The 72,089-nt window shown below is 35.2% G+C and overlaps 2 long non-coding RNA genes across 2 annotated transcripts in view; both read right to left on the bottom strand.

The window, feature by feature from the left end:
- Nucleotides 1-6,935, bottom strand: part of LOC119624468 (uncharacterized) — a 10,022-nt gene extending 3,087 nt beyond the window's left edge. Inside the window, exon 1 of the long non-coding RNA XR_005240634.2 lies at nucleotides 5,995-6,935. This is a non-coding gene — a long non-coding RNA (uncharacterized lncRNA). The remainder of the gene's footprint in view (nucleotides 1-5,994) is intronic.
- A 10,440-nt stretch (nucleotides 6,936-17,375) lies between these two features.
- Nucleotides 17,376-65,110, bottom strand: LOC103237399 (uncharacterized). The gene is made up of 4 exons (XR_005240633.2): nucleotides 63,813-65,110; nucleotides 21,458-21,527; nucleotides 17,678-18,947; nucleotides 17,376-17,532 (listed from the first exon to the last, which is right to left on the bottom strand). It is a non-coding gene; the product is annotated as an uncharacterized lncRNA (long non-coding RNA).
- Nucleotides 65,111-72,089: the final 6,979 nt, after the last annotated feature.

Here is a 72,089-nt window from a genome sequence, read left to right as displayed (position 1 = left end):
ATAATTTATGGCTTGTTGACTTTGTAAAAATAGGGGATAATTTTTACTATTGACAGGTAGAATTGGCAGAAAAACTATTTTTGTTGAGGATTTCCAAAGAAACCAAAACTGGACATGTGTTCTGCAATGTAAGATAATTGGAGAATGCCAATGTGGTTAAATAATTGACCAGACAATTGGAAATTTTCAGGAAAAAAATAACAATAATCGTTTGAACAAGGGCAACCTCTAAGTCAATAGTATGTATTAAGAGCACATCTCAATGGCTTTTATGAGCATATTTAAGATAATTCAACTGTTAAAATGCTATGGAATAATTTTTAAATTCCTACATATGCATATTTGAAATATTGAGTGTAGGCAGGCAAATTGCCAGGATATTTATCAAACATAAACAAAAGTTGTTTTAGATTTTCTTGTTAACTAAAAACAAAATCAGAATGGGGAAAATTATTTACATTATTTATTTATCATGAGTTGACTAATGTTATTTAACACTTCGTTTAAGGATTGATTACAATGATACTTTGTGGGGAAAAAAGAGTTCATGTGTGACTGGAGCCCAGATGAGCTTTTGTAACATCGTGTCACGTATTTCGTGGTCATCCTCAGACTGCTGCCAAACAGCCTGGTTGTATTATTATCAGCTGAGGAGCTAATTAAAAATACAGAGTATCGGCATGTCAAGATGACTTTTAGATTCAGTAGGTCTAAGATGAAGCTTTATGAATATGTATTATTTTACAAATTTTCCAGGAAATTCTAATTCACCTTCATAATTCAAAACCATTAAATGATTTCCCATCCACCCCACCAAACCTAGAAAATCTGTACCATCCCCCCATTGAAAGGTATTATCTTCTCTTATTTCTAAGCCTATGTTCATTTTGTCAACTGACATAAGACAAACCCGGATATATATATATATATATATGCCATGAAGGAATAATTCTGTTTTTGGTGTATTATGCATCCAGCACAGTGCTCAGTCTTACATAAAGATGTTATTTTAAATTTACAGCAACGCTTTCAGGGAGATTTCCTCATGCCCTTTTAAAAGATGAGGAAATAACATCTCAGAAAGGTTAAATATCTTGCCCAAGGCCAAGATTAAAACCTTTGTTCTCCGAAACCTTTCCAAAGGATATCACCAATGTCACCACTATGTAAAAAGAAGAGCTCCAAATGCCTAGAGATCAAGGTTTAAGACCTCCAAAGGTTTTTGCTGCAGCAAAGAAACAAAGAAACACTAGTGGGGTTCATGATTTCTTATCCGAATCTTAAGCCTTTTAGACTCTACTTTGTGACATAATACATATCAACATTTTCAATGAAGTATCTCCTGCTCTTCAATTTTAGAGTTTCTTCGTTTAAAAATTGCCTCAGTTTTACTTCTTTAAGAATTAGGATAGCTGTAAATACAACTGCAAATTCTTGCACACTCTTTCCTTTAGGGGAAGGATCTATGTCTCCTCCTCTTGATTCTGGCTGAGCCTCTCATTGACTGAGCCAATGAAGAATATTGGAAATGTCACTATGTGGGAATGCAAATGCTAGATCACAAAAGAGTATACAACTTCCCTTGAGTAAGCTCATAGGAGCACTTAGCTGCCATGTAAAAGGGTTCAACTACCCTGTAGATACTACACCAGCGAGGCCACATAGAGGTATTCTTACTGACAATTTTGGCTGAGACCAGCCTTCTAGCTTTCCCATCAGGGTACAGACATGTAAGCAAAGAAGTCATTTCAGAAGTGGGTTCTTGAGTACAATTCATTGTCTTTCCAGCTCAGACCCCAGTCTCATGGGGTAGAAGTAAGCCATTCCTGCTCTGTCCTGTCTGAATTTCTAACCCATGAGGAAAATAAAACAGATGTTGCTTGATGTCACAAAATTTGTGCTGGTTGCAAAATTGCTAGAGAAAGGAACAAGAAGGGCTATCAGCTTGATTTGACTTTAGATTTTGAATCCATTATTTCCTCTTTGTAGTCCAATAAGCCCCTGCACCACACAAACTGGCATCCCAGATTTTAACTGGTGCTTTCTTCACTAAGATTTCCCAGGGAAAAGCTTTCCCTAAACAGTCTGTTCCGACTCCATTATTCTCTGCTGCTTGTTGATAACCCAAATGGTCACTGCTGCTAAACCCAGGAATTTAGGTGTTAGCTACTACACAGAAATGGAGAAAGTTTTCTTGGGATAATAGGGCTTGTTTGGGGGCTGTTATTCGCTATCTTTTCTACTTTTAATCAAGAGCTGTATTAAAATTCTTAACATGGTATTGACCAAGATGGCCTGCACATTTCCTTCAGTTTACTAAAATTTAGAAGGGTTTATTTCTGTCTCCATTCCACAGATTTTCCTCTTACCCCGACTCTTACAGAATACAGATGACCTAGCCAACAAGGTCCCTCTTCTCCCTTTTCTTAGACCATTTACTTTAGGGAACTTGTAAATTCTTTGCCCCTTGAGGTGTGAATCTTTTATAAAAACCTCTTGCTAGTTTTACAACCCAGTAATGTCTTTTGCAAGGACATAAGAGCAATCCCTTTGAAAGGTAATTATCAAGGCAGATAGCGGCTCTATCTCCCAGTCTCTGTGGGAAGGTAAAAACATAATTTGGGTGAAAGTCTCTCTCCCAGTTGTAAAACTATCTCCTGCCATGAAGACGGAAGAAAGTTTATTTTTCCTTTGGGCAAGGTCAATTAGCAAACACAAACTGTGGTATGGTATACACAGCATAGAATTTATCCTGAAATCAAACGTTCTATCTGCATTCATGGGCCATATAATACAACCATGTTATTTAAACTTCCTTTTATGTCCATTTTTTCATTTTTAAAATGACACTAATACCCTATTTATATGATGGCTAATAACTTAGCTTATGTAAAATTATAAGCATAATTTGGCATGTGGTAAGGGTTTAACAGATATTATAACACTTCTCTTTAGTTCTTGTTAAATTCATGAGCAGTTTAGAGAATCCTTGAGAAGGGCCTTCTATCACCACAGATAATGGGATATACCAAGTATTAGGAAAAAAAAAACCCACAAAAAACAAGCTATTAAGGGGGAAATACAAGAAAATAAACTCTCCTGGTAGTGATTTACTAGTGTTTAGGAAGACAGAATAATCACAAAGTAAATGCCACTTGCCTTAATATTTTACCCAAGAACTCAGCTAGACCAAAGAAGAATAACCAAAGTCTCCAGCTGAATCTACAGTTTTATGAAAATACAATATTTATATTTGTAATCCAAAAATAAAATATACGACTCATTGAAACAGTAGTTTAAAATGTCTTATTAAATTATTTAGTAATTTTATTTGTGTTTTCCTTGGAAAAATATAGGTTGTTTTAATTTGAAAGCACTTTTCAAAATGCTTTAAAAATTTAAAAATACAAATGAGAAAAAATGAGATAAAGTAATAGGAACAGCACAGTGGGAACATCATTTTGAAATATATAAATTAATGAATTGTTACAGAGTCATTGAGGGGAAGAAAAACAGGAAGAAGAGAATCATTTTTAAAATTTTTTGCTGTGTGCTAGGCCACAGGCTAGATATTTGCACATATTCATTTAATTCAAACTCACAACAAACTTATGGAGTAATTTCTAAAATTCCCATTTTATAAATGAGTAAAGAGAGGCTCTTAGAGGTTATATAAGTGCTCCTTGGCCATAAAACTGGGGCTGGAGAGACCCTACTGGCTTCTCTCTCTTCAGGTACATGGGAGATTACCATTCTCCACGTCTTTTGCAGTTAGGTAGGGTCATGTTATTATTTCTGTGTTGTGAACAGAAGTGACTGATGTGGGTCACTTTTTGATTTAAATGTAGACATGAGAAATTTCAATGTTCTCTTTCCTTGCTAAATTGGACATAGGAGCCACCACATCCCAAAGAGTACAGCTGCAAAACCAGAGCATGTGAACCTGTAGCAATGAGTTTCCGCATGGAGGGGAGTTGCTCCAGGAAGTCACTCCATCTCACAGTGGACATTGTGTGAACAGGCAATACACTTTTGATGCATTCAGGGTGATCGAAGGCCAGGCCATTCTGATGGCAAACTTTTACTTCTTTTTCTATTTTTTTGTTTTCCTTCAAAAGCCACAGACCCAGTCCTTAATTTATATGAAGATTATGCACCTGGATCCCATTAATTCTATTATGGGGGATGTTTCTGCAAAATCATGCAGATTTTATTTTGTCTCTTAGGATTTTTACCATAATTTAATTCAGAGAGAGAAATAACATTATGTTCCTACAGGTGACAGACTTGGCACTTATCTGATTTATTTTGTAAAAATCTATTCAAAGAACATATACGCATTTTCAAATCATTTGGACTTTCGATGTTTGCCTAAATAAAATTATTGTTAGTTCAAGACCATCTAAATCCTTTGATCTGTCAATCAGGGTGGTTAATAGTGAAAGGTATAGTGTAGCCCTGAATATTTCCACATCTAACCAAGAACAGCTTATAAGAGTGATTTTGAAAAAAAAAAATACTGATTCTAAACAGCAAAGCTATAATAAATAATTCAGCCTTTAAATACAGACCAGATCCCTTAAAGGCAAAGAATGAATATACTCAGCATATTAATGCTTTTCGGGTTTTGTTTTATGAGATGTGTAGCAATTTCAGATGAAATTATAAATGCTTTTGAGAACTTTGAACATTACATTTTTAAGTATATTAAATGAAAGACAAGGCATGAATGCAGATGTTGATCTTTGAGCACAAATATTCCATATTTTAATAATGCCTCCGGGGCTCTAGAAGTACCCAGGGGTTTTAAAAACCTAATTCAAATTTCTTTTATCTTTTATCTTTTTTTTTTTTTTTTGAGACTGGAGTGTCACTCTGTCCCCCAGGCTGGAATGCAGTGGCACGATCTCGGCTCACTGCAAGCTCCGCCTCCGAGGTTCATGCCATTCTCCTGCCTCAGCCTCCCAAGTAGCTGGAAATACAGGTGCCCACCACCACACCTGGCTAATTTTTTGTATTTTTAGTAGAGATGGGGTTTCACTGTGTTAGCCAGGATGGTCTCGATCCCTGACCTCGTGATCTGCCCACCTCGGCCTACCAAAGTGCTGGGATTACAGGTGTGAGCCACCGTGCCTGGCCAAAACCCTGAATCAAATTTCTGTTATGGTTTTCTGTTTGAACTTGTAAAAGTCACATATTATCTTAGAATTTAAATTCCTGATTTATTAAATGTGACTGAAGTGCAACAAAATATATTAATTTTGGAAAATAATGTAGGATAAAAACCATACTGAGTGCTTTATATGCACTCCTATGGATAAGTAAATTAAAAATTATTTTTATTATTACTTTTGGAGATGGAGTCTCACTCTGTCACCCAGGCTGGAGTGCAGTGGCCATGATCGGCTCACTGCAACCTCTGCCTCCCAGGTTCAAGCGATTATCCTGTCTCAGCCTCCTGAGTAGCTGGGACTATAGTTGCATGACACCCCACCCAGCTAATTTTTTTGTATTTTTAGTAGAGATGGGGTTTCACTGTGTTGCCCAGGCTAGTTAAGAACTCCTGAGCTCAGGCAATTGGCCCACCTTGGCCTCCCAAATTGCTAGGATTACAGGCATGAGCCACCACCCCCAGCCTAAAAATTATTCCTTATTGCTATTTATAATATGGCTGACACTTGGCTAATATTTATTATTATATTTGCACTTCTTAAGGTAAAACATTTGAACTTATAAGAATTAGGAGTAGACCCACCTTCTCTGATTTTGTCACTGAATTGTGCCTGTGTAGTGTTAGGAGATGCTCCTAGTATAACAACCTTAAGAAGAGGAGTAAATGAGGATCAGCCACTGCGTTTGATCCTGAATAATAGAATGAAGAGCACCGTAAAAGAGCTGAGGTCTGATTAAGCCACAAGGCTACCTTGTTGGCTTAATATATCCTATGTGGATGATGCCGTAAAACCCAATCCTCTTCAAGACCTTCAGCAGTACCTGGCCAATAGTCTTGCCAGAGGGACACTGTCGCTGAATCATGGTCCAGGCAAAGTCATTTCCAGTCTTTCATCAATCTTGTCTATCTTAAGGAGTAGAAGACCTGTATCAAGAGATCATTTGTTGCAGGGACTAGGAACAGAAAATGAGGAGAAAATGCCACTGTCCTCCCTCTCCTTACTCTATAGCATTGCATATGCTCAATTACATAGTTTACATGAGTGTATGATTTCCTATTTCTTTTTCTAACTAAAAGACAATCCAACATGTGCAGGTAGGCAAGAGCTAAGAATTAAATCACCAGGTTTAGGTCAAAGTGACTAACATTCTGTATAGAGAAAGCTGACAGGTCAAATTCAAGCTTGAATTGATAAGTACAAAGCCAGAAGCGGAGAGACAAGATACAAGCAAAGCAAAGGTACATAAAGGTAGAAATTAGAGAATTTCATATTCATGGGTCAGTTCAAACTCCACCTCTTCCATGAATTTTCCCAGATAGCTCCTTCAGAAGAAATTGCTTTTCACATAATCCTTTTTTATCTTGTTTGCTGATCAGAAGTGAAAGATACATGCAGACTTGGACAAATAGAGATAAAAAGAGGGTGTGTGAGAGTGTTCATATGACAAATAATGGTGTGTTCTGATGGCTCATTGCTAACATCAGGTGCTTGATACATGGGGGAATCATCCTGGCTTAAAGATATGAGGCTGATGTGGACATTACCTTTGTATGGTAGTTTGCTCCTGGTGACAAATGCAGGCTGGATCTGTGATAATGCTTCTGGCTATATAGTGAGTGAGTGAACCAATGAACCATTGAGCCAAATAATGAATCAGTGTTGAGTCTGATCACATTTAAAATGCATGTTAACCATTTAACCCAAATTGGAAATACTATAGAGAAAGAGTCTAAAACGATTTAAAAGTTTGATTTAAATAAACTGAAATCTTTAAAATCTAAGCAAAAGCAGTTAGCTTACACAAAGCACAAGGCCACCCGACACTCAGTTGGTATCTAATAATTGTTTTCCTACTATTAACTTGTGGCCATATCTGAGCTTCTGCCAACTAATAATAGCTATGTATACAATATCATTGATTAGATCTTGTTTACAAATGATCTAAATCTATGGACCTGAAACATAAAATTTTATCAACCTAACTTTTAATACGCTATATCACAAAGAATCTGGAGTTTTACTTAACCCACATTTTTAGGCAACAAATGTGATATTCAGTTTAATTCAACTAATTAACAATCTTTAATTCAATTAATTAACAATTATTTTGTTGATAAGACAAATCTGAGTCTATTATCACTAGAGAAAGAGATCACCACCTCTGCATAACTTTGACAATTTCCTCAAGGTTGGATGGAAAGGTAGAAATTTATTGAGAATTGAATATTTGGTTTAAGGCAAGTATTTTAATATAAACACTTGATTAGGATTGGAAAGGATCATGATAGCTTCTCTTGGTGGAAACAAGAGCAAGATTTCAAGGTAGAAGATTTTTGCTTCAAAAACAATTTTAGGGCACAAACTGTTAATGTTTTCTATTGAAGAATTTATGTACTTTTCAGCATGTTCCTATAATGAACAATCAAGCCATTTGCCTGGGCAGGAGGCTTTCAGGAAAATAAAGTCATGTTAATAATGACAGTGTAATAGCAAAGTCAGGTTGATTTAGGCAGTAAGATTTTAAATACTAGTGTCCAGGTGGAGTATAGACTAATGGTTTCACTTCTCAGTATGGTTCCTATTTGTGTGGCCCTATGCAAAAAATACAACTGTGAATAGAATAATGTATATCCTTCAGGATCTCAGAGATTCATGATGACTCAAAAATAAAACACTAATTTACTAATACTTATACCACGATGATGTTGTAAATGTAGCTAACCAAGTGTCAGTGATGTTCAGATAAAAAGGACTAAACTCTGTTAGGTGGAGTAGCAGTAAAGGTTGCTCTGAAGAGTTAATATCTCAGTTGAACTTTGAAGGACAGGTGGAAATAACTGAGTAGTGCAGGGGAACTCCTTGGTAATATTTCAAGGAGGAACAATAGCAAGTGTAAACATAACCAGGTGTGAAAGAGCACAGGTTGCTCAGAACAGTTTGGCTTGGCTGAAACTGCATTAGAGAATTACTGTTTAATTTTTGAGTCTTCATAAATCTGTGAGATCCTGAAGGATATATGTTATTCTGTTCACAGGGGTATTTCTCACACAGGGCCATACAAATAGAGGAGAGGGTGGACCATTGAAATTCAATGAACATTGCAGTAGTATTTTGGCTTTATGGGTAGGTAAAGGGGAATCATTTTAAGGGAAAATGATTAATACTGGTAACTGTTGAAAATAATAACTGGTTTCTACTTTTTAGTCCTAGAAGCAGAACATTTGGAATTAAAAAGGCTTTGTTTCGCTCTAGGATACGTGAACCCTAATTGGACTTTTCTTTTTTTTTTTTTTTTGAGACGGAGTCATGCTCTGTTACCCAGGCTGAAGTGCAGTGGTGCTATCTCAGCTCACTGCAAGCTCCAACTCCTGGGTTCACACCATTCTCCTGCCTCAGCTTCTGGAGTAGCTGGGACTACAGGCGCCCACCACCATGCCCGACTAATTTTTTGTGTTGTTAGTATAGACGGGGTTTCACCATGTTAGCCAGGATGGTCTCCATCGCCTGATCTCGTGATCCGCCCGCCTCGGCCTCCCAAAGTGCTGGGATTTCAGGCGTGAGCCACCGCGCCCGGCCCTTGGACTTTTCTTATGCTTTTCATAGTACTGTTATAGTGCTGAGTGAGAATGCCTGAAGTAAAGCCAGTGATACCACAATTACACTTGAACAAGACGGATTTGTCAAGTCTCTAGAGTCCATTAAAAAAAAGAACAACAGATGATCATTCAAACTATGTCAAATTAATTGAGTCCTTACGGAACATTTTAGTTATCTCAGGACTTCAAGATTAAGCTCAAAGAAAGATAAGTAATAGAAAAAAGTATTTAAAAATATAATTCTACATATAAAATGATGAAAAACAATAGCCACAAACTGATTGTATTGCCTTAACACATATTTATTAAATCAGGTATTAACTCATGCAACAATGTTTATTAGGTATTTTCTATGTTTCAAGCATTATTTTAGATGTTGAAAAAGCAAACCTAAGTAAGTCTTCATTGTTGCCTTGGAAGAGTAAATAGCTAATTATAAAAAATCTTCAAGTATACACACACACACACACACACATATATTCACATACACACATATATAGACACAAGCATATATATATATATATATATATGTCATAGATACCTACTATCTATCTTCTGTCTTTTGCAATGTGTATTATACCGAATAAACATGTAGAGATAGAAAGTGTGGCTATTAAAGGAAGGAAGAAAGTTAATGTAGTCACTAGATATATGAGGAGGTTCTGAACATAAGACTTTTTCTTTTAAAGATGTAAGAATCTATGCTTAAATCTAATAGTTTTGGAGAATAATGGGATCTAGAAAAGATTAAGATGAGATTTGATCATGGATTGAAATTTTGTGAGCTGGATGTGTCGGAAAACAATAAAAGAAAGGATATTGACTAGAAGGTACTTGAAGAAGTGCAGAGTGAATTCTCAAGTGGAAAAAATGAAGTAAAAATTAAATAGGCTTGCCATAGAAAAATAGGGTAATAAAGAAATTTCAAGTTATGATAATAATGGAATACCTGGCCGGGTGTGGTGCCTCACGCCTGTAATCCCAGCACTTTGGAAGGCTGAGGTGGGTGAATCACCAGAGGTGAGGAGTTCAAGAAAAGCTTGGCCAACATGGCAAAATCTCATCTCTACTAAAAATACAAAAAAGAAAAAAAAAAAAATTAGCTGGGCGTGGTGGTGGGCACCTGTAATCCCAGCTACTTGGGAGGCTAAGGCAGGAGAATTGCTTGAACTAGGGAGGCAGAGGTTGCAGTGAGCCGAGATTGTGCCACTGTACTCCAGCCTGGGTGACAAGAGCAAAACTTCGTCTCAATAATAATAGAATACCAAGTGAAAGATGTTCAGTTTTTGACATCTTAACCTGGCAACATGCTACCAAGTTGGCTTCAAGTAGGTCCAAGTTTTAATGTCTGGGAAGATACAATGGCAGGACTTGCTATAGGAAGAGAATTGTGAGACAGGTCACAAAGTTTTCCAAGTGTAAGAAATGGTGTTCAAGTTAACAGTCAATGACACAAATGAGAACCACAAAGATTGTCTATACATATAGAAAGATACTCATAGATATTAATTTTTCTTTTTTTTCTCTAGTTTTTCACATATAGAAGGAGTAGTGATAGACCCTTAAGTATATCTGGGTACTTGCCGATACTCCTTCAAGCCCATGAGTTGTAGGAGAGTGAACAGCATATATTCAAGAGAAATGTAGTGGAAGTATTATCCTTTAGGGGACCCTGTGTTTTAAGGAGTCCAGGAATTTTGAAAGTACATGGAGACTCCAGAAATTCTGGGAGGCAGAGATAGAAGAGAAATAATCAAGAGGTTAGGTTAAGTAAAAGGAAGTGCAATTTAGGTCTTTGAAAATATCATTGACTAGAGTTACTAATATGTTAAGCAGAAGCATAAAAGGGCTGCAAGGCATCTCTTACTGGAACACAGATTTTTCAAAATAATTAATCCCACTAGTTGCCTGCCAAGGGAAAGTAGTTGGTGCTTAGCTCTCTTAAAATGGGTCCGCTAGAGCTTATATTGACTCTACTTCTGTAGATGACTAGTTCACGTGAGAAAATTGAGAATGGGACAATTCAATTCCTAGAACTGTGACTTGTAATTGAAAATAACACCAGGTTCTAGAATGTAATAAGAGCAGTTGTTTGGAAAGAGCCAACAGAGTTCCAGAGAGAGGGTGGAAGCAGAACTGGCTTTAGAATGGACTACAAGTGTTTTTTGGATTTTTTTTTTCAATTGTCAGTGGGATATTTAAATAGAAAAAAAAAAACCCCAAAATCTGCAGAAGTTAAAAATGTCTGATGCAACATTTTGTTAAAGTCATGTCTAGCTTAAGAGAAATATTTGCAAACCATTTTCTTTTGTAAATAATTGGGATTACCACATTGAAAAGCAACAGGAGAGAGTGAGAGGAAGAGTATAAGAAAATGAAGAGAGGAAAAGGAATGTGATTCCCTGCAGTGAAGTGTCTGAAGAAAACAGAGTAAAAGTCTAAAAAGTAGAAAAAATTGTAGAGATAATTCAAAAGTAGAGATAATTTCAAAAAGCAGATTATCAGCACTGAGAAATATAAGCAGTCATATGCTATGGAAAAAAAATACCTTGACAGGTATGGTATTTTATAAAATATTTTTATAAAACAAGAACAAGTATAAGTTTTCCTCCAGGCTTTATATACCAATGGGCTTCCTGTAATGAGATGATGTTACTGATAATGATTAAAACTCCACAGGTAGGTAACAATGAAGAGATTAATAGGCTGTTCCATACTTAGTGAATATAAAAACAGCCCTGTTGTTTGTGGACTTTGTAGCTGCTCAGTATATTGTATTAGAGCTTCAAAGCCTGTTTCATTCTTACTTTCATTCACTCAGCAAATATTTATTGAATGTCTTGTGTGCACAAGCTATAGGTTGATCACCGTTCTTTTGAAAATACTATCACATGTTTTTGGAGGGCTGCGGAGGTGGGGTTTTTTTAAATTGATTTTGCCTATGACTATATACAGGATTGGGAACTGTTGCATATCCAAGGTGTATTATATATATTTCAATTTTCAGTATTATTTTATAAACCTTTCTTTATCGATTTGCCAGTGTGCATCATGATGCCATAAGACTGTCTTCATGTTGCTTGCATTGGGCCATGTGTGTTTACATATCTGATGGGGTGCAGTCATCAGCAAATAATAGCCTATGTGTGATTATCTCAAGGACTCATGATTATTAGTGGAACTGTTGATTTCAAATATGGGCTGGATACTGGAAACAGAAAATGCTTCTGAGTTTTGGGGTCTTTAAAACAGAATGCAAAGCATGTGTCAAAGAATTCAAATTCCCCTGTCATGATGGGTTGCATAAATTAGCATTTCCCTGAATATATGCTACAGAATGCTTAGAAGCAGGATACTCATTTATTAAAGGTTTTCTGGTCAACCAAGTTTAGACAATGTTGGATTAAACTTCTCTGCTGTAAGACTTTTAATATCTTTAATTTGATAATTAAAAAATTTGCATTATGATCTTCAGTCAAAGAGCAGAAATGGCCAAAGTTATTCGACCTGGAAATCCCAAGCAGATACTTACGTGGTATTAGCGTTTCATGGAATACATTTTGTGAAACATTGCTTTTGTCAAAATTGATGGGTTTTAAAGTTCTTCCTATAGGCTTTTAAAGGAATTGTTTACCCAGTTAAAAAATTTATGATAATGTAACTCAATTGGGAATGTTTAATTTGTGTCTCAATTTGAATAAATAGCACACATAAGTAGACATTTCTAACAAAAAATAGACAGGTAAAAGTCAGTGGAAAATATGATTCCAATAATCAATGATGTACATTTAAACTTGCTAAAAATGCAACTCCTTTAGTCTCAGTAAAAGTGAGCAAAGAAGCCTAATGACTAAGGCTTATGCTAAGGAGACAGTACACCTGAGAATGAAACATGACTTTGACATGCACTAACTATTAACTTGGGTGAGTTTCAAAAAGTTTCTGTTTCTCAATTTTCTCATCTGGAAACCAGGAATCATGATGATAGCTAACCTCACAAGGTGAGTTAGTAAAATACGAAACTCGTAGAATGTCTGATAATAAAATTGCATAATAAATGTTGAGGATTTTATTATTATATGTAAAAGCATTATATTTAGCTCTATAAATAGGAAACCCTGGCAATACAAATTCTACAGTTGGATTCAGAAAGGTTGTATGTTAAATAAACTAGTTTTTAAAATTGGATATTTCTTCTAATATACTAAAACTGAAGATTTTGATGTGTCAAAATCATTTATCTAGAGATATATTATGTATGCTGCAAATAAATTAGGACCCAGATGAATCTTATTTCTTAATAGAAATGGATACATTAAGCAAATTTGTTAGTTGTTTGAGCTCAATTTCCAACCTAAGAATATTATTTTCATGTTAAATTGAAAAAAAGTGTTTTTGTCTTCAACTTATTTCACAGGCCCAAACATAATAAAGAACAAAACTGAGGTACAAAGAGGTTATGATAACTTGCCCAAAGCCATATAACTAATAATTCACAGGACTGAAATTTGAACCTGGCTTTGAATTATTTCAAAGTAGCTAAATTATAGTACTTTCTGTGACATCAAGAGATTTTTAAGCACCCAATTCAAGAGACATGTTAGGTAAATAAAACTTTTAGTTGTATAAGCAGAGTCACTAGGAAAAGAATATCTTTTCCTGGGGACCATATACTGGAATTTCAGTAACTTGATCTTTGGACAACTTTTTTTTTTTTTTGGAATATTCTTGCACATTTATCAACTTGCAATGCAAGAGCATAAAGTTTTAGATCATTTAAATAACAGATGAGATCAAAACAATACAGTGCTTGAAAAATACAGCGGCTATTTTAAGTCTCCAGGTGCTACTTTGGAAAATTTAGGAGTTAATGTCCCCTGGGAAAATTTCATCCAGCTGCTTTTGATTAGGAAATGGAGTAGTAATCTTGAAAATCTAAAAAGCATTCATGCCTCCTGAGTTGTGAATAATTAGTCAATTGGTTTTTTGATGGCTAGTGTCCAGTAACTAGCTATGGAGAACAAAAGAAGGACAAAAAACATAGATATGCTACACAGAAAGATGTCCTTTTCCTCTGTTAAATACATGTCCTTAAATAAATGTCTGGTTGTACTGATCTTACACATAATTATAAAACATTTCCATAAGCTACATTTTATTGATATGACTTCTGAATACTTTAAATATTTTATGCAAAGTTGAGAAGAGCCAGAAAGGTACATTTTCATGCACATATAAGAGAGTGATGGATTGACTACTCAGGTTAAGAAATAAAGCAGAGGCCGGGCGCGGTGGCTCACGCCTGTAATCCCAGCACTTTGGGAGGCTGAGGCAGGCGGATAATGAGGTCAGGAGATCGAGACCGTCCTGGCTAACACGGCGAAACCCCGTCTCTACTAAAAATACAAAATATTAGCTGGGTGTGGTGGCATGTTCCTGTATTCCCAGCTACTCCGGAGGCTGAGGCAGGAGAATGGTGTGAACGTGGGAGGTGGAGCTTGCAGTGAGCTGAGATCACACCACTGCACTCCAGCCTGGGCGACGGAGCGAGACTCCGTCTCAAAAAAAATAAAATAAAGCAGAAATACTCTCTCTGTTTCTATCCATTTCTCCCAGAACAATTGTTAGTTCTCCTGCAAGGCTATCACCTTATTTCAGTACTAATTATCTGCCAGTGTAGACTCTTTTAAGTTTTTTGTTTGTTTTTTGAAGTGAATTTAGCTAGATTTACTTTTTGTTTAAACTAACTCATTTTGGCCAGGCATGGCAATTCACGCCTATAATCCCAGAACTTTGGGAGGTCGAGGCTGGCGGATCACTTGAGGTCAGGAGTTCCAGACCAGCCTGGCCAACATAGCCAAACCTGTAATCCCAGCTACTCAGGAGGCTGAGGCAGGAGAATCACTTGAACCTAGGAGATGGAGGTTACAGTGAGCTGAGACCACGCCATTGCACTCTAGCCTGGGCGACAAGAGCAAAACTCTGTCTCAAAAAAGAAAAAACAAACAAAAAACCAATTATTTCTTGTTAGCTAAAAACCAATGGAAATATGGTCAATAATTTAGGTGTTGGAAGGGTATCTTTTTTTTTTCTTTTGAGATGGAGTCCCACTCTGTCGCCTAGGCTGGAGTGCAGTGGCACAATCTAGGCTCACTGCAAGCTCTGCCTCCCAGGCTCACACCATTCTCCTGCCTCAGCCTACCTAGTAGCTGGTACTACAGGTGCCCGCCAGCATGCCCGGATAATTTTTTTTGTATTTTTAATAGAGACGGTTTCACCATGTTAGCCAGGATGGTCTTGCTCTCCTGACCTCGTGATCCACCCATCTTGGCCTCACAAAGTGCTGGGGTTACAGGCATGAGCCACTGAGCCTGGCCAGGATATCTTAATTTTCCCAATCTTTGCATTTATGTGCCTAATAACTATTCAAAACTTTTACATTGAGCCCACCCTTTTGGTCCTCTATGTTACATACCACACATCCACCTTTAAATGATGGTGCCTATTCAATAGGTAATAATTAACACACACTTTTAAGGGAAGTCAGTATTCAGAGAAAGTTAATCCTAATTAATAAAGAGCATTAAAAATGGATGGCAAGCATATTTTATTACAAAATATCATTACCTCCTATTTTAACTGCTTCACTTTATCACTTCTGTCACCTTTTTGTTTTAACTCATTAAACCAAACAGTATCAGTTGGTGACTGAATATTAAAATTATGTGCATGTATGTTTGCAGAACATTCTACTTTCAGCAATTTATTCAAAAGAAATAGCACACACATATATACAGATGTTATGTATTAAGATTATCAACAAAGAATTGTTTTTTGTTTTCAGACAGTGTCTGACTCTATTACCCAAGCTAGAGTCCCGTGGCATGATCTCTGCTTATCGCAACCACAACCTTCACCCCCTGGGGTCAAGCAATCCTCCCACCTCAGCCTCCCAAGTAACTGGGACTACAGGGGCCTACCACTGCGTGTGGCTAATTTTTATACTTTTTGTAGAGACGAGGTCTCCCTATATTGCTTAGTCTGGTCTTGAACTCCTGAGTTCAAGCAGTCTGCCCACTTTGGCCTCCCGAAGTGGTGGGATTACAGGTGTGAACCACCACTCCCAGCTGAAAAAATTGTTTGTGACAATAAAAAGTTGGAAATTATCTGAATGCCCATTTACGGGTTTTAATTTAAAATATCATAGTTATCTATAAAATAAAGTATTTTAAAGCCATTAAAAAGATAGCTAAATCAATGGACATGGGAAGATGATTAAAAATACTATTAAATGAGCACAAGGAAAAGCATAGTATGTAACACATATAAATATATTTGTACTGTATACATGTACATAATATACACATATTCCAAAACTATATAAATTTTAATTCCACATTTGTTTAATAAAGCATAATAATTTACGGTTATCTCTATGAAAGCATAATTTACGGTTATCTCTATGCTTATCTCTATGAAAAGGTGAGGGTTCAGGGACTCTCAATTTCGAATCTATTTCTGCACTCGATTTTTAGAGAAAAAACAGTGAGTTATATTGCTTCACTGCACTATAGCCTGGGTGACAGAAGAGTGAGACCTGCCACAAAAATGTACATATATTATTTGTCTAATCAAATTAAAAAGAAAAAGTAGACAATATATTTTAAATTAAATTATTAAAATTTAAATTAATGTAGCAAATACATTTTAAAATTTAAGTATATTTTAAAGCATATATTTAAAAATAGATGCTTTTATAGTTATTTTTAAATAAGTATAAGGGATTTTTGATTATGTATATAAAATATACGCTTTAAATTTCCTTTATATAATACCAATCCATTGAGATACATTGACACATATTGGAGAAAAATATTTTTTCCTCTTAAGAAAGAATTCTCATTTAAAATAAGAAAAAAGTTATGTGTATGTATGTATGTGTATATATATACACAAATCCATAATGCACATATATACACACGTATATATTTATGTGTATATATATATGAAAACCTCAGAATTTATTTCTGAAGTATGTGGGAACATATGTTTACATTCTCCTAATCTTGCCATTTAGATGGCTTAGCTTCCCTTTTAGGGCAGAAGTGTATACGTAGCCAATTAAAACTATGATAATTCTATGTAGGCCTATTGCTTGCATTTGGTACATTCCACAGGCCATCCAATAGCAATTTATGAAAATTTGCACTCTGATTACTCTTCTGATTCCCAAAATCACTACTCAAATATTTCTAGGCATTAAAAGTATTTTTGAATTATGTAATATTTTTATTGTTGATATATTTTGGAAAGCTGCATCAATGACTAAGCCCAAATCCAACTTCTTTAGTTGAGGGAGAAATAAATTCTCTCCATGTTGAAGTATCACTCTGCTCTGCTAACAACCACAGCCAGGCCTGAGGATTTCAGCAACTCAAATGAATTAATTAGTAGAACCAGCAATTATTTGCAGCCCATTTATCAGAAATGCTTAATGACTCTGACATAAGCCCATATCTCATTTCACAACCTGCTGTATCACCCCTGCTCCTTACAGCTGTTCCTTGTTCTGCAGAACACCAGCATGACCCCAGAATACTTGCCAGAATTGGTGTCCTTGGGTCCTCCATACCTCTGGGGCAAGAGCCCAGCTGAGATCTGGGCCAGCAGATGTGGCTGTAATACCAGACTTGTGCTCCTCTGCCCAGTCCTTTTGGCCTGTTTACATGATAGTAGCAGATGGCTCCCTATTCTCAGATGTTCTGCAAATCGCAAAAAAGGAAAGAAAAAGTTTTATTGCTGTCATTCCATTTTTCATGTTGAAGGAATGTGATATTCAGAATGAAAAAGAGGTTCAGGGAAAGCCAAGTGTACTTCAGTGAAAAGTTGTAAAACACTAATCCTTACCTTTAATAAGTGAAAAGATAGTGGATACCAGGTAATCTTCACATGTCCTTCATTTAATCTGTATTTATAACTTATTGAATCCTGGTTATCTTTACATACAGACAGTTGCAAGAACATGAAAGCATTCTGTCTCCTTTGTAAATGTTGCTTCATATTTAAATTATTCATTTTCTTTGAAAAAAAGAAAAATTCCAAATAATTGCAAAAGGAAAAACTAAGAAGCAGACCCAAACTTAAGCTCTTTTACTAATTAGTAAAAATATCACCCTTCTGTACTTTTTCATTTTTACCACAACAGTTTCCCTTCTTCACTTCCACTGGCTTCAGCACAGACGTGGATTTCAGCTGTAAATTCCCAATTTGTAATCTCCATATTTCAAATCGGTACTTGCTTTCATTTTATGTTACCACCTTAAGGTTTTTGAGCAGCTATAAATTTCAGGTCAAAAGAATAACATAGTTGTTAGTAGCTGATGATAATTAAAGTGATCTTCAACATAGTTGCTTGGAAGTAAAAGTTATGTGTTGTGGGTCAAAAAGTTGTTTTTGTTTTTGGCTTTAATGGGTTTACCTGACCCGAGAAGAATAGGCCAAATTTATCTATTATATTTTCAAAAAACAAGACCATGAAGGAAACATATAAACAAAGACTAAGAATCCAGATAATCTAGGAGGAATGACTCTGTGTGTGTGTGTGTGTGTGAGAGAGAGAGAGAGAGAGAGAGAGAGAGAGAGAGAGATTTATTCTTACTGGTAGGCTTCCAGGCAACTAATAGGTCAAATAGGGGAAAGCATCCATGTGTTTTGGCAATGGGAATTAAAAAATAAGATGAAAGTGTCATGGAAATTAATACAATAATTTGGGAAAAACCTGGATTGAGGTTTATAGAGGATGGTATAAATGAATCATATGTGAGTCTATACCAACCAACCAAACCAAAAAACAAATAAACAAGCAAAAAACAAAAAAAAAACATTGGTAGTCAGATCATCATTTCTTCCAGAGAATGCATTTTGGGTTGGAACCCTTAATACTGGATTCCCAATAGCCATCACAATCTGATAATATTGTCCTTGAAATAAATTTACATTGTTTTCCATCTAGGTCAAATGCCCATGTGTCACCTGTTAGAAATAGCAGAAATGAAACTAGAGGATACTTACAAACGTCCTTAAATTTCAAAAGAACATTATAAACTTTATGCTCAGGATTAGATATTGGATAACTTAATATTATGCACAATAATTCACATCCATTGGTATATAATCACTGTCAAAAGAAAATCCAGAGTGAGGGTAGGAAAGACTCAAACATATATTAGCAATAGGAGAGAAGAAGACTACTGCAATAGATTGGGGGAATGATTTCATTGAAGGGAATACTCTGACCATGAGAACTGGAAGGATCTGAAAGGTTTGTCAGAAAAGGGCTTTCCATTTACAGGGAACAGTAAAGAAGTCTCAATGGATGCCAGAGGGTGGGATGAAAGAGTTGTTTGGTAGGATGGTAGAGGACAGACTCTTCTATGCTAAGATCAGCAATTCTCAAGAAAGTCCAAAGGGATGGGTTGTAGGCTGCCTCTGACTGAAGCTGGATTCAAGTTCAGGGTCTTGAAGAAGGAGAGAAACCTAGCTAAAATTTGGTCAAGTAAAAATAGCAGTTATTTTGTCCAGATTGGTCAATGGAGGCAAGCAGTCCAGCTAATATTTATGAACAAAAGGAAATTTGGAGGGCCTGCGTCTAGCCTTGTCATAGGTAAACAATGGGGCATCCATGAATCTTATACACATAGTTCATATGGGGCAGGATTGTGCCTTATAGTAGCAGCCCTATCTGAAAACACGAAAGGATGAGAGGATTTCTTAATTTTTGTTGTTTTCCAGGAGCACCTAACTAATGTAAAATTTACCATTGTTAGCATCATATGGCTAGGAATATTGTCTGTTCTAGTCACTATTGTATATCCAATGTCTAGGACAGAGTCCAAATAATGGTCTTCAATACTTTTTTTTGATTGGAAAATAAACTAGATAAAAGTAGAAATAATACTGAAATAGAGAAAAATGATCTGGGTGATCAAGCAAATTCTAGACTACATTAGAAATTCAAGGATAATATGTGTGATTTGAGGAGTGTAGGATGGGACACAAGACCTGAAAAGTAAAAACTGATGTACTTGAAGGAAAAGAGAATTGCTTCCTATACTATTTTCCTAAGTTGAGAAATAGGCAGTCTTCTTTTAAAGTGTATTTAATAACATACCTAAATCTGTCAAGTAGAACAACCACATTTCAAAATGGTCACCAGCATCACCTACGTTTGTAAAGAAGCTGGGAATATGAGTTGTCTCAAATAGTGAGATATTATATTTTCTGTTTAAGAACTGTATTTTATTTTTGCCCATTATGGGAGAAAGTCAATAATGATGTTTGATAATGTGTAGGACTTTTTATACTTCAAAATATTTGCATAGACATTATCATTTGATCTTCACTACAACCCTATAAGGTAGATAAGAAAAGCTCGATTAAGAATTCCTTCATAAATCTTAGAAATGGAACCTAGAAGTAATATTCACATGGTCTTATAAGTATTTGAGGAAGAAACTAGATTATTCCCTAGGTCAGCTTCTCAACATTTTAAATTCACCCCATATAAATGGTCTTTTAAAATATTGTTTTCTCAATCACCTCCCCTATGAAATTTGAGTACTACAGATAAACTGTGTATCTTTTTATATACTGTATGCATATTCGTGCATTACCCATCAAAATAGGAAGATGCTTTTGCTCTTAATAACCATTTTTAACTCACTTGAGGATCCTATTACTTCACAGAATGCATGACCTAAGTGGAAAATCACCAACATTCCATCTGATCTCACTTAGCATAAGTGTCTGCATTGACATTTACAGGACATATGCTTGCCTATTTAATCTGTACAACAAAATCTACTCCCATTTTATAGATGAGAAGATCAAAGCCTTCAAAGATTAAATAATTCATGCAACGACACTTATCCAGTTTATCCTGGAAAAAAGGTACAAGCCAAATGCCCAGTCTGTGCTCCTTCATATGTTTTATAATATCAACATATTATAAAAGACATTTCAGTGTTTTATACCCATAGTGAGATACTTGCTATTATAAGTAGACATTTTTATAGCAATTGAGTATAATACATTTTCCCTGTATCCTAAAAGAAATCTCTGATAAAAGAGAAAAATCTCTGATTTTTTTTTTTTATGGCCTGAACACATTGAGGGGAGGCATATATGTTTTATCTGTTTCCTAGCACTGCACACAGAACCTGACATTACAGTGACTGATCAGAAAACATTTGCTGATTCTGTGATGAGTGATAGAAAATAGATGATGTTTGCTTTTTCCATATAAAACATGGAAAAAAGATAGTGTTTTTCTTTTCTTATTAATTAAAAAACATTTGATTCCTATTGAAGGAGAAGAAAGTATCAAAACATGGACAAAATCCTGAATATCTGTGAGTGTATATTAAACTGATAATACAGATAACTCTTTTAATATTGTTGTGTTGCCACAAATGCCAATTAATCCTCTCTCCACCTGGCCTTAAACATTAGCCTTTAGAGATAAAATTCAGGGAACTTAATGAGGATCATGGTGTAAACTTTGTCGCTGAGGGTTTAATGTCCTCACATATGTGAAGACTTTCTTTTAAATCTGAATTAGAGAATACAGCTGCAATCAGATGGAGAAGTTCTCTTTATCCATACCATTTTTTTTTCTTTTTGACCTACCTGTGAGAAGAGTGAATTCCACAAAACAGATTCCATGACCATAACTCAGCCAACCTCACACACGTCGCTACTGGAAAACAAGAGAAAAATAGGCTTTAAACCTGCTGTGCAACTACCAATATGGAAAGAGGAGAGTGAGCCTTTTATTCTTCTGTATATTCAAGACACCAATCCCAAGGGAAAGAAAAAGATTTTTTTTTTAATGTTTCTAGGAACAGTAGACATAACCACAGTTAATATCGTTTGTTAAAGTTGTCATGTTCCTACCAGATTACTTTTCTTTTCTTTGAATAGCTCAAATAGAGAAGGAGAATTTTCTCAACACTACCCCCACCTGGGGAGTAGAACAGAAGGTTTGCACCAAACAGAAAAAGGAAGATGGAGAAGTAAGATTTTTCTACCTCAAATCCTTCAGTGAAGCAGGTACTTTGAGGTGTTATTCAATGTAAGTTAGCCATAGCAATTTGAATTGCAAATGACAGAAAAATTGATAGAACTTGTTTTGGCAAGAAAGATAATTCATTGAAAGACATCAGTGTATCACATGTAATTGAAGAAATGATTGAAAACTAAATAGTAAGAAGAGGAGGAACAAATTGATCAGGATGCCCTCAAGACTTTTTTATTTTTCTGGAGGGCACACCTCATGCATGCATGTTTCTGTTTCACTGGAAGAATCCACAGTCATCATTGATGGAGCCTGAGTCTCAGATTTAAATGAAATACTTTTTCTCCTGCAATGCTATTAGAAAACAAATCTTGTGCAATAATTATCATTGGCCCGGCTTTGATCAACTGTTGAGAGCAATTCACTGGGTAAGGAGAGAAGATCATGTAAACTAACTAGACTAAAGCTATCTGTATTAGTCCATTTTCACATTGCTATAAAGAACTACCTGAGACTGGGTAGTTTACAAATAAAAGAGGTTTAATTGACCCACAGTTCCACTGGCTGTACAGAAAGCATGGCTGGGGAGGCCTCAGGAAATTTACAATCATGGAAGAAAGGCACATCTCACATGGCAGCAGGAGAGAGTAAGGAGCAAGTGGCACATTTTTAGACCATCAGATCTCATGAAAACTCACTGTCATGAGAACAGCATGGGGGACTCACCCCCATAATCCAATCACTTCCCACTAGGTCCCTCCCTCGACATGTGGAGATGACAATTTGAGATGAAATTGGGGTGGGTACACAGAACCAAACAATATCACTATCACTGAAACCACATGGTTGAGTAGAGGCAGAAATTGTAGTGCAGTCAATATCATGTGTGTTTTAGTTATGAGGGGATATACATGTGTAAGTAGTCAGCTTGAAAGATCAACAAAGCGTAGAAACAAAACTCCCTTTCTTGTAGCACCGATGTTAGTGTATAGGTATATCTATCATTAAACAAATAAAAATTTGAAGAAATCAAGGCAATAAACAAAAATGAGGTTATACACATGACAATAAGTTTACAAGGGATAGCAATGGAAGGTTCTCTTATGCTCTCTTGGGTATGTGCTAATTTGTAAATCATTCCTTACTGATCTCAGGTGCTAGAAACAAGATGGCATAAACAGTTGTCATCCTTTGTTTGCCAGTACCTGAACTCCTTTAGTACATTTGGTTTTACCCCATTGTAAATATCTTGAGGGGATGCAGAACAGTCTTCTACTACAGAAGCCCTAAATGCTAGACGTTCTTTTTCATAGTTTTTTTTTTTTTGTCCCTATGAATGTACATTTACCTAATTCTTGAAATACCCTAGACCGAATCACAAACTATTGAACCAAGGAAGTAATGGCAGCTTGCAATAGAAACAGAAACAACCAGTTTGTAGGTCATCAGGGGAAGCTGTGACATTGTCACCCTTGATGAAACAGTTCTGAGCTCTGCTAGTAGTTTAGAGCTTCGCTGCTTAATTTCTTTACTCTTGCTCATATTCTATTTTATTTTATCTTTGAGACAGAGTTTTGCCCTTGTTGCACAGGCTGGAGTACAATGGTGTGATCTTGGCTCACTGTCAACCTCTGCCTCTTGGGTTCAAGTGATTCTCCTACCTCAGCCTCCTGAATAGCTAGGATAACAGGTACCAGCTGCCATGCCCAGCTAATTTTTGTATTTCTAGCAGAGACGGGGTTTCACCATTTGACCAGGCTAGTCTCGAACTCTTGACCTCAGGTGATCCACCCACCTCAGCCTCCCAAAATACTGGAATTACAGGAGTGAACCACTGTGTCTGGTCATTCTTGCTCAAATACTGTGCTTGGTTTTTCAGCCCTCCACATTTCTGGGCACTAACCAATTTCCTTTTAATAAGTTCTTTTTTCTGCTTACATAACTTAGAATTTTTTTTTTTTTTAAATGTTTGTGGCCTTGACCTCTGCCTGGTACTTAAGAAGAACTCAAAAATGAGTCTTAAGAACGACAGCCTTCTAAGAATAAATTGCATGTGATGATAAAGCCTCTTGGAATTCATTTTGTAGTCAATGAGAAAATAGAGTATGACTTATATATAGCTTGTTGGAAATACAGTTCTGCATAAAGTGTGCCTGAAGTTAGCTTTTATGAATGCTGTTAACGTCATCATAGGATCTAAGAAGGTACTTATTGGTCAAGATTTCTAGTCTTTAAACATTTTAAGATTATTTTTAGATGTAATTGATAAATTGATGATTGTACCAGGAACTAAGTTAAATTATACAAATATTTTCTTTCTCTTTCATTGTTAATATGTAACACAGCTTTTATTTACAAGTTTAACAGAGTAGAAACATCAAACAAATGCAACAAAAATCATGATATCTTGAGCAATGAAGAGTTGGAACTCTAATGTTTGCAAAATCAAGTAGGTCACATTTATTATATGGTCTGGTGTCTACTCAGATTAACAGAGATCAAAACCAACATTTGACCCCAAGTCTTCCAGGAACTGTTTAATTAATACAAGTGCTTTCAACCTTGATTTTAATCTCATCTCAATTGTTGTTCAGAACCATATTGCTCAATATGAGATTGTAATTTTTTTAACATTTGCAAAGCACTACTATTTCTTCTCAATGGAAACTTTATACATATTATTTAATTTACAGATATGATACATTCATAAGCAATTCAATTTCTAATTAAGTTCTAAACTTGTATGAAGATATGCTTTACTTAAAATGTGTGTAGCAAAAAGGTTGCAAAAAAATTTGCCTAAAATATAATTACATTTAAAATGCCTAAAAAACTTTATTATGTATTTTTTTAGCCCAAGTCTTAATGTCCCAAATTCAATAATATTGTAGTTTTCAATAATGCTAGCAATTTTAATGTTTACACATATGGTCCCCAACTTCAGATGGTTCAACTTAGTGATTTTTTGACTTTATGATAGTACAAAAGCAAAATGTGTTCAATAGAAACCATACTTCAGGTACTCTCAAGACCATTCTTTTTTTCACTTTCAGTACAGTATTCCATAAAATTACATGAGGGCTGGGCGTGGTGGCTCACGCCTATAATCCCAGCACTTTGGGAGGCCAAGGAGGGCGGATAACGAGGTCAGGAGTTTGAGCCAGCCTCGTTAACATGGTGAAAATCCGTCTCTACTAAAAATACTATATATATATATACAGCCAGATATGGTGGTGGGTGCCTGTAATCCCAGCTACTTGGGAGATTGAAGCAGGAGAATCTCTCAAAACTGGAAGGCGGAGGTTGCAGTGAGCTGGGATCGCACCACTGACCTCCAGCCTGGACAACAAGAGTGAAACTCCGTCTCAAAAAAAAAAAAAAAAAAAAATTACATGAGATATTCAGTTATTATGAAATAAACTTTGTGTTAGATTATTTTGTACAACTGTAGGCTTATGTAAGTATTCTGAGCACATTTAAGGAAGACAAGACTTAAACTATGATGCTCGGTTGGTTAGGTATATTAAAGGCATTTTTGACTTATGATATTTTCAAACTATGTTGGGTTTATGGAATTGGAACCCCATTAAAAGTCAAGGAGCATCTGTATCTAGAACCAGTTAAAATACACTAAATTCACTTTAAATAGCATGTCTGGGTGTGTGACTAATAAGAGTATCAAAGTAATAGGAAACAAATGGTCTACTTTAATTGTCACAATAGTCTGAGCAAAGAAATTATCCTCATTTCATAATTTTGTTTTAAAGGTGCTCAGAATGTAAGTAACTGGCCCATCTCATATAGCTAGTAATTAGAAGTATTTTGATTCTGACAATAAGTTTTAATGAGAATTGATTATAACTTAACTGCTCTAAAAATGATTTTCCTTGTAGTATGCTAAACTCTAATGGGCATTCAGTATACTTATTGAATAAATATATAAATGATTAAGATAATTTTTTAAAGTAAAGATTTTGTTTGATATATATTTGCTTTATGTATGTGTATATATATATCAAGCAAAATCATTACTGATATATATATATCACTAATGTATTTCTATATACTCCTAAAGTTTTAAAATCTTTTCCATATATTCAAATATTTTATAGAGGTTTCTGACTTCCTTCAACTGGATTTATTGCTCTCTATGATTCTGTGCACTCATGTGGGATCTTAATCCACATAATCTTAGGCATTGTCTTAGACTCTCTCTTATGTAGCATTCCTATGCTTAGATCTTCTATCTTTTGTTTGTTCATCTTATCTTTCATAGTTTAGGGATAGAGCAGGGGAAAAGGCCATGGGAACATTTATTTCATTAGCTGCTGGGAAAGGTGAAGTCAATTTGTTGATGCCTGCATGACTGAAAAAGTATTAAATCTAGCTATAAAGTTTATTGCTAATGTGACAGGGAATAGAATTCTAGATTTGAAAAAAAAGTCTGACTTTTATGGTTTTACTCCATTGACTTCTAGCTTCAAGTATTGCTTTTGAAAAATATGGCAACATTACGAATCTTATAGGAGACAGACTTCCTGATCAGAAAGTTTTACATTCATCTTTTTGCCCCCAGCATTCTAAAATTTATAATGATGTGCCTCCATGAATGTCTATTTTCATATATTAGGCAGTTCTTTCAATCTGGATACTCATGTTCTTTGTTCTGGAATATTTTCCTAATTTATTTATTTGATAATTATTTCCATTATCTCTGTTCACTGTTGAACTACTTTTATCAGGATGTCTTATTTTATGGATTTTTTTCCCTAAACTTTTCTTTTTAATATTTTAAACTATTTTTATTTCTTCTTTTTTCTAGTTTCTAGGAAATTTCTACAATATTAATTTCAAACTGGGTGGTTTTTCATATTGCTGTCATAATTTATGTTAACCATATTTTTTCTTTAATTTCTTGATTTTTAAAAGATAATATTTTGTTTATGTTTATTGTTTATAGAAAATATCTCCTTTTGGTCTTTTTGGTTATTTCATGTCTATTGAAGTTTTATTCTCCTTTCAATAATGGTTTCTTCCAAGTTGTCCTTTCTGTGTTTGCTTTTTGTTTCTATTTTTCATAATATAAACAAATGTCTAAATGTGCAGTGATCCATGGCTATCTCTTCACATTTTAAAACATGGCATTTAAATCTGGTTGGAAGTTCCAAGCCTGTGGGTAAAACATGACAACTGTGCTCTAGTCTGTAAGGCAATCTGGTTGTAACATTTTATTAGACAGTCCCTGATATCATTAGAGGAAAATATTTTTGCTTAGTTATTTTTCCCCAGAAAATATACTTCCATGTTTTGATATGTTTTGGTTTTGTTTGTTTTCATTTTTTTTTCTTTCTAGAATAAATATACCTGACCAGTTGTCTAAGAACTGAGTAAGGGACTAAATACTAAGTGGTCTAGGAACTGAGTAGGGGACTAGGGTTAAATGTCTCCAAAACTTATCCCCCACACTTAGCTAGATTTCAAATTCCTCAGTTCAGGGACTCTCTGTTTTTACCTTCCCTTAAGAATAAACCTCCTGTCTTCTGCCAGAACGACTAAGAACCATCTTCTTGGTTTTTCACAATAGATGAAAGATTTGGGTGAGTCCGCTTCTTAAATGACTGCTGTAGACTAAACTGTATCACTCCAAAATTCATATTTTGAAATCTTAATCCCCAGTGTGTCTGTATTTCAAGAAAGGCCTTTAGGAGGTGATAAAATTTAAATGAGATCATAAGAGCCAGGCCCTGATTCTACAGAATTAGTGTCTTTAAAAGAAGAGACATCAGAGAGCTTACTCCAATCCCCTGCTCTTCCCTATGAGGACATAGCAAAAAGTAGTCATCTGCGACCCAAGGAGAGAGACCTTTTCAGACACTGACACTGCAAGTAACTTAATCTTAGACCTCCAGTCTCCAAATATGTAAAAAAGTAATTTTGGCTGTTTAACTCAACCCATCTATAGTATCTTTTTATGGCAGCTCAAGCCAACTAAAACAGATTTTGGAACCAAGAAGCGATAGCCTGATACTGTTTTTTTTTTTTTTTTTTTTTTTTTTTTTAAAAAAAAAAGGTGGAAATGGCTCTGGAACTAGGTCATGGTTAGAGGTTAGAAAATTTTTTAGGTTCATGCAAAAAAATCTACATTGTTGCAAAGAGAGTGTTGGCAGAAAAATGGACATTAAAATCAATTCTGATGAGAGCTCAGAAAGAAAAGAGCTAGAGATAAAACTGTATCTTCTTAGAGAATACATAAATAGTGATGTACAGAATGCTGGTAGGAATACAGACCTTTAAAAGGTCATTCTGGTGGAGTCTTCGACAGAAATGAGGAAAATATTATTAGAAACTATAGGAAAGGCAATTGTCTTACTTCATTCAGATTCTTGGCCTGTGATGGAAGGTGCACCTTTGATGATCTCTGAAATACCTTCTGGGTCATTTTTCCATTGCCTTGATAAATAGCCTCTGGCTTCCATAAAAATGGAAGATCCTTGTTAATCTCCTTATTAAACGTCAGCTTGGACATAGCCTTGTTCTCTCCCAAATGTGCTTTTGTATTACTTTCAATATGAATATATGGATAAATCTCCATATAAAAATGTCTGCTTCCTGTTTTATTGAATATTCTGTCTTTAAATCATTTTTCCTTTCTTGCCTTTTACTATAAGCATTTAAGAAAAGCCAAGCTGTACCTCCAACACTTTGCTTCTAAATATCTTCAGCAGAATATACAATTTCATAGCTCACAAGTTCTACTTTCCAAAAAAGACTAGGACATAAACAGAATTCAGCCAAGTTCTTTGCCATTTTATAACAAGGGTTGCCTTCCTTCCAGTTTCCAATAATATGTTTCTTATTTCTGTCTGAGACTTCCTGAGAATAACCTTTACCACATACACTTTTATCAGCATTCTGATCACGGCCATGTAAGAGCTCTCTTCTCCTTCTGAGCCTTCACCAGAATCACCCTTAACAGTCCATTCCCAATAATGAAGGTTATTTCTAGCATGCACCTCAAAATTATTCCAGTTTCTACCCATTAACCTGTTCCAAAGTCACTTCCACGTTTTAGGTCTTGATACAGCAGCACTCTCACTTCACAGTACCAATTTTGTCTCAGTTAATTTGGGATACTAGCAAAATACTATAAACTGGGTAGCTTACAAACAACAGAAATTTCTTTCTCACAGGTTTGGGAACTCAGAAGGCCAAGACCAAAGTGACAGGAGATTCAACGAATAGTGAGAGCCTATTTGCTGGTTCACAGATAGCACCTTCTTTCTTGTGTCCTCACAAGGCAGAAGGCTTAAGGCAGGTCTCTGGAAACTTATTTATAAGGACACAAATCCCATTTATAAGGGCTACAACCCAATGATCTAATCACACCTCAAAGGCCCCACCTCCTAATATAACCACATTGGTGATAGGTTTTAACATAGGAACTTGGGGTGAGGGGTGCGGACAAAAACATTCAGATAGTAGTAGCAATCCTTGTTATAAAGTGGCAAAGGACTTGAATTGTATTGAATTGTATTCTAGTACTCTGTGAAAGGTAAAACCTGCAAGTGATAAAATTGAGTGTTTACCCGAGGTTATTTATTTATTGTTTATTATACTTTAAGTTGTAGGGTACACGTACACAACATGCATGTTTGTTACATATGCATACATTTGCCATGTTGGTGTGCTGCACCCATTAACTTGTCATTTGTTTTTTTCTTATAAATTTGTTTGAGTTCTTTGTAGGTTTTGGATATTAGCCCTTTGTCAGATGAGTAGATTGCAAAAATTTTCTCCCATTCTGTAGGTTTCTTTTGCTGTGCAGAAGCTCTTTAGTTTAATTAGATCTGGATCCCTTCCTTACACCTTATACAAAAATTAATTCAAGATGGATTAGAGACTTAAATGTTAGACCTAAAACCATAAAAACCCTAGAAGAATACCTGAGGTTATTTTTAAGCAAAATATTGAGAGTGTAGCTTGGGTCCTCCTGACTACTTACAGCAAAATGTAAAAGAGAGAGATGAATTGATGAAGACACCGTTAAGCAAAAATAATCTGAACTTAACTATTTGAAAAATTATCAGTTTATCCATATTGTAAAAATGAGAAATCATATTCAGAAGAGAACACCAAAAATACGTAGCTGGACTATCATTTTATAAAAGGAGTATGGGATTATATAAGAAGAAACACTGCCAATTTGAACTGAAAGGGAAAGAGATGGAATGAAATGAAAGAAGATTTGGATTTCTTGTGTTACATAGTACCAACAGAACCCTCTTGCTGCAAACATGCAGCATAAACCTTCACAGCACAGCAAATCTTAAAGAAAATGAAAGAATTACTTCAAAGGCAATTCAGGTATCAGTAGGACTGTCACTCCCACCACAGGCCCAGGGGCCAGGGCTAGTTCTTTCTCAGTTTTAAAGGGTGGGGCCTCTTTCATTTTTGGGGACCATGATGCTTTCAACCAGTTCTTCCGGGGCAAGGCCATGGCCCAGTGACATGGATGTAGATCCATCCAACAGAGCAGTTACTCCACTGCACCTGAAGGGCCAGGACATCAAGCCAAAGAGGATTCTTCTCCAGGCTTAGCATCAAATGGAATTTACTTTATTAGGTCTTGTACTTGCTAGGAACTGATAACCTTCTTCTTTCTGATTTTTCCCTTTTGGAATGAGAATTTCTATCCTGTGCCAGTTCCACCATCTTATTTTAGAAGTTCAGACTTATTTAGCTTCACAGGCTCACAGCTCAAGCTGAATGTAGCCTCAGGATGAATTGTACTTTGCATCTCACTCATATCTAATTTACATATTTAGATGAGACTTTGGATTTTTGACTTCAGAGTTGATGCTGGAATCAAGGAAGTATTTTGGGGTTATCAAGATGGATTGAATGTATTTTGCATGCAAGAAGGAAATGAATTTTGGGAGGCCAGGGTCAGAATGCTACGTACTAAATTGTGTCCCTCTCAAAATTAATTTGTTAAAGCTCTAACCCCTAATTGACTATATTTAGAGATAGGACATTTAGGAGGTAATTAAGATCAAATAACGTTTTTAAGAGTGGGGCCCTGACCTAATGGAATTAGTGTTCTTATGAGAAGAGATACCACAGTGCTCCTTGTCACTCTCTGCCAGTGAGAAGGTGGTCATCTGCAACCCAATGGGAGAGCTCTCCCCAGACACCAGTCCTATTCGCATCTTGATCTTGGACTTCCGGTCTTCAAAACTAGGAGAAAATAAATTTTGGTTGTTTAATCCACCCAGTCTATGGTATTTTGTTATGGCAGCCTGAGCACACTTGAAGCAAACTTTTTTTGGTGGGGGGAGGGGCAGTAATCATTCTCCTTTTCAGGAAAAAAACTATGCGTTGGGGGTGACTTTGAGATTTTTGAATCTTCTGTGATTTAAGTAGAATTGCTTCTTTGCTTTCCCTACTTGTAGGTTAGAACTATGCTTGTTAGGTTAGATACTTGTCTGTTTCATACTTTCAAACATAAAATGCTGTTGTTTTCCCCTCTAATTTTTTCTTTGCTTGTATGTGTATTTACTTCTTGAGTTATATTTTTTGTTGTTGTAGTGGTGGGGTTTCAAAAGACAATAGAGCTAAATGTATGTGTTCAATTTAAGATTTCTAACCAGAACGTTCCTATTTTATTCATTTTTTAAATGAAATTAAACATGACTTGGGCCTCATTTTGAGAGTAAAATAGTGAGTGGAGAGAATCTATTTTCTTAGTATGTAAACAAAACTTTGACTTAATCTAGGGAAAATGTTCAAATCTGGTCTGCAGCCATCATATCTGCTGCTCTCAGGATTCTTGCCTAGGCTGACAAGGTCTACTAAAAGCCAAATTGCACCACAAGTAGCATCCATCCATTCTGTATCAAACTTGTGCATAGAGTTCCCAAATGTGTGTGTGTGTGTGTACATCTTTCCTCTTCCACTGATCCTGTGTATCCTAGCTCCCTTAACCTTTCTTGCCTCTAAGAAGCCACTCTTATCAGATCACTTTCCATCTAGAAAAATCTGGTCTGTTCACTTCCAAGCATCTAAGACAATAGTTATTAGTAAGTATGATACACCTAGAAAACATTTTTAATGTTTTATATATTGCCACACTAATGAGAAAGTAAACAACATTTTGTAGGGCAGGAGTATACCAGACATTTGAACAATTCCACATGATACGAGATCCTTTGCATGCTTTATGACTTTGAAATCACATGACAGATATTCATAGAAACACTAATGTAGTTATATGATCATACAATCTAATCCCATTTTCCCTATTCTCATAAGCTGACTTTTCAAGATTTTCATGTAAAATGAATTTTTTCTGTATGCAATCTTCTTGTATCTATATCTATGGAAGACTGGATTTTATTTGGTTTAGAACTTTTCTAAAAGCTGTATCTCTAAAGGTAGCACTTCCTGAGTTGTTTGTGTTACCAATGCAGCACACTTGTATTAGTCTGCATTTGTATGTATAGTTTTAATCTCTGGTTAATCCATGACATCTTTTAATAAGGTAAATAAAATAGACACATATTAAATTACACTCTGATTTATAAGAAATATGTTTATTTTTATTCCATTTATTTCAATTATTATTAATTGACTTGAGTACATGTTTTGTTGGTCTGTATTATCCATGAATTTCAATTCAGGATAGAACAGGGGGCATAAACATATTTTTAAGGATATCATGGCTCTGCTAGTGTTAAAAATCAAGAAACTTTTAGTTACAAAGGAGGCTCAAGGACTCAAAGTTTTATATATCCTCTTTGAATGTAGATGCAACACATATCTTATTGCTTATAAGAAACCTATGGAACAGAAATGAGACAGTTAATTTTGAAATAGTTATTCTGCTTAATTAAATTGCTAATACTCCCATTGTTATAAGACTTAATTTTTTAATTCAGCAAAAATTTACTGAACATCTATTAGATAGCAAATAGTTGCACGTTTTAAAAAATATTTTTAATGGATCTGTTACAGTGTAATCTTTCCTTTGTTCTTCTACCACTTGCTGTCTTTCTCGCTTTCCCCTATTTATTTCAAGAATTATATAAGGCATCCGGACGCAGTGGCTCATGCCTGTAATCCCAACAGTTTAGAAGGCTGAGGCAGGCAGATCACTTGAGGTCATGAGTTCAAGACCAGCCTGGTTAACATGGCGAAACCCCATCTCTATTAAAAATACAAAAATTAGCTGGGTGTGGTGGCATGAGCCTGTAATCCCAGCTATGAGGGAGGCTGAGGCAGGAGAATTGCTTGTACCTGGGAGGGAAAAGTTGCAGTGAGCCAAGATCGTGCCACTGCAATCCAGTCTGGGCACACAGAGCAAGACTCTATCTCAAGAAAAAAAAAAAAATTATATAAGGCACAGATACATTTTGCATGTAAAAATACAATAATAAACTTTGCAGATAGGACTAACATCCCCTTTTAGCATGCTTTTCTCCAAGTCTATCCTTTCCATCACCAACTAATCACTGTTTTTTTCTAGTATTTATATACACACATGTACCAGTAAGAAATATGTGTGTTTGTATAGTGAGGGAAGTTGTAATGTATTTAGGGGTGTGTTGGGAGTTGTTAATATATTATTTCATATTGTAGATATTTTGCTGTAAATGATTTATGTGTTTTTAATTTAAAGACATACCTTAGAATTTCATTCATGCTAGTTCATATAGTTATTACTTATTTTTTGTCCATTTTATTGTATTTCATAGTATTAACATATGTCTTCTAAAAATCCCCTAAATCACAAGCAACATAGACATCCCAATATTATAAGCTCTCATATCTAACTACAAAAGTACAGAGAAGGTATGCCAGCAGGAGAGTGGATTAAAGCTCTGAGGGAGGGTATGTAGTCTGAAAATCTTGTGGAAAGACACCAAGGAAAAATCTCCTACCACTTGCTTCTTGAATTTTCTGTGCTTAACCTATAAGATTGGAGTACGCAGATGACTGAATAAAAGAGAGAATGAGGGGAAAAATGAAGAGGAACAGAGAGAGAAATATTTTGCAAATATGTAGATTTCCTTATGTATTTATATACTTATATAATATATATCAACATTGTCTCCTAAGACCTTTTCTCCAGAAATAAGTATCTACGATATCCTTTAGGTTCTAATATCTGAGAAAGGAGAGATTCCCAGGACACAAGTCTCTATAATTGACAGCTCAGCTTTCTAGCCATTGCCCTAATCAGAAATACATTTGCCTCTAAAATATATCACTTCTGGTATCACCAAAACCACAGTTAACATGCTGATGAGCTTCCTTGAACAGAAGGCACATGATGCTTAGAAAAGTTATGTGCTTCTTATGTGAAGAAAGTAGAGTAATACTAGATAGATTCTAAACTGGATAAGGAGCCATTATCAGCCCACAGTATAGCCTGTTGTGGAAATTCCTATTTTCCTTAAACTGGAAATTCTTTTAACACACACCGAACCTAAATCAGAACTACTATAATTTTTGAAGAGAGAGAGAGAGAGAGAAACAATAATAAGATTTTTTTTCATTTCTGGGAAAATGTTCAGATACCTTGCTTACTAAGAATATAAGATCAAAATAATAGAAGCAAGGAACAGGAGTTTAAAAAGAAAATCAGCAATATTGTGTTGTTTTTGTCTTGGTCACCTATTTAGAAGCATTCATAGATCTTTAAATTCAAATTTTCTTTGAAGAAATCCAAAGATTCAGTACTATCATGCAATGTTTTGTAAATCATTATTTTAAGTCTCAGTTAGATGGAACTTCTTTAATTTATTCAGCCCTTCTGACATGGTAATCTGAACAGTATTATCCATAATAATGGGATTTTACTTTCTTAATTTATCTTCCAAGACTTACTCTATCCTTATTCTGTATCCAAAGCTTTTACCATGGTGATTATCTACTGTAACAGTAAAGCCACAAGGATTCATGAGGAGAGAGATTTTCTTCATGATTTTAGCTGCTTATGTTTTATCAGCCTTTTTGGTGATTTATATTGTAATATCCCTGATATATTTCCCAGAATTCTTTTGTCATCTAATTCTGTTTATCAAAATGCGAATCATGATCCATGCATGCAATCTGTTTCCATGTAGAAAGATCATTTAAAGTAGAACAGGTAAAAGTAGAAAAAAATGATTAAGTGGGATTTTAGCCATTAGTGCTTTTAAGCTAGCAAAATTTAATTTTAAAAAGAAAGTAGCATGGTATTTTTCACAGAAGCCTTAGGGAATGCCCAACATCTAACATGCTTTTGCTTAATAACATTACCTATTTTTGGAGAAAAATTGCTAACATGTAGTGACTAAAGTGTTACCATAATACAGTAAATCACTTCATGAGAGGGATTACATTCCTGTAACAATAAAATAAAATAAAAATGGGTTGAGCATCTTTATAACCTCAATATTTAAAAAAAATAATTCTTTTTAGTGAAAGTAACATTACATAAATAAACATGTTTGATATTGTGGAAACTATATATATTTTCAGTCCTGAAGCCACAAAGGTTATTTAACTTCAATTGTGTTTTCACTCCAATTGAGTATTATTTTCCCTCTCTCTCAATCTCTCTGTCTATATATGTGTGTGTATATATATATAAACTTATAAATATACATATATATATATAACTAGAAAACTTTAAAACATGTTTAGCTGTAAAATGATTCAGCTCATGATATTTTAAATTCACTCCTTACACTCTCTTCACTGCCAGTTGTTATCTAGTTCTATATTTTGAAAAACAAGTTTTCATTTATCAACTTCATTCAACTAACACGTTATTCATATACCAGAAATGATACTAGTCACTGGACTAAACATATGCATCACCTACCTCTCTAAAGTTTCTTATCATATAGTAAGCAAAATAAATATTAAACCAATGAATGTCATGAACCTGACTGAATTACGATAAACACACACACACAAACTATATCTGAGTTAGAAAATGCATATTTTAATTGATAACACAGAAAATTTGAAAACTCATAAATAAACAAAATATACTAAGTTAAGGCCAATTTAAAAAATTAACAGATAAGTGATGCAGCAATATTAATGTCAGATCAAATAGATTTTAGGAAAAACATAATCAGCAAACATTAAACACAAGGAACAAACCATTGTTCAATAGAGATTCTGAGAAGAGACAAAAAATACATAATTTAAACATGCAATACAGTAGGTGACAGTACTATGAAGGAAGATAAAGCTGGAAGAAGGAATGGTTCTGGTTAACGTGATATTTTAAATATGATGTCTAGGAAGCCCTAACTGAAAAGATGATATTTAAGAAAATATCCAAAAGAAGAAAGATGGACAGTTGTATTTGTTTCTCAGGGAAAAACACCTAGGGTAGAGTAATACCAATTTGTTCTAAACATTATGTTTCAGTGATCTAGTCATATTGCAACAGTAGATTTAGCTCATACCTTATCTATTCCCCTTTGTGATGGACACCTACATTGCCTTCAGCGCTGTTAGAAAAAGTAACATTACTATGAACTTCTTCTTAAATATATACCTGTAAATGTATTCAAAGGTTTTCCTTGGAATCAAAATTGCAAGATTACAGAGAATGTCCATATTAAATACAATCAGTACTGTTTGGTTAGTTTCAAAGCGGGCTTCACAAATTAACATCTCAATAGCAGCATGAGGAGAGTACCTCGATATTACATAATTTTCTAGTTTTCTTTAAATAACAAATATAAGAAGGTATTTTACTTCAATAGCAAGCTCATACATATCTTAAGATATTCAAGGAGACCTACAAACCATAAGAGAGGACACAAACAAATGGAAAAATATTCCATGCTCATGGATAGAAAGAATCAATATTGTGAAAATGACCATGCTGCCAAAAGTAATTTATAGATTTAATGTTATCCCCATCAAACTACCATTGACTTTCTTCAGAGAATTAGAAAAAAACTACTTTAAATTTCATATGGAACCAAAAAAGAACCCATACAGCCAAGAGAATCCTAAGCAAAAAGAAAAAAGCTGGAGTCATCATGCTACCTGACTTCAAACCATCCTACAAGGCTACAGTAACCAAAACAGCATGGTACTGGTACCAAAACAGAGATATAGACCAATGGAACAGAACAGAGGCCTCAGAAATAATGCCACTTATCTACGACCATCTGATCTTTGACAAACCTGACAAAAACAGGCAATGGGGAAAGGATTCCCTGTTTGATAAACGGGTGTTGGGAAAACTGGCTAGTCAAAGGCAGAAAATTGAAACTGAACCCCTTCCTTACACATTATACAAAAATTAACTCAAGAGGGATTAAAGACTGAAACATAAGACCTAAAATCATAAAAACCCTAGAAGAAAACCTACGCAATACCATTCAGGACATAGACATGGACAAAAGCTTCATGACAAAAACACCAAACGTAATGGCAACAAAAGCCAAAATTGACAAATGGGATCTAATTAAACTAAAGAGCTTCTGCACAGCAAAAGAAATTATCATCAGAGTGAATAGGCAACCTACCTAATGGGAGAAAATTTCTGCAATCTATCCATGTGACAAAGGGCTAATATCCAGAATCTACAAGGAACTTAAACAAATGTACAAGAAAAAAAAAAAACCAAAAAGTGGGCAAAGGATATGAACAGACACTTCTCAAAAGAAGACATTTATGCAGCCAACAAAAACACGAGAAAAAAATCTCATCATCACTGATGATTAGAGAAATGCAAATCAAAACACAATGAGATGCCGTCTCATGCTAATTTGAATGGTGATCATTAAAAAGTCAGGGAACAACAAATGCTGGAGAGGATGTGGAGAAATAGGAACTCCTTTACACTGTTGGTGAAAGTGTAAATTAGTTCAACCATTGTGGAAGACAGTGGGGCAATTCCTCAAAGATCTAGAACCAAAACTACTATTTGAGCCAGCAATACCATTACTGAGTATATACCCAAAGGATTATAAATCATTCTACTACAAAAATACATGTTCTCATACGTTTATTGCAGCACTATGCACAATAGCAAAGGCTTGGAACCAACCCAAATGTCCATCAATGATAGACTGGATAAAGAAAATGTGGCACATATCCACCATGGAATACTATGCAGCCATAAAAAAGGATAAGTTCATGTCCTTTGAAGGGACATGGATGAAGCTAGAAACCAACATTCTCAGCAGAGTAATACAGGAACAGAAAACCAAACACCGCATGTTTTCACTCATAGGTGGGAGCTGAACAATGAGAACACATGGACACAGGGAGGGGAACATTACACACTGGGGCCTGTTGGGGGTTGGGGGGCTATAGGAGAGATAGCATTAAGATAAATACCTAATGTAGATGATGGGTTGATGGGTGCAGCAAACCATCATGGCATGTGTATGCCTATGTAACAAAACTGCACGTTCTGCACATGTATCCCAGAACTTAAAGTATAATTTAAAAAAAGATAAATAATAGATATTTGAAGATTTTCTTTTTTGTTGTTGTTGTTGTCTTTTTTAAACATGGAATCTTGCTCTTGTCTTCCAGGCTGGGGTGCAGTGGCGTGATTTCAGCTCACTGCAACCTCCGCCTCCCAGGTTCAAGTGATTCTCTTGCCTCAGCCTCCTGAGTAGCTGGGATTACAGGCACCCACCACCACACCCAGATACTTTTTGTATTTTTAGTAGAGACAGGGTTTCACCATGTTGGCCAGGCTGGTTTCGAACTCCTGACCTCAGGTCATCCACTCGCCTCAGCCTCCCAAAGTGTTGGGATTACAGGCGTGAGCCACTGCGCCCAGTTTATTTTTTCTAATAGGTTTTTCTTGCAGTAGTAATAACTTGTTTTTGTACATGTTAGTATGTAAAAGTTTTGTAGTAAATCATCTTATAATGTCAGATATGTATTTTTTAAATTTTCAATATTTTAAACTGCAAGCTCTATTTAAATGCAAATTTTGAAACTTAAAAAAATGTGTTATGGGTCACTTTGGTTTTCTTTTTTCCTTGTTAATATATCTTTTTTTTTTTTTTTGGTACTCTAGATACCTATTATTTAAAAATTAAATATATTGCAGATATTTTCTTCTAATCCTATAATCATTCTTAATCTTAGCTTGTCATATTCTTGATTAAAGTACTTAATTTTAATATAGTTACATATATTTATATATGATACATATATTTATATATAAGTTATATATCTATAAATATATAAGATATTTATATGATATATATAAGAGATATATGTATATTTTGGATTTATATTTTGTGATACTGGAAGATCTTATTTAAGGAATCTTTTTCTCTCCTTGGTGTTAAGTCATTAATTCATTAGGATTTTCTTAATTCCACTATTTAAATTAATATATGATCTATAAATAGTATTTTTCTTCCCTTACAAACTATTTAATTTTCTTTTCATATTGCTTTGTTAACATAATCTCTGAAAAAATTATGTTGAACAATAGTGGTGATCGAAATATCTTCACAGGTTAGTCTGGCAATTATTAGCCTTCTAGAGAATCATACATTAGTGTTTCTTGTATTTATTTATTTCTGCAGAAGTTCAGAAAAATTATTTCTTTTTATTGTATCTGTACTAAAGTTTTTCTCTTCATCATTATTTTGTATATAAAATTTAGTAAAAATTCATCCAAATTACTTAAAATTTTCAAAAATTATCCACACTGGATTTAATTATAAGTTCTATAATTTTCTGCTAATTTGGTAAATTCTATTCTTAATCTTTACCAATTCACTTACATTCCTTTCTTTTTATCAGGTTATTAATTTTTTTGTTTTCTTATCATTCATGACTATTACATTTATTTTACCTTCTTTTTTAGTAATATAGGGATAGGCAGATATAAATATTTCTTTGAGTAACACTTCAGTCACAGGTTCTGATCTATTTTCATTGTCTTCATTTTATAATATTCTATCTTGATTTGGCTTCCCCTTTGTATCAAATGCTAAAAGTTTCCTTTGTTTACTTAATTTCTGGATGGATTATTTGATTTACAATTAATTTCCTGTTTGACTGCACTGTGATTAGGTAACGATCCCTGCTACATTTCTATTTTTTTTGGCAACTTATTGTAATATTATTTGTGCTTTTGTGTATTTTGTAGTTGTTGTAGTTACTGTTTCATAGGTATTTTAAAATAATGTATATTCCCTGTTTTTGCATTGTATGATTTGATGCATACAATTTATATCTGTTTTATTTTTTCTAATAGGTTTTTATAGATTTCTGTATTTTTAAATAACTTCTATTTTTTAAATAATTTTCTCCCTCAGTCTCCTCTGAGCTGGAATAAAAAATATGTAGTCTCCTATTATACAATAAAATATTGTTCTTTTCTTAAATATCTACTGTAAGTTTTGATGCTAAAATATTTCAGATATTTCATATATTTGGCTGATATTTTTAGTCTTTTATTGTAATCAGGTGCTCTTTTTTATTTCTCTACTTTTTTCTCCAATAATTAACCTTTTGACAATATAATGTCGATTTCTCTTTGAAGTATAATTTTTTGTTTTGACTTCATGACTTTGTCTATATTTATGAGTCCTTTTCCAAAAATAATTTTAAGATAAATTAGCAAATTAATTCTGAAATTCCCCAAATTTTCAGACATACTTCTTTTCTTGTTCCTTGATCATGCCAGGCATAATTTCCCTCCTGGAGCTTTTTCACTGGCTCTTCTCTGTACATGAATCTTTTTTCTTCCCAGAAGTTTCCTCCTGTATTTCCAAGTATCTCCTAAAATATCTCTTTCTCAAAGAAGACTATCTTTTGGATTACCTGTCTAAAACAGCAACTTCTTATCACTCAGCATCACGCTATAGCATTATTTGGCACATTTTTCTCTTTCTCTTTAGAGTTGATGGTTTTTTAACATATTTGTAATATATCTTTTGTATTCATTGTTTCTTTTGATTGATACCTTAGATTACAAGCTTCACACGGCCAGAGATTAATCCCCATATGCTAGAACAGTGAAATATGTATGGTAGGTACTAAACAATATGTTGAATAATACATGAGAAATATGATAGATAAGGTTGAAACACATGCTAGGACAATCTAGATTATGATGACATTAACTAGATAAATTAAGTATAATTCAAGAGCTGTAATAAGTTGGAATTGCTACAATCACTAACCAAACAGAAATGATCACTCACCACTTCTGTATAACAATAAGATAGCCAGTAGACTGTGCAGGAAACCCAGCTCACTAGAGTTTCTGTATCTTTTTGTTATTTCCCTTCATAAAGAATATATGAGAATTCAAGAGAGAATGATGCTAAATTGGGAATATCTTTAAACAGACTTGAACATAAAACTAAAAGTCAACTACTCACGGATTAATTTTGGTACTTTAATCATTATTACAAAACATTTCTAAATTCATGGTGACAATTATTCCATATTCTAAGTTTATGGAGTTTATTGTAAGTTACTACTTTGACAACTTTGACTACTATTGAGTCAAAGTAGTAACTTACAATATTAACTCATAATATTACTTTGTTGCAATTTTTGGTAAAGTACCCATTTTAGTACATAATGAGCTAACGATACAATTGTGTAAATGCCCACTCAACCTGGAATCTCTGCTCCATCTCTCAATTTCATTTCTTCATCATACTCTGAACAAAGTCTGTGGCTTACCTGTTACTGTGTATCCTTTGCCAAAAATGCGTTAGAGAATTAGAATATCTAAAACTGATGTTTGCCCCTGGCATCACAATTTACTATTTACAAGTTGCTTTCAACTTCTAGGAAATATCGCTGCTGCTCCAGTATTGTTCTAACTGGATCACCCCTGGGTATGGTTTGGGATTTCATAAAGTTGAACACTAGCAAGTGACCATTTTCAGCAGCTTTCTGATTCAATAATTCATGAATTGACCTTTAGACCTTTGTTTGACTTTCAACTCTGGAAATAATTATAACCCCCAGCATAGAGTATAATAAAACAGACATTTCCCAAAGGGAAATAAATGATCAAACTGTCAAACTATAGTGAAATCCACTTACAACACTAGCTATGTTACATATCTTTGCATTGAACTTTCATTTCTTAGCTACTAGACACTAATACAATATTTCTAATGTAAATGTAATTTACATTAGATTTCTAATGTAAATTTCTAATGTCAATTTCAAATATTAACAAAAATGTATAAATTCTTTAGAAGCAGTAAATGATAAGGTTCCAGACAACATAGAATTGTTTTGTGCTTTCTGTTTCCTTACTTTGACAATGATTCTTAATGTTTTGCTTTTTATGTCTGTTTTATGCAATCCCAACTATGACAGTGATCTAGCCTCTCCAATGCCAACATATATCTTATTTATTCAACAATAATTTACTGAACACCTATCATGAGCCATTTACCATCCTAGGCACTTGAGATACTTCAATGAATGAAACCAATAGTGAATTATATTACAAGCTTAGTGAATATTGCAGTCAAAAACCCTAAGTTTAGGGAAGTTGTTCCCCTCACATCAGAAACAGGAGCAGCAGTTCTCTCTCTCTCTCTCTCTCTCTTGCTTTTAGAAGAGTTGATATGACTTAACAATTTCTTATCATTATAAGATTATTCTCTACCCATGCATATAGATTAGTATGCAGTATCTGAACTGTGTACATCTATGAAAAGAGTCATACTATTATAGTGTAACAGGGAGGAGAGTTAGTAATGTATCTTTATTTTTTCAGTATTGGCACATTAACTCAGTCAACTATTAAAATAATATCATTTATGACCAGAGCATATGAGTGTGGTCAAGAGGAATTCATCTTACATAAGACAAATATTTACACTGCCAACAATCAACCCTTTAATATATGGACAGTAGAGCATTCGTAAATGATATGGTATTGGTGCCAATGAAATTAACTTTATGAATAATGAATATCAAGCCAATGTTTCTGGTACAGCAGGTTTTAAGAGAAAACCACAGCATTCTGAAAAATTATAGATTCAAAAGAAGTGTTTTTAAATTTTCTTTGAAATTGACATGTAATAATTATACATATTTTTGGAGGTACAGTGTGATGTTTTAATACATATATACATTTTATAAAAATCTAATCAGGATAATTAGCGTATACATAAACTAACACATCATTTCTTTGTGGTGAGAACAATCAAAATCTCTTCTAGAATTCTAAAAATTATATATTTTGAAATATAAAATATGTTACTAACCAGAGTCACTCTATGCTGCAACAGGGAACCAAAACTTAATCATCCTGTCTAACTGTAACTTTGTACCCATTAACTAATCTCTCTCTATCTCCCCACATCTCCTTTCCCCAGCCCCTGGTAACTACTATTCTACTCTCTACTTCTAGATCAACTTCTTTGGATTCCACATATGAATGAAATCATGCATTATTTGTCCTTCTGTGCCTGGCTTATTTCACTTAACATACTGTCATCTAGGTTCATTCATATTACCACAATGATGGGATTTTATTCTTTTTATATGGTTGAATACTATTTCATGGCACATATATTTCACATTTTCTTTATTTATTGGCCATGATAGACACTTAGGTCCAGTGTAGAAGAGTTTCCCTTTCTTCATATCCATACTAGCGTTTGTTATTCTTTTTCCTTTGTAGTAATAGTCATCCTAATGATGTCTCAGTATGTTTTTGGTTTGATTTGAATTTCCCTGATGATTATTATGATACCGATAATTTTTAATACCTGTTGGCTGTTTGTATGTCTTTTCTTTAGATATGTCGATTCATATGTTTTGCCTATTTTTTAGTCATATTATTTGAGGTTTTTTTTTGGGGGGGTGGGGTTGTTTTGTTTTTGCTATTTTCTGAGTTCTGTATATACTCTGGATATTAACTGCTAGTCAGATGCATGGTTTGCTAATATTTTCTCTGATTTTGTACGTTATTTTTATTCTGTTGACTATTTTCTTTGCTGTGCAGAAAACTTCTAGTTTGATTCAATCCCATTTGTATATTTTTGCTTTTGTTGCCAGTGCTTCTGGGGTTTTATCCAGAAAATTCTTGCCAAGACCAATCTCATGAAACATTTCCCAAATGTTTTCTTCCAGGAATGTAACTCTTTCAGGCCTTACCTTTACATTGCTAATCCATTTTGATTTGATTTTTGTATGTGGTGAAAGATAGACGCCTAGATTCTTTTTTTTGCATGTGGATACACAGTTTTCTCAGCATCAATTACTGAAGAGACTGTGCTTTCTCCATTGTGTATTCTTGGCATCTTTGTCAAAAACCACTTGGCTTTAAGTACAGGTGCTGAGTTTTGTGTTCTCTATTTTGTTCCATTGGTCTATGTGTCTCACTTTAGGACAGCACCATGTTGTTTGGTTACTATAGCTTTGTAGTATATTTTGAAGTCAGGTAGTGTGATGTCTCCAGCTTTGTTCTTTTTGCTCAAGATTGCTTTGGTTACTCAAGGTCTTTGATAGAAATTGCATTTTATCTACAGACTGTTTTCAGTAGTATGGAAATTTTAACAATATTCATTCTTCCAGTTCATGAGTGTGTAATAGCAATTATTCATCTTTAATTTAATTTTTTAATCAATGTTTTTATATATAGTTTTTAGTGCAGGGATCTACCAACTCCTTTGTTACATTTATTCTAAAATATTTAGTTCAGGCCAAGCGTGGTGGCTCACACCGTAATCACAGCATTTTGGGAAGCCAAGGCCGTTGGATTACTCGAGGTCAGGAGTTCGAAACCAGCCTGGCCAACATGGCAAAACCCCCTCTCTCCTAAAAATACAAAAATTAGCTGGTGTGGTGCACATGCTGTAATCCCAGCTACTTGGGAGGCTGAGGTGAGAGGATCACTGAACTTGGGAGGCAGAGACAGCATTGAGCCAAGATTGTGCCACTGCACTCCAGCATGGGCAGCAGAGCAAGACTCCATCTCAAAATAAAAAGTATTTAATTTTTCATACCTCTTATAAATGAAATTGTTTTCTTGATTACTTAAGATAGTTTGCTGCTATTGCATAGAAGTGCTACTGATTTTTACAAGTTGATTTTGTATCCTGAAACTTTACTGAATTTTAAAAATAAATTCTAATAATTTTTAGTGGAATCTTTAGGGTTTCCTAAATATAAGATTATTTCATCTGCAAACAAACAATTTAACATCTTCCTTTCCAATTTGAATGTCTTTTACTTTCTTCTCTTGCCTGATAGCTCTGACTAGGACATCCAGTGCCATGCTGAAAGAAAAAAAAAAAAAAAGGCAAATGTCTGGACATCCTTGTCTTGTTCCACATATTAAAGAAAAACTTTTCAACGTTTCCTCATTCAGTATGATATTAGCTGTGGGTTTGTCATATATGGCTTTATTGTGTTGATGTGCAGTCATTCTATTCTATACTCAATTTGTTGAGACTTTTTTTAAAGTCAGGGAGTGATTTTTTTTTATTATTTTTTTCTATATCTGTTGAAATAATTACATGTTTTTTTCATTCTTCATTTTGTTATTGTAATGTATTACCATTATTGATTTGCATATGATTCACATGCTATTGAACTATCCTTGCATCCCTTATACAAATCCCACTCGATCATGATGAATGGTCTTTTTAATATGACATTAAACTCAATGTGATAGTATTTTGTTGAGGATTTTTTCATCTATTTTCATCAAGGATATTGGACTATAGTTTTGTTTTGTTCTTGTCTGTTTTTGGTATCAGGGTAGTTGGCCTTGTCGAGTTTGGAAGTAGTTCTTTGTCTTTAATTTTTGGTAATAGTTTTAGTAAAATTAGTGTTAGATCTTTCAATGTTTGGTAGAATTCCTCAGTGAAGCCATCAAGTTCTGAACTTCTTTTGACGGGAAACATTTTATTACTAATTTAATTTCATTTGTCATTATTGGTCTGTTCAGGTTTTCTATTTCTTTATAATTCAATCTTGATAGGTTGTGTATGTCTGGGCATTTATCCAATTTTTGGCATATAATTATTCATAATAATTTCTCATGATCCTTTGTATTTCTGTGGTATCAGTTGTAATGTCTTCTTTTTCATGAATCTTCTCTTTTTTTCTTGGTCTCACTAGAGATTTTCAAATTTTGTTTATCTTTTCAAAAGAGTAACTCTTAATTTGTTGATCTTTTGTATTTTTATCTCTATTTTATATCAGCTCTGAACTTTATTATTTCCTTCCTTCAACTAATTTTTGGTTTGTCTTTTTCTTATGTTTTTAGCTCCTTGAAATGCAATGATAGGTTGTTTACTTGAGATCTTCTTTTTTGATGTAGGCATTTATTGCTGTAAACTCCCCTCCTCATGTTGCTTTTGTTGTATCTCATTGGTTTGGATTTGAAGTGTTTCCATTTTCATTTGCCTCAATAAATTTTTAAGTTTCCCTTTGAATTATTTTATTGATCCCTTGGTTTTTCAAGAGTATGTAGTTCAATTTTCATGTATTTGTAGTTTCTGATGTTTTTTTCTATTATTAATTTCTAGTTTAATACCATTGTGGTCAAAAAAGACACTTGATATAATTTCAACCTTCTTAAATTTAGTAAGATCTGTTTTCTAGCTTAGTATATAGTCTGTTCTGGAGAATGTTCCATGTGCAGTTGAGAAGAATGTATCCTCTTCACCTCTTGGATGAAATATGCAAACATTTATTAGGTTTATTTGGTCTAGGATGCAGTTTAAATTTAGTGTTTCTTTTACGATTTTCTGTCTGGATGACCTGTCTGTTCCTATAAGTAGGGAGAGGAGTGTTAAAGTTCCTTACTGTTAGTGTATTGCAATCAATTTATCATTAGAGAAAATGTATGCATTATGGATCTAAATGCAAAAAGACAGACCAATCATGTGTACGTGTGTATGTGTATGTGTGTGATTGGATGTTGGGTGAATATACGTGATTGTTATATACTCTTACTGAATTAACCACTTTGCCATTACTTAATAACCTTCCTTGTCTCTGTTTTACTATTTTATCTTGAAGTCTATTTTATCCAATGTAAAGATTGCTGCTACTCTTCCCTTTTGGTTACCATTTGCATGGAATATTTTTTCCATCACTTCACTTTTAGTCTATATGTGTCCTTACCATTGAAGTGAGTAGCTTGTTGTCAACATATAGTTCAGCCTTGTTTTCTTTTTTATACATTTAGTTACTTTTTATATTTAAATTGTAGAATTTAACACATTTAAATTCAAGGTGATTATTTTTTAATTTTAATGTTTTATTTTTATTTTTTTAAATTTTTGTGGGTTCATAGTATACATTTTTATGGGGTACATGAGATGTTTTGATACAGGAATGCAATGTGAAATAAGCACATCATGGAGAATGGGGTATTCATCTGCTCAAGCATTTAACTTTGGAGTTACAAACAATCCAATTACATTCTTTAAATTACTTTAAAAGGTATAATTAAGTTATTATTGACTATAGTCACCTTATTTTGCTATCTAACAGTAGGTATTATTTCTGTTTTTTAACCCATTAGCCATTCCCACCTCCCACTAAACACACAATATCCTTTCCAGCCTTTGGTAACCATCCTTCTACTTTCTATGTCCATGAATTCAGTTGTTTTGATTTTTAGATCCCACAAAAATGTGAGAATATGCATTGTTTGTCCTTCTATGCCTGGCTTATTTCACTTAATGATTTCCAGTTCTGTCCATGTTGTTGCAAATGACTGGATAGCATTCCCTTTTATGGCTGAATAGTACTCCATTGTTTATAAGTACCACATTTTCTTTGTCCACTCATCTGTTGATAACAATTAGGCTGCTTCCAAACCTTAGCTGCTGTAAACAGTGCTGCAGCATAGAAGTACAGTTATCTCTTCAATATACTGATTTCCTTTCCTTTGGGTATATGCCTAGCAGTGTGATTGCTGGATCATATGGTAGCTCAATTTTTTGAGGAACCTCCAAATGGTTCCTTAAACTGTTCCTCATTGTGTTCTCCATAGTGGTTGTAATAATTTACTTTCCCACCAACAGACTACAAGGGTTCTCTTTCTCCATACCCTCGCCAGCATTTGTTATTGCCTGTCTTTTGGATATAAAGCTATTTAAATTGGGGTGAGACAATACCTCATTGTAATTTTAATTTGCATTTCTCTGATGATCAGTAATGTAGAGCACCTCTTCATATGCCTCTTTGCCATTTGTATGTCTTCTATACAGAAATGTCTATTCAAATCTTTTGCCAATTTTTTGATTAGATTATTAGATTTATTCCTATAGAGATGCTTGAACTCATATATTGTTTATTAATCCCTCATCAGGTGGGTAATTTGCAAATATTTTCTCCCATTCTGTGGGTTGTCTCTTCACTTTGTTGTTATATCCTTTACTGTGTAGAAGCTTTTTGTTTTATTTATTTTATTTTTTTAGTAGACTTTATTTTTGAAAGCAGTTTCATGTTCACAGCAGAATTGAGCGATACGTATAGTTATCATTTACCCCTCACCATGACCCCCTCCACAACCTCCCCCACAATCAACATCACCTAGCTGCATGGCACATTTGTTACATTAGATGGGCCTATTGACACATGATTATCACCCAATGTCAACAGTTTACTTCAGAGTTCATTTTTGGTATTGTACATTTTATGGGTTTGGTATGTCATGTATCCGAAGACTTTACTGCCCGAAAAGTTCTTTGTACTCTGCCTATTCATCCCCCTCTCTACCCTCATATCAACTTTTAAATATCATTTCATGGAGTTTTAATTTCTATTTTTTTAAATTATACTTTAAGTTCTAGGGTACATGTGCACAATGTGCAGGTTTGTTACATAGGTATACATGTGCCATGTTGGTGTGCTGCACGCATCAGCTTGTCATTTACATTAGGTATTTCTCCTAATGCTATCCCTCCCCCTCCCAGCCACCCCACAGTAGGTCCTGGTGTGTGATGTTCCCCACCCTGTGTCCAAGTGTTCTCATTATTCAATTCCCACCTATGAGTGAGAACATGCAGTGTTTGGTTTTCTATCCTTGTGATAGTTTGCTGAGAATGATGGTTTCCTGTTTCATCCATGTAGCTGCAAAGGACACGAACTCATCCTTTTTTATGGATGTATAGTATTCCATGGTAAATATGTACCACATTTTCTTAATACAGTCTATCACTGATGGACATTCAGGTTGGTTCCAAGTCTTGGCAATTGTGAATAGTGCTGCAAAAAGCATGTGTGTACTTGTGTCTTCATAGTAACATGATTTATAATCCTTAGGGTATATTCCTAGTAATAGAATGGCTGGGTCAAATGGTATTTCTAGTTCTAGAGCCTTGAGGAATCGTCACACTGTCTTCCACAATGGTTGAACTAATGTACACTCCCACCAACAGTGTAAAATTGTTCCTATTTCTCTACATCCTCTCCAGCATCTGTTGTTTCCTGGCTTTTCAATGATCGCCATTCTAACTGGTGTGAAATGGTATCTCATTGTGGTTTTGATTTGCATTTCTCTGATGACTAGTGATGATAAGCATTTATTCACGTGTCTGGTTGGCCACATAAATGTCTTCTTTTGAGAAGTGTCTGTTCATATCCTTTGCCTACTTTTTGATGGGGTTGTTTTTTCTTGTAAATTTGTTTAAGTTCTTCGTAGATTCTGGATATTAGCCCTTTGTCAGATGCGTAGATTGCAAAAATTTTCTTCCATTCTGTAGGTTGCCTGTTCACTCTGCTGGTACTTTCTTTTGCTGTGCAGAAGTTCTTTAGTTTAATTAGATCCCATTTGTCTATTTTGGATTTTGTTGCCATTGTTTTTGGTGTTTTAGTCATGACGTCCTTGCCCATGCCTATGTCCTGAATGGTATTGTCTAGGTTTTCTTCTATGGTTTTTATGGTTTTAGGTTTAATATTTAAGTCTTTAATCCATCTTGAATTAATTTTTGTATAAGGTGTAAGGAAGGGATCCAGTTTCAGCTTTCTACATATGACTAGCCAGTTTTCCCAGCACCATTTATTAATTAGGGAATCCTTTCCCCATTTCTTGTTTTTGTCAGGTTTGTCAAAGATTAGATGGTTGTAGATGTGTGTTGTTATTTCTGAGGCCTCTGTTCTGTTCCATTGGTCTATATCTCTGTTTTGGTACCAGTACCATGCTGTTTTGGTTACTGTAGCCTTGTAGTGTAGTTTGAAGTCAGGTAGCATGATGCATCCAGCTTTGTTCTTTTTGCCTAGTATTGCCTTGGCAATGCGGGTTCTCTTTTTGTTCCACATAAACTTTGAAGTAGTTGTTTCCAATTCTGTGAAGAAAGACATTGGTAGCTTAATGCCAATGGCATTGAATCTATAAATTACCTTGGGCAGTATGGCCATTTTCACATGATTGATTCTTCCTATCCATGAGCATGGAATGTTCTTCCATTTGTTTGTGTCCTCTTTTATTTCCTTGAGCAGTGGTTTGTAGTGCTCCTTGAAGAGGTCCTTCACATCCATTGTAAATTGGATTCCTAGGTGTTTTATTTTCTTTGTAGCAATTGTGAATGAGAGTTCACTCATGATTTGGCTCTCTGTTTGTCTGTTATTAATATATAGGAATGCTTGTGATTTTTGCACATTGATTTTTGTATACTAAGACTTTGCTGAAGTTGCTTATCGGCTTAAGGAGATTTTGGGCTGAGATGATGCGGTTTTCTATATATACAATCATGTCATCTGCAAACAGGGACTATTTGACTTCTTCTTTTCCTAATTGAATACCATTTATTTCTTTCTCTTGCATGATTGTCTGGGCCAGAAATTTCAACACTATGTTGAATAGGAGTGGTTAGAGAGGGCATCCCTGTCTTGTGCCAGTTTTCAAAGGAAATGCTTCCAGATTTTGCCCATTTAATATGTTATTGACTGTAGGTTTATCATAAAGAGCTCTTATTATTTTGAGATATGTTCCATCAATACCTAGTTTATTGAGAGTTTTTAGCATGAAGGCCTGTTGAATTTTGTTGAAGGCCTTTTCTGCATCTATTGAGATAATCGTGGTTTTTATCCTTGGTTCTTTTTATGTGATGGATTACGTTTATTGATTTGCGTATGTTGAACCAGCCTGCATCCCAGGGATGAAGATAACTTGATTATGGTGGTGAGCTTTTTGTTGTGCTGCTGGATTCAGTTTTCCAGTATTTTACTGAAGATTTTCACATCGATGTACATCAGGGATATTGGTCTAAAATTCTCCTTTTTTGTTGTGTGTCTCCCAGGCTTTGGTATCAGGATGTTGCTGGCCTCATAAAATCAGTTAGGGAGGATTTCCTCTTTTTCTATTGATTGGAATTGTTTCAGAAGGAATGCTACCAGCTCCTCTTTGTACTTCTGGTAGAATTCAGCTGTAAATCCATCTGGTCCTGGAACTTTTTTGGTTGGTAGGCTATTAATTATTGCCTCCATTTCAGAGCCTGTTATTGGTATATTCAGAGATTCAATGTCTTCCTGGTTTAGTCTTGGGAGGTTGTATGTGTCCAGGAATTTATCCAGTTCTTCTAGATTTTCTAGTTTATTTGTGTGGAGGTATTTATAGTATTTTCTGATGGTAGTTTGTATTTCTGTGGGATCAGCGGTGATATCCCCTTTATCATTTTTTTATTGTGTCTATTTGGTTCCTCTCTCTTTTCTTCTTTATTAGTCTTATTAGTGGTCTATCAATTTTGTTGATCCCTTCAAAAAACCAGCTCCTGGATTCATTGATTTTTTGAAGGGTTTTTTTTGTCTCTAACTCCTTCAGTTCTGCTCTTAGTTATTTCTTGTCTTCTACTAGCTTTTGAATTTGTTTGCTCTTGTTTCTCTAGTTCATTTAATTGTGATGTTAAGGTGTCGATTTTAGATCTTTCCTGCTTTCTCTTGTGGGCATTTAGTGCTATAAATTTGCTTCACACACTGCTTTAAGTATGTCCCACAGATTCTGGTATGTTGTGTCTTTGTTCTCACTGGTTTCAAAGAACATCTTTATTTCTGCCTTCATTTCGCTATTTACCCAGTAGTCATTCAGGAACAGGTTGCTCAGTTTCCATGTAGTTGTGCGGTTTTGAATGAGTTTCTTAATCCTCAGGTCTAATTTGATTGCACTGTGACCTGAGAGACAATTTGTTGTGATTTCTGTTCTTTTACATTTGGTGAGGAGTGCTTTAATTTCAACTATATGGTCAGTTTTAGAATAAGTGCAATGTGGTGCTGGAAAGAATGTATATTCTGTTGATTTGGAGTGGAGAGTTCCATAGATGTCTATTAGGTCTGCTTGGTGCAGAGATGAGTTCAAGTCCTGGATACCGTTGTTAACATTCTGTCTCATTGATCTAATATTGACAGTGGGGTGTTAATGTCTCCCACTATTATTGTGTGGGAGTCTAAGTCTCTTCGTAGGTCTCTAAGAACTTGCTTTATGAATCTGGGTGCTCCTGTATTGGGTGCATATGTATTTAGGATACTTAGCTCTCTTTGTTGAATTGATCCCTTTACCATTATGTAATAGCCTTCTTTGTCTCTTTTGATCTTTGCTGTTTTAAAGTCTGTTTAATCAGAGACTAGGATTGCAACCTGTTTGTTTGTTTGTTTGTTTTTGCTTTGCATTTGCTTGGTAGATCTTGCAACATCCCTTTATTTTGAGCCTATCTGTATCTCTGCACGTGAGATGGGTCTCCTGAATACAGCACACTGATGGGTCTTGACTCTTTATCCAATTTGCCATTTAATTGGGGCATTTAGCCCATTTACATTTAAGGTTAATAGTGTTATATGTGAATTTGATCCTGTCATTATGATGTTAGCTGGTTATTTTGCCCGTGAATTGATGCAGTTTCTTCATAGAATCGATGGTCTTTACAATTTGGCATGTTTTTGCAGTGGTTGGTACTGGTTGTTCCTTTCAATGTTTAGTGCTTCCTTCAGGAGTTCTTGTAAGGCAGGCCTGGTGGTGACAGAATCTCTCAGCATTTGCTTGTCTCTAAAGAATTTTACTTCTCTTTCACTTGTGAAGTTTAGCTTGGCTGGATATGAAATTTTGGGTTGAAAATTCTTTTCTTTAAAAATGAATATTGGCTCCCACTCTCTTCTGGCTTGTTAAGTTTCTGCCAAGCTATCTGCTGTTAGTCTGATGGGCTTCTCATTGTGGGTAACCCGAACTTTCTCTCTGGCTACCCTTAACATTTTTTCCTTCATTTCCACCTTGGTGAATATTACAATTATGTGTCTTGGAGTTACTCTTCTCGAGGAGTATCTTTATGGTGTTCTCTGTATTTCCTGAATTTGAATGTTGGCCTGCCTTGCTAGGTTGGGGAAGTTCTCCTGGATAATATCCTGAAGAGTGTTTTTCAACTTGGTTCCATTCTCTATGTCACTTTCAGGTGCACCAATCAAATGTATATTTGGTCTTTTCACATAGTGCTATATTTCTTGGAGGCTTTGTTCATTTCTTTCTATTCTTTTTTCTCGAAACTTCTCACTTAATTTCATTAAGTTGATCTTTCAATCACTGATGCCCTTTCTTCCACTTGACTGCATTGGTTATTATAGCTTGTGCATGCATCAGGAAGTTCTCATGCCATGGTTTTCAGCTCCATCAGGTCATTTAAGTTCTTCTCTACATTGTTTATGCTAGTTAGCCATTCCTCTAATCTTTTTTCAAAGTTTTAGCTTCCTTGCTACGTGTTTTGAACATCCTCCTTTAGCTTGGAGGAGTTTGTTATTACTGACCCTCTGAAGCCTACTTCTGTCAACTCCTCAAAGTTATTCTCTGTCCAATTTTGTTCCATTGCTGGCGAGGAGCTGCAATACTTTGGAGCAGAAGATGTGCTCTGGTTTTTAGAATTTTCAGCTTTTCTTCTCTGGTTTCTCCCCTTCTTTGTGGTTTTATCTACCTTTGATCTTTGATGTTGGTGACCTACAGATGGGGTTTTGGTGTGGATGTCCTTTTTGTTGATGTTGATGCTATTCTTTTCTATTTGTTAGTTTTCCTTGTAACAGTCAGGTCTCTTAGCTGCAGGTCTGTTGGAGTTTGCTGGAGGTGCACACCAGACCCTGTTTGCCTGGGTATCACCAGTAGAGGCTGCAGAACAGCAAATATTGCAGAACAGCAAATATTGCTGCCTGATCCTTCCTCTGGAAGCTTTGTCCCAGAGGGGCACGTGCCTGTATGAGGTATAAGTCATCCCGGACTGGGAGGTGTCTCCCAGTTGGGCTACACAGGGTTGAAGGACCCACTTGAGGAGGCAGTCCATCTGTTCTTAGAGTTAAACTGTGTGCTGGGAGAACCACTGCTCTCTTCAGAGCTGTCAGACAGGGATATTTAAGTCTGCAGAAGTTTCTGCTGCCTTTTGCTCAGCTATGCCCTGCCCCCAGTGGTGGGGTCTACAGAGGCAGCATGCCTGGCTAAGCTGCAGTGTGCTCCGCCCAGTTTGAGCTTCCAGGCCACTTTGTTTACCTACTCAAGCCTCACCAATGGCAGATGCTCCCCCCCACCAGGCTGTTACCTTGCAGGTCAATCTCTGACTCCTGCGCTAGCAGTGAGCAAGGTTCTGTGGGCATGGGAACTGCTGAGCCAGGTGCAGGGTAGTATCTCCTGGTCTGCCATTTGCTAAGACCATTGGAAAAGTGCTGTATTTGGGTGAGAGTGTCCCATTTTCCCCTGGTACAGTCTGTCATGGCTTCCCTTGGCTAGGAAAGGGAAATCCTCTCACCCCTTGCACTTCCTGGGTGAGGTGAAGACCTGCCCTGCTTTGGCTTGCCTTCTGTGGGCTGGACCCACTGTCCAACCAGTCGCAGTGAGATGAACCAGGTACCTTAGTTGGAAATGCAGAAATCACCCGTCTTCTGTGTTGATCACACTGGGAGCTGTAGACAGGAGCTATTCCTATTTGGCCATCTTTCTATACTCTGTAGGAGCTTTTTAGCTTGATGTGATCCCATTTGTCAATTTTTTTATTTCGTTGCCTGTGTTTGTGGGGGTATTACTCAAAAGCCTTTGCTCAGACCAATGTCCTGAAGACTTTTCCTAATGTTTTATTGTAGCATTTTCATAGTTTGAGGTCCTAAATTTAAGTTGTTAATACATTTTTTTTGATTGTTGTATATGGCAAGATATAGGGATCTAGTTTTATTCCTTGGCATATGAATATACAGTTTTTCCCAGCACCATTTATTGAAGAAACTGTCTTTTCCCTGGTGTATGTGCTTGGTAACTTTGTTAAAAGTGAATTCACTGTAGGTGTGTGAATTTATTTCTGGGTTCTCCATTCTGTTCCATTGGTCCATATGTCTGTTTATATGCTAGTACAATGCTGTTTTGTTTATTATAGCTCTGTAGTATAATCTGAAGTCAGTTAATGTAATTCCTCCAGTTTTGTTCTTTTGCTTAGGATAGCTTTGGTTATTCTGGGTCTTTTGTGGTTCCATATAAAATTTAGAATTGTTTTTTCTACTTCTGTGAAGAATGTCATTGGTATTTTGATAGGAATAGCAATAAACCTGTAGACCGCTGTGTTTAATTTTATGTGTGGCTATAGTAAATAAAATTATTTTCTTTTTTTTTTTTTTTGAGATGGAGTCTCACTCTGTCACCCAGGCTGGAGTGCAGTGATGTGATATCAGCTCACTGCAGCCTTTGCCTCCTGGGTTCAAGCCATTCTCCTGCCTCAGCCTCCCAAGTAGCTGGTACTACACTTGTGCATAGCCACACCTGGCTAGTTTTTGTATCTTTAGTAGAGACGGGGTTTCACCACATTGGCCAGGGTGGTCTTGATAGCCTGACCTCATAATCCACCTGCCTGGGCCTCCCAAAGTGCCAGGATTACAGGCATGAGACACTGTGCCCAGCCAGAATTACTTTTTAAATTTCTTTTTCTTGTTATTCACTGTTGTCATATAGACATGCTAATGATTTTTTTTTTTTTTTTTTTTTTTGAGATGGAGTCTCGCTCTGTCACCCAGGCTGGAGTACAGTGGCATGATCTCGGCTCACTGCAAGCTTTGCCTCCCGGGTTTATGCCATTCCCCTGCTTCAGCCTCCTGAGTAGCTGGGACTTACAGGCGCCCACCACCACGTCTGGCTAATTTTTTGTATTTTTAGTACAGATGGGGTTTCACTGTGTTAGCCAGGATGGTCTCGATCTCCTGACCTCGTGATCCGCCCACCTTGGCCTCCCAAAGTGCCGGGACTACAGACATGAGCCAGCTCGCCCAGCCTATATAAATAATTTTTAGGATCCAAACAGTGGAATCAAGTTCATATCATTTTATTATATAATGTTTACTTTTCTCATCTATACACTTAATTGGTTTTCACTCTAAGATTTACAGAATAGCCTCTTAGAACTGCAAATGGATTTTTAGTAAACTAAAAAATCACTGTCTTAAGATTTCCCCTCACAATTTGGTCAGCCTGTTAATAAAGAAAACAAATAATGAGGATTAACAGTCTGTGGAGGAAGCACAGTCACCAAGAATAAAAATTATAGAATGTGAGAGAACAAGGCAATTTCAATGGGTGTAGAGGAGTAGAGTAGGAGGAACTAGAAGACTAGGTACTATTAAATCAAATTTAGCCTAAAGGTGCCTCCTTCCATATTTTATGTTCGGTCTAAAGGTTTTACTATACATTGTCAACTATAACAAGTGAAAATGTAAACAGAACGTAGCCTGCACTTGTGACAATCACCGAAACCACTTGTTCTGGGCTTTTCTTTACTGGGAGACATTTTAGTACTTTCAATCTCTATACTTGTTATTTGTCCGTTCAGGTTTTGGATTTCTTTCTGGTTCAATCTTGGTAGGTTGTCTGTGCCTAGGAATTCTTCATTTCTTCCAGATTTTCCAGTTTACTGGGATATAGTTGCCCATAGTAGTCACTAATGATTTTTTAAATTTTTTCAGTATCATTTGTAATGTCTCTTTTTACACTTCTGATTTTATTTATTTGTATCTTGTCTTTTTTTTACTTAGTTGAGATAAAGTTATGTCAATTTTAATTACATTTTTAAAAAAACAACTTTTGTTACATTGATCTTTTGTATTTCAATTTAATTTAATTACTACTCTGATCTTTATTATTTCTATTTTCTACTAATTTTGGGTTTGGTTAGCTCTTGCTTTCCCAGTTCTTTAACATGAATTGTTACATTGTTTATTTTAAGTTTTACTCTTTGTAACATTGTCATATTGTTATCTTAAGTTTTTACTCTTTTCTGATCCTTTAAATTCCCTTTTAGTACTCCTTTTGCTGTATCTCATAGGTCTGGGTATGTTGTGTTTCCATTATCATTTGTTTCAAGAAATTTTTCAGTTTCCTTCTTAATTTCTTCATTGGTCCATCTGTCATTCAGAAGCATATTGTTTAATTTCCATGTATTTGTATAGTTTCCAAAATTCCTCTGTTATTAATTTCTAGTTGTATTCCATTGTCAGAGAAGATGCTTGATATTATTTCAATTTTTTGAATGTTTTAAGACTTATTTTGTGATTTACATATAGTCTATCCTTGAGAATGATCAATGTGCTGAGGAAAAGAACGTGCATTCTACAGCTGTTGAATGAAATGTTCTATAAATATCTATCAGATCCATTTGGTCTATAGTGCAGCTTAAGTCTGATGTTTCTTTGTTGATTTTCTGTATGGAGATCTGTCCAATGCTGAAAGTGAAGTGTTGAAGTATCCAGCTATTATTGTATTGGGGTCTCTCATTTTAGCTCTAATATTTCCTTTATATATCTGAGTGGTCCAGTATTTGGTGCATGTATATTTAAAATGGTTATATCCTCTTGCTGAATTGACCCCTTTATCATTATGTAGTGACTTCTTTGTCTCTTCTTATAGCTTTTATCTTGAAATCTATTTTATCTATCTCTCTCCTTACGGTTTTTGTCTTGAAGTCGGTTAAGTATAGCAACTCCTGCTTTTTTTTTCCTTTTTAATTTCCATTGGCGTAGAATATCTTTTTCCATCCCTTTATTTTCAGTTTATGTGTTTCTATAGGTGGAGTGTGTTACTTACAAGAAACAGATCAATGGGTTTTGTTTTTCTGCCATTCAACCAGTCTATGTCTTTTGACTGGAGAGTTTAGTCCATTTATATTCAATGTTATCACTGACAGTAAGAACTTATTCCTGACATTTTGTTATTTGTTTCCTGGTTGTTTTTCAGTCTTCCTTCTTTTTTCCCTTTCTGACTTCCTGTAGTGAAGGTGATTTTCTGTGGAGATATGATTTAGTTTCTTGCTTTTTATTTTTTAGTGTAGCCATTGAATGTTTTTTGATTCGAGGTTACCATGAGGCTTACAGATACTATCTTATAATTCATTATTTTAAACTAATAACACTATTGCATAAACAAACAAAAAGAAAATTCATAAAATCTCACTTTAACGTCATCCCCCTGCCTCAAAACTTTTTCTTGTTTCTATTTATATTTTATTGTACCATGTCCTTAAATGTTGTTGTACTGTTTTTTTTTTTTTTTTTGAGACGGAGTCTTGCTCTTTCGCCCAGGCTGGAGTGCAGTGGCGCGATCTTGGCTCATTGCAACCTCGGCCTCCTGGGTTCACACCATTCTCCTTCAGCTTCCCGAGTAGCTGGGACTCCTGACCTTGTGATGCGCTCACCTTGGCCTCCCAAAGTGCTGGGATTATAGGTGTGAGCCAACCCACCTGGCCTGTATTTACTATTTTTGATTGGCTCATATTTAGTCTTTCTAATTTGGATAAGAGTCGTTTACAAATACATTTACAGTGTTATAATATTCTGTGATTTTATGTGAACTTACTATTATCACCTAATTTTCTACCTTCTGGTGATTACTTATCGCTCATAATGTTCTTTTCTTTATGATTCAAATAATCCCTTGAGTATTTCTTGTAGGATAGGTCTGATATTGAGAAATCCCTCAGCTTTTGTTTATCTTGGAAAGTCTTTAATTTTTCTTCATGTTTGAAGGATATTCTGGTATTTTTAATCTTCATCACTTTAAATATGTCATGCCAATTTCTCCTAGTCTGTAAGGTTTCCACTGAAAAGTCTACTGCCAGACATATTTGAAGTCCATCGTATTCAAGGTGATTATTGATAGATAAATTTTATGATCACCGATTTGTTAATTGTTTTCTGGTTGTTTTGTAGTTTGTTTCTTCCTATTTTACTTTCTTTTTAAGTGACTTTCCTTAATAGTAAGTTTTGATTCTTTGCTTTTTTATCTTTAATGTATATATTATAGATTTTAGCTTTGTGATTACCATGAGGCTTACAAAAAACATCTATTACACATAACAGATTATTTTAAGCTGATACAAATTAACTTTAATTGCAATATTTTAGAAAAGTCTCTACATATTAACCCCAACTCTCCTCTGTACATTCTGAGTTTTTGATGTCATAATACACATTTTTATGTTGTATATCCCCTAGGAATTTATATAAATATTATTTTAATAATTTTGCCTTTTAACCTTTATATTAAAGATATATGTGATTTATACACTACTATTACACTGTTAGGATATTCTGAATTTGACTGTGTGCTTACTTCTACCAGTGAGTTGCTGTTTTTGTTTTATTTTTAACTTTCAGATGTTTTTGTGTTACTAATGTCCTTAAGTAAGCTTGAGAAAACTCCCTTTAGTATTTCTTGTAAGATAGGTCTGGTGCGAATAAATTCCCTTAGCTTTTGTTTTTCTTGAAAAATCTTTATCATTCTTTTTTTTTCTTTCTGATGAACAGATCTGATTTTTATACTGTTTCTTCTGCAAATCCTATTTGGTAAATGTTCTGTCTCTTGATGGTATCTCATAATTCATTAGGCTTCCTTTATTCTTTTTTATTGTTTTGTCTTTTTGCTCTTCTGACTGGATAATTTCAAATGTTTTGTTTTTTAACTCACTGATTCTTACTTCTACATGAATCTGCTGTTGAAGCTTTCTATTAAGTTTTTCATTTCAGTCTTTGTATTATTTATCTCTCTGGTTCTTTTATTTTGTCTGTTTCTTTGTTCATCTGACCTTTGTGTTTATTGTTTTTCAAATTTCATTACATTTTCTATAGGTATTTTTTTTAATTTACCTAACTTTTTAATGAATATTATTCTGAATTCTTTATCAGCCATTTCATAGCTCTTCATTTTGGAGGGTCTGTTATTGTAGGTTTATTAGTTTTCTTTGGTGGCATCATGACTACCTGATTCTTTGCAATCCTGTGTCCTTGTGTTATTGTCTATGCATTTAAGAAGACATCTCCTTCTTCTGGCCTTTACAGATATTCTTTGGCAGGTATAGAGCTGCATTATTTATCTAGCCTATGATTATGTAAGGGCCAGCTAATGATGACATTATGGAGGCAGTGCTTGTTGTGAGTTATCTAGTGAGCTGGGGGTGCTGCCATTGCTTTCATGTTGTCGGGGGCTACTAGCTGAGGTCTGTTGACTGGTGAGACCACTGGCTGGCTCTGCTTTCAGGTGGAGTTGCTGGCTAAGTACTGCATAGGCTTCTGGTCAGGCCAGTCACAGGATTTATTCCCTGGCTGGATAATCTCACTCTTTGTTATCTGCAGTTTGGCAAGGGCTGAAGAGTGGGCTCTGAGGTTAGGCAGGGAAATGAACTGAGGCTGTGCTCCTTTGTAAGTATGAAATTAGAGATTGCTCCCCTGTCTGGGTTGAGCTGTGGGGTTGGCCTTTGGCTGAGACAAATGGCTGCTTGATTTCCTGGTTGAAGTAGTACTAGCAACTCTGTTTTTCCAAAATGCACAGAGGTGGCAGTCTTCCTTCCTAAGCAGGATCATTAAGCAGGCATTTTGGGTGTATGGGGCTGCTGCTTGCCTTCATGGGTCAAGTCAGTATAGCTCCTTTACTTATCTGAGACCCACAGGGTAGAAGTCTCTCTTCCTGGATGAGATCATTGGGAAGGGAGGTGGGGGGCGGTTCTGAGGCTGGGTTGGGAGGAAAGCCGTCTAGGAGCTTAAGCTAGATTGTGCTTCCCATCCTACTTCTAAATGCCAAAATGCCACCATCTCAGCTTTGCAGGTGTGTTATGAGACTGGCTGATATATCTGATCAAGTACTGAAGCTGGCAGGAAAGCAGAGGTACCACGAAGATCTATGTGCTAGTCCTCTTTGTTTTTGCCTGACTCATCAGGCAGTCAAGCCATGTTGATTTTACCACTATTCGCTGTGAAGTCAGTCCTGACTGGGCTATCTGAGAATGCTAGGGAAGCTGGATTCAGTTTTTGTTTTTCTTTCTCTCTGAAAAAAACTGAGTTAAGGAAACTCTCTCTGTCTGGCACTATGCTGACTTGGGGCAAGAAGTTGCTTGTTTGTTTGGAGAGAGAACCATTCCTCCTACCCTTCTAAATTCAGATTGTGTTTCATTCTGCATGCCATATGAGTATCTCAGGATTATTTCCAGATGTTGGAGTTTTTAAAAGGATGTTCTATTTTATGGATAGTTACCAGTTGAACTTTCTTAGTTGGGCCCAAGACTTCTCACTCTAAAATCTTGCTGATAGCATTCCCATAGAAAAAGTGATTTTATTTACACAAGCACATTACATGAAACCATTGGTGGATGAGTATTCATACGTCACATAGGATTCATGTTATGTGTAGGCAATGGGTACCTTGATCTTGTGACTGTTACCTTTCTCTAAATCCATACTGTAGCTGACTTTTCTGATGTGATACTCAATTTTAAATTTTAATGAAAAGTCAACTGAGATTATTAAGCTGAGAATAAATTAGCTCTTCTTTCTATTTTAATGCTATATTGAATTTGTCTAGGAAAAAAATGATTAAGTAGACAGATTTGGAGTTTACTGCCATTTAAAATATCTTTTGTAAAAAAAAAACTCCTGCTTATACCTTTTCTACCCTTTTGGAAGGTACTCTTTAATCTCATGCCTATGAGATTTTAATTGTAGACCTATTTTCTTTACAATGAAAAGATAAATGTTAGACCAAAGCTCAAACAAAACATAATAAATTATACAGGATAAGAAGAAAGATAGATAGATAGAAGAGTAAATGACATCCTAAAATACTCTATAAGAGTGAGAAGTGCATTTTCTTCTTATGTGTGACTGTGATGATATTCTACATTTTATTTACTATTCACACTTTTTTATTGTCTTCCTCGACATTCCTCTTAATTTTGTCAATTAATGTTTACATCTCTTAAGAATCAACACTCACAACTGCTTATGGCCAAAAATGCCATCAAGTTTACCTTTATACCGATTTAATTTCACTTTTTCACCATCCTTTGTTTATAAGTCCTATAGAAACTAAAAACATATTAATTTTGTTTTAATGAACATAAGCATTCTGCTAGAAGTGGTTTTTTTTTACTGAATTCAAGGCCCATTTTTCTTACTTGGTGGAACTGTCATTGTGCATATATATCACCATACTGTATATTTGAAAAAGTATGGGTTTGAATAAAGCATTGATCTGCTATCCACAATTTCTTCCTTTAAATTTTATTTATTTGTTTCTTGGCTTGCTTATTTACTGAAAGTACGAAAATTTGACTAGTATCTTTCAAGAGCAATGAAATACCAGGAATAATGGTTATAAAACTTTGCGTATGTATTTTTATTTAATATTTCTTCTTTCTGTCTTTTCAGATGAGATCAAAATATGATCTAAATGTACTAACTTTATTACCATTTTGAAATGTGCCCTGTGGTCACGTTTGTTTAATATATTTCATTTGCCAAATTTCAGGATATCATTCTTGGTAATTCCTTATGTAAGACTTTTTAATATCTCATAAATGGTTCCCTAAAATTATGTGAAATATTTTGTCTGTTAATGTCATATGCTGTTGTCTGTTGCTATAACTAAATACCTGGGACTGGGTAATATTTAAAGTAATGAAACTTATTTCTTACCTTTCTGAAGGCTGGAAAATACGTGGTATAGGGGTTATGCCTGGTGAAGGACCTTTTGCTAGTAAGGCATCTCTTCAGAGTTTCAAGGCAGTGTAGGCATCACATGGTTAGGGAACTTAGTGTGATAGTTCACGGTCTTATTCTCCTCTTACAAAGCTACTAATGTCCCACCCTCATAAACTTATTTAATTCTAATTCCCTCCCAAAGTTCCCACCTTTAATTACTGTAGTCAGATTTCCCACCCTCTTGATACTATTAAAATGGAGATTCAGTTTTAACATGAATTTCAAAAGGGACAAACAGTTAAATTATATAGCATTTAGCAATGTCTTTTTGGTAGAAAACTGTGAAGAATATTTAGAATGCCACAATTAATTATCAAATAACTACACTGTACCTCAAGGCGTAACAGCCCCTAAAGTAATATTAAATATTAATTTATTTAGATGTGCTTTGTCTGGCTCATCTTCTGCAATACATGAATCTGCAACATATTATGTCATTGACAGTTAAGGCTATGAATGATTACCCATGTTAAGGGTCAAGATATTTAAGCATAAGTTCTAGCGTTTTTTTTTTTTTTTTTTTTTTTTTTTTGAGACAGAGTCTCACTCTTTCACCCAGGCTGGAGTGCCGTGGTGCGATCTCAGCTCACTGCAAGCTCCGCCTCCCGGATTCATACCATTCTCTTGCCTCAGCCTCCCAAGTAGCTGGGACTACAGGCGTGGCGCCCGCCACCATGCCTGGCTAATTTTTTTGTATTTTTAGTAGAGACAGGGTTCCACCGTGTTAGCCAGGATCTCCTGACCTCGTGTTCCACCCGCCTCGGCCTCCCAAAGTGCTGGGATTACAGGCGTGAGCCACCTCACCTGGCCAAGTTATAGCTTTCTTAATTTCCTTGGTTTTATTTTTAAGTTTAATGCTTATAAAGGTGTTGTTACGAATGCTTGACAGAAATAACTCCGACAAATTGAGGGCTCTGTGAGCTCTTATAAACAACCAACTGAAAAAATGAACACAGAGTAAATTAGTAGAGTAAGAGAGTAAGTAAGCCTACTTACCCACTGCAACCTCGAGATAGCTCAGTGTAGATCTTTCAGGTAAACACAATGGTAGATACCGCCTCGGTATTCTTTACTTCTCCTTTTGTTGGGAGATTTTGTACTTATTTGACCATAGTTTTCAGGTCTTTGCAAACTTTACCTGCACAAAGGTAGAAACAGCTGCACTTATTTGAGACAACATTATTTTACTCCTTAGTCAAAAGAAAGTCCATAGTCCATAATTTCAATTTTAAACTTGTCAGTAGCATAGTTTATCACACCTACTTCTCTTTTTATTTTTCATATCTAGCAAAACTCTCAAACTAGATAAATCTATCTATTGCATTTCCCATCTATTACATTTAGAACTAAGATAACTATGCCCTATTGGAAAAGGTCACACAAAAGTGCAGATTGGTTCCACTTTCGATTTATGATTACCAAGCACAAATGCAATCTCAACATGACCCAAAAATTGATCTATATTTCTCTGATCTCTGTTTGCTCTATCACATTCCACAGGTATTTCAGACTTTTACAACTCCTTTAAAAATCTTGACTTCTCCAATTTCCTAGTTTATTTCAGTAGGTTATCTTTTCCTATCTAAGATCCATTTCTGTTGCTTGGATTCCATTCTCTACCTCTTCATGACCCTTACAGCATTGATTATTCATGCTTCTTTACATATTTAACCTTTCTCAGTGTTTATCCTTTCTCATAAAGGATCCCTTCACCCCACTTTCTGCTCAATCACTACTACACTTCTCTCTCCATTTCTAGCTAACCTTTGTGAAACATTATCTGCACTGTCTTTGTTATCTCGTCTCTGTCTCAGGTAGAAGACCATGCTCTGTGGACTCACTTAATCTGTACAAAGAGTCCTCTCTAAATGTAGTTAAACATTTTTCAATCCTTAGCTTTTTGAGTTCTCAGTAGCATTCAAGATTGTTAACTATTTTAGAAAGACTCATAGTTTGCAGTCAATGACCAATACTGTTTTTTTTTCCTCTCTGCTATTTTTCTGGTTAAAATTCCTCAAAGCTCAGGCCTAGGCTGTCTCTTCTTCTCACACTGTAAGCAATGTCACACATTGTTGGCTTTAAATATTATTCATTTTATGGTGTATGGTAAACAAAACCTCTCCTCTATTCCACTTATTTTTCATCTGTACTTAGATATTTCAAAGATATGTCAATATCATTATCCTCAAAGTTAACCAATAGGCTTACATATCAAATGTGATATTATTCCAATGTCAGCATCTCTTGTACGGTTGAATTATATAATCAGATACAGAAACCAGAAAGCTATGAGCTATTCAACTACTTTCTCACTCAAGTTATATAATACAGTATTAAAACTTTACTAAGTCCCTCTTGAATGTACTAAATTTTATTCATCCAAGTTTCCCATTGCAGGCCAAACCACTATCATCTCTCATCTGGACTACTCAATAGCTTTGCATGAATCACCTTCCAACCCACTTTTTTTATTGCAGCCAGTAAACATTCAAAAACACAGACATTATCATCTGTTTACTCCAAAGCCTTTCTATTGTATTTAGAATAAAGCCTTTTTTTTTTTTTTTTTTTAGAAAAAATATAAGACTCTTTATTTTCTGATTCTCTGCTTTTACTTCAAATGGTGCTGCCACCTGCTTCCCGGCACCACTGTGTTTCCTTCAGTTTCTCCCAAATGTGTCACTCTTTTTCTAATGCACTAATATGCTGATATACCTAGTCAGCCTTTTCATGTGCTTTTGCCTCTGGGTGGAGCACTATTCACCCTCCTCTAAAACACACTCACAGTTTTACTTGGTAGTGTACATCATTCCTCAAGGCTCTGCTTAACTGTGACTTCTGCCATGTTCTCACTTCCCAGACTAGTTAAATCCTTCGCTATGTGCTCTGAGACTATCTACTTTCATCGTGTCTGAGCTAATTCTGACACAATTAATCTTATTGAGTAAAGGCCTATGATTAAAAATAAGTTAGACAGAAAACATATGATCATCTCAGTAGACACAGAAAAAACATTTGACATTTGACAAAATCCAGCATCCCTTTATGATTTAAAAAAAAAAAAAAAAAAAAAAACCCTCAGCAAAATTGGCGTAGAAGGGATATACCTCAACGAAAAAAAAGCCATCTGATAGGGTTTGGCTCTGTGTCCCCACCCAAATCTCATCTCAAACTGTAATCCTCATGTATTGAAGGAGGAACCTAGTGGGAGGTGATTGGATCATGGAAGCTGTTTCCCCCATAGTGTTCTCATGATTGTGAATGAGCTCTTATGAGATCTGATGGTTTTATAAGTGGCAGTTTTCCGTGCTTTCTCACTCTGTCTCTCTCTCGCTCGCTCTTTCTCAATGTCTGAATCTCACCTGCCACCATGTAAGATATACCTTGCTTCCCCTTAGGCTTCTGTCATAATTGTAAGTTTCCTGAGGCTTCCTCAGTTATGCGGAACTATGAGCCAATTAAACATTTTTCCTCCTCAAATTACCCAGTCTAGGGTATTTCTTTATAGCAGTGTGAAAACAAAACTAATACAAGAAAGTTGTGCTGTAGAGAGTGGGGCACTGCTATAAAGACAATCTAAAACTATGGATGCAACTTTGGAACTAGGTAACAGGTAAAGGTTGAAACAGTTTGGAGGGCTCAGATGAAGACAGGAAGATGAAGAAAGTTTGGAAATTCCTGTAGACTTTTGAATGGTTTTAACCAAAATACTGATAATAATATGAACAATAAAGTCCAGGCTGAGGTACACTCAGATGGAGATGAAGAACTTATTGGGAAATGGAGCAAAGGTCACTCTTGCTATGCTTTAGCAAAGAGACTGGTGGCATTGACCTAGGTGCTCAAGATCTGTGGAACTCTGTAATTGAGAGAGAGATCTGAAATTGGAATTTATGTTTTAAAAGGGAAGCAAAAAAAAAAAAAAAAGAAAAAAAAAAGCTTCTGCATAGGAAGAAAAATAATAATAATAATCAACAGAGTAAACAGACAACCCACAAAGTGAGAGAAAATAGTAACAAACTAAGCATCTGACAAAACATTAATATCAGAATCTTCAAGAAACTCAAATAAGCAAGAAGAAAACAATAACCCCATATAAAAATGGGCACAGGACGTGAATAGACATTCCTCAAAAGAAGATATACAAATGCCCAACAAACATATGAATAAATGCTCAAGATCACTAATGACTGGGGAAATGCAAATTAAAACCTCAGTGAGATACCACCTTCTCCTCCAAGAATGTCTATGATTAAAATAATATCAAAAAAATAGATGTGGGTGTGGTGAAAAGGGAACACTTTTTTACTACTGCTGGCAATGTAAACTAGCACAACCACAATGGAAAACAGTATGGAGATTCCTTAAAGAACTAAAAGTAGAACTACCATTCAATCAAGCAATCAAAATACTGGGTATCTACCCAGAGGAAAATAAGTCATTATATAAAAAGGACACTTCCACATGCATGTTTATAGCAGCACAATTCACAGTTGCAAAAATATGGAAGTAGCCTAAATGCCCAGTGACCAATGAGTGGCTAAAGAAAATGTGATATATATGTATATATATCATATATATGTGTGTATATATGTGTGTGTATGTGTGTATATATATGTGTGTGTGTGTGTGTATATGTGTGTGTGTATATATACATATATCTTCACCATGGAATACTACTTAGCAATAAAAGGACTGAAATAATGGCATTTGAAGTAACCTAGTTGGAGTTGGAGACCATTATTCTAAGTGAAGTAACTCAGGAATGGAAAATTAAACATTGCATGTTCTCATTTATAAGTGGGAGCTATAAGGATGCAAAGGCATAAAAATGATATAATGGACTTTGGGGTACCGGGAGGAAGGGTAGGAGTGGGGTTTGGGATAAAAGACTACACATTGGTTACAGTGTACACTGCTCAGGTGATGGGTGCACCAAATTCAGGAATCACCACTAAAGAACATATTCATGCAGCCAAAAACCTCCTGTTCCCCAAAAACTACTGAAATAAAATAAAATAAGGCTGAGAGGTGCTACAATATTTCTTCATGTAAATTACCAGGTAAATTTAACAGCCGCTGAATGGGAGGGAAATCTGTGTACCTAGTAAGTCTAGAAACTTCTGAACCAGTATCTGTGGTGTAACTGATTTATTATTTTCTTTTACAGTAATATAAAGGCTGATATGAACCTGAATTCTTCCCAAAGGAAGAAAACCTCAAGTACCAGAGCCCCGATTTAGGTCCATATTTTTTTCTAATTTGTCCACCAACATTTCTCCAAAAATGAGGATGTTCTCATTTTCTCCATATCCTTCCCATTATGTACTTGCAGCTCTCCAATGATTATTATTATACTAACCTATTCATGGAAATGCTTTCATCTATTTTTTCTAATGGAAGCATACTCCCATTTTTCCATTTATTTTTTTCCACTTTCATCCAAGACATAAGTTATCCACCCTCTCGCACATCCTATTATTCAATATTTGACCTTAAATATCTCCCCCGTCAAGATGACTGACAGCTAACACTAAGACATCAGGTGCAATACTGAAATTTTTTTCTTAAGAAAAAGATCTTGAAAAATCTTACTATACCTTTGAATATTTCTGTGTCTTTGAATATTCTTTGCCTTAACTCCCTGTAGGACTAGAAACTCCTAACTCTCCAAATTTCCATATAAAATGTGCATTCTCAAGATTGTGAACATTAAGCAGAATATATACTTTATAATTTGACCTCTGTTATTTAGGGAAGTGTTCACATTTTTAAATATGTAAAACCAAGTGGAAATGTGAATGCAGGAGTCTACTAACACTAATAAAATATTTCTTCTTCTCAATACAAAATTTCTCAACATTTTTCTGGCAACTGTTCTTTGGAAACCCTATCGTAAGCCCTCATCCCTTTTGTTTTTTTTTTTTTTTTTTTTTTTTTTTTTTAATTTTAATGAAAGACCCTGGCTTTACTTAAAGTTACTCAATGCCAGGAAAATAATGGAATGCCTTTGTTGTTCCAAACTTTTTATATAAGGAAAGTATAAAATGCATCTTTTGTTGCCTACATAATTGAAGGGTACTTTTGAAATGAACTTTTGATAGTTTATACTTCTAAACTTTAACATTTGTTCAGAATTTAAAAATATGAATATAGTGATATGTAAACTCATTGTTCATAGAACGGTATATTAATTGTAACTGACCCAAACCAATAATATATGTCTAACAAACCGAACTATATTAGCAGCTGAGTTAAATCAAATGTAAAATGTTTTTCTTTAAAAAGGGTAAGTTCTCAAAAATATGAGAAAAATAGGATTTCAATATTTCCCAATACTCTCATTTTTAAGTTTTTCCCTCTTTCTTCATCAATGTCTTGGGCACTTTATTTCACACTTCTAAGTGAAATTTTAAAATTTGCAACATGTTCAGAAAAGTGCACTAGTTACAGGGATACCAGATAATGTATTTTTTTAAGGAGTATACATTTATCATCAGTACCCAGATCAAAAACAGTCTTCAAAATCTTTCATTTCATTCACTGAAATAGCTTAATATTGAATGCCTTAGTCTTTCTTTGTGCAACCTCCTTTAATTTTTTGCTAGGCCATCTGTTTTCTTATTTTTGCCTATATTATCCCCAGTCTAGAATATTCTAACTTACTCCTTCATTCGACTTACTAATTAAAACACACATTCACATACAAGCATGCACAGTAATATAGTAAATACGTAAAAGAATGGGGGCAAAGGCTAAAAGATAAATGGCTGCAGAGATAAGCATTAGAAATATACCAGTATGCGGGTTGGGCTCGGTGGCTCATGCCTATAATCCCAGCACTTTGGGAGGATGAGGCAAGTGGATCACCTAAGGTCAGGAGTTCAAGACCAGCCTGACCAATATGGTGAAATCCCATCTTTACTAAAAATATAAAAATTAGCCAGGTGTGGTGGCATGTACCTGCAAGTCCCAGCTACTGACACAGGAGAATTGCTTGAACCTGGGTGGCAGAGGTTGCAGTGAGCCGAGATTATGCCACTGTACTCCAGCCTGGGCAACAGAGCAAGACTCCATCTCAAAAAAAAAAAAAAAAAAAAAAAAAAGACAAAAAGAAATATACCAGTATGCTAGAGATCTGTATCAATGTGCTAGTTAAAGCCATAAATAATTCTCCTTTGCACTTCATTGATAATTTTTTCCCTGTTAGCTGTTTTAGCAATTTATTTTGCATTATGTTTAGTAGCATTGTTTTAAAAATCATTTTGTGGACTTAGACATAAAACCCTGAGTATTTATTTGTACTTAGTACACAATACATTAAAGCCATAAAGAAATACATTCTGTCATAGACACTGGATATTAGGGGATAGCTCAACGACCTAGTTGACACAGACAGATGTTTCTCATTCACTGACGATCTCTGATGAACAGCTCTTTAATTCAATATATACTAATTGAAAATAGCCTTTTTCACTATAGTTTTTAAGACATTGCCAACTGAGTAAATTCACTCATATCAATTGTGGTTAATTAATCCTAAAAAGTGGCAGAAATAGCAGCATATTAGCCTATATATAGAAAAGAAAAATCTTGCACAACAGTGAAAAATTTAGAAATGTGAACAAAATTATTTTTTCTTACCCTACTTATATGAAAATCTATTGAAGAATATATTATTATGACACAGCGAGATGGCAGCCAACTGTAAGCCAAGGAAAGAGACCTCACCAGACATCAATCCTATGGACACCTTGACCTTAGACCTCTAGCCTCCAGAAGTATAAGAAAATAAATTTCTGTTTTTTAAGTCATGCATACACACATACAGGTGTGTGTATAAATATATAAATTTACATATATATAATGTATAAAATACATATAAATATATAATATGTATAAAATATATAATACATGTCACCTTTCAAGAAGTCTCATTGATTTTCTTAACATTATAGCATTAAGAGTTTCTTTTAGTTTAAAGTTGTTTTGTTTTGTTTCAGAGTAAAAACAGAGGCACTAAATTTCCAGTGAAAGTGTTTTTAAGCCAACAGCATGGGTTGAAAGGAGTGGAAAGGAAAATCTGAGTAGATAGAATACTTCATCTTTCCATTCAACATGTCTTACGAGAATCTGCTAAGACACATAATGTATGACAATTCACTGTAGAAAGGAAAACGAAAGAATCTCAATAAAAAAATTTCAGATCCATCCTCAAACCATCAAAGAGAAATTTAGCTAAATCATTCCACTTGGGAGACTCCACTTCATATTTTACAACTCATTTAACTCCAACAATCTTCATCGTCTAAAAGTGTTCCTTTTGTGTCATAAATGACCTAGGGTGCAAGCAAATAAGCATTCATGAGAGAAGATAATGCATCCCACAGTTTCTCATTGGGAAGGTAATACTGAATTTTGCAAAGTCTTAAGATGAATGCTCAAGAGCTAGAAAGGGGCAGTAAAGAAGATGGGTGAGAAGTAAGTTAGGTATTTGGAAAGAGGCTGCACAGTCATTCCGCATTTGGGCTAGAATTTTCTTTGGTCTGATGGTAGGGGCACTGTCGTCGTTTCCTATGGCTGCTGTTACAAATTATGGCAAACTTGGTGACTTAATAAATCACACATTTATTCTCTTAAAGGCCAGAATGTAAAATCGTTACACTGTGCAGATATCAAGATATACACAGTACCACACGCCCTTTGAATCCTTTAGGGAAGAATCTGATCCCTGCTTTTCCCAGCAGCTGGTGGCTGCCATCATTCCTTGACTTGTGGCCCCGTAATTCCCTCCCCTGTCTAAGTGGTCACATTGCTTCTTGACTTCTGCCTGCATCAAATTCCCTTACAAGGACCTTATGATTGCATTAAGGCCCTACTTGATAATGCAGAATTGCCCCATCTCAAGATTCTTAAATCACATCTGCAAAGACCTTTTCTAAATATGGGGTGAAATGGCTGGGCACGATAGCTCACGCGTGTAATCCCAGCACTTTGGGAGGCCGCGGCACGTGGATCACGAGGTCAGGAGATCGAGACCATCCTAGCTAACACGGTGAAACCCCCTCTCTACTAAAAACACAAAAAAATTAGCCGGGCGTGGTGGCAGGCGCCTGTAGTCCCAGCTACTCGGGAGGCTGAGGCAGGAGAATGGTGTGAACCTGGGAGGCGGAGCTTGCAGTGAGCCGAGATCCGGCCACTGTACTCCAGCCTGGGCAACAGAGCGAAACTTTGTCTCAAAATAAATAAATAAATAAATATGGGGTGAAATGT

This window comes from Chlorocebus sabaeus, chromosome 1, assembly GCF_047675955.1.
Source record: "Chlorocebus sabaeus isolate Y175 chromosome 1, mChlSab1.0.hap1, whole genome shotgun sequence".
NCBI lineage: Eukaryota > Metazoa > Chordata > Mammalia > Primates > Cercopithecidae > Chlorocebus > Chlorocebus sabaeus.
The sequence above is the reverse complement of the archived record's forward strand: the minus strand, read 5'-3'. Positions and strand labels throughout refer to the sequence as shown.